Raw genomic sequence first — 72089 nt, 5'->3', positions numbered from 1 at the left:
GTTACTGGTTCTATGAAGTCCCTCCTTCCGAAACGCTCTGATTGGTCAAGCTGAGCCAGTCTTTTGTGATTGGTCTGCCGCCTAGAGTGTGTGTTGAGATGCCATTACCCTATTCGTCTTCCAGGGGGCGGGGTCAATGTAAACTTTGGGATTCATGATGTCACTAACCCAGGAAAACGTCTCGGTTACGTTTGTAACCTCGGTTCCCTGATGGAGGGAACGAGACGTTGTGTCGAACCGACAGATGGGGTTCGTCCTTGAGAACCAATCGCTTCCGACTTCTCTAGAAAAGGCCAATGAAAATTGGCGAATGAAATTTGCATGCCGGACTCCGCCCCCGGATATCCGGGTATAAAAGGGAGACGGCATGCCTCATTCATTCACCTTAGTTCTGAGGAGCCTGAGACCTCTCACGACTGCTGCAGTGGACAGCACGTGTTGTGGCAAGAGGACACAACGTCTCGTTCCCTCCATCAGGGAACCGAGGTTACAAACGTAACCGAGACGTTCCCTTTCTGTCGGTCTCTCAACGTTGTGTCGAACCGACAGATGGGGTTCCAATGGAAAATGCCATAACACGGTGCCCTGTCACAATCTCAACGAAGCGACGGTGACAGGCCTGGGCGTGTCAGCCGTGAACGCTACCGCGAAATTGTAACCTACCAGTGGGTAGGTAGGGGGTCCCAGAGCTTTCTTGAAAGATGGGAAGGCCCCTACCTTTGGCCTCACAGGCGGCGGCCTTGTTTCTCTAACAGTGAGAAGCCGCCCGGAACCGTAAGGCACTGGGTAAGCGCTACTTCCTCAAGTGGGGGATGCGCTACAGAGACCACTTCCTACCGCAGGGAGGAGAATAGTGGAGATACCAACATGGTCTCACCGATAGGGAAGAACTCATGGGAAGAAAGTGCGGACTGAAGGAGTTAACCGCGAGGTGGAGGTCCACCTAAGGAGGTCATGGGTTACCAAGGTGGGAAGCAGCATGAGGATACATCAGACGGAAGCGCCCTGCTGGGGGGTTGCAACGTCTGGTAGCACTAGGTCCGGTTAGAGCTATGTTGCGAATAACTCAGGTGATACCCGGCCTAAGGGGCAGGGCTGCTCTGCCCAGCCCGCCCACAGGAGGTGCTTACTAGTGATGGATGGAGTGCCTGTTCTTCACCCAGTGGGGGAAGAAGGGAGGCTAGTTAGTACGCTGACCCCCTTAGGAGAAAGGGGGGGGAAGGTACTGTCACAGGCGTACACCCTACCGGTCGCCGGTCTTGCCTGATGCCCGCAGGACTCGAGCTGACTGGTTTTACACGGAGGCTGTAGGACCTCGCGAAGGTGATGGGTGTAGCCCAACCCGCAGCTCTGCAATGTCTGCCAGAGAGGCGCCTCGAGCCAGTGCCCACGAGGAGGCTGTACTCCGTGTGGAGAGAGCTCTCACCCAGTGGGCGTAGGCGATCTTAGGACAGGTACGCCATCGACGACGCCCATGATCCAGTGTGTCAATCTCTGTTTGAGACAGCCCTCCCAGCTGATCTCCAAAACAGACAAAGAGCTGCTCAGAGCTACTGTGGCTCTGCGTGCGGTCCAAGCAGAGGCGCAATGCGCGTACTGGACACAACACGGATGAGGTTGGGTCTTCCTCCCCGGTGGGGAGCGCCTGTAAGTTCACCACCTGGTGTCTCGGGGGAGTGGTGGGAACTTTGGGCACGTAGCCGGGCCGGGGTCTCAGGATAGCGTGAGAATAACCGGGCCCGAGTTCTAGGCAATCTGTGGACACGGAGAATGCTTGTAGGTCCGCTACCCTCTTGAGCGTCCTCCCGAGAGCCGTCTTCATCGTGAAGTGAGAAAGAGCGGCATCTCCGAGGGGCTCCAGGACCGCATCAAGGTCGTAAGAGGGTACGGAGCGCGGGTGATGTCCTTCCCGCGCCCCTAGGAACCAAATGATCAGGTTGTGCTGTCCTAGAGACTACCAGCAACTGGGTCGTGATGAGCGGCAACAGCGGCTACATACACGTTCAGTGTGGAAGGGGAGAGATTATTCTCGAGTCTCTGGAAGGACCGCACCCACTTGATCAAGCAACTCCGCGGGTCTTCTCTTCGAGAAGAGCACCAGAATGAGAAGAGGCACCACTAGGCGAATCGTCACCTAGTGGCCAGGGCCCTAGCCTGAGTAGTGGTCTTAACCGCCGCAGGGGTTAGGCCACTCAGGATCTCCTCGTTCCGTCCAGGGGCCAGACATGGAGGTTCCAGAGGTCTAGCCCGTGATGCCATAACGTGCCCTTCCCCTGGGAAAGCAGGTCCTTCGTCAGGGGAATCGGCCAGGGGGGAGCTGTCGTCAAGAGCATTAGCTCCGAGAACCAAGTCCGGTTGGGCCAGTATGGCGCAACTAGTACACTTGATGCTCCTCTTCCCTGACCTTGCACAGGGTCTGTGCAGTGAGGCTCACTGGGGGAAGACGTACTTCCGCTTGTTCCACGGCCAGCTGTGCGCTAGAGCCTCCGTGCCGAGGCAGGGAGTACCTTAGCGGCAATGGGTGGTGTCCAGGGAGGCGAAGGGGTCTACCTGAGCCCGCCCTGACTGTCCCAAATGAGCTGGCTACGCGGGGGTGGAGTCGCCACTCTCCGCGAGGCGTAACTGACGAGAGAGCACATCGGCTGTCTGGTTCAGGTCACCTGGGATATGTGTGGCCCTGCGGACTCCACAGGAGGAGGCGTCGGGCGAGTCGTGTTAGCTGCCATAAGCGAACGCCACCCTGGCGGTTAAAAACGCTACGGCAGTTGTGCAGTCCGACCGGACCAGCACGTGCTCGTTCTGCACAAGAGGTTGTAACCCCTTCAGTGCGGGTAGCACATCCAACAACTCTAGGCAATTGAATGCCTGCGCAGGCGGGGGCCCGTCCATAGCCCTGACACTGCGTGCCCGTTGCACACGGCACCCCAACCCTGCAGGGAGGCGTCTGTCGACCCTGACGCGTCTCGCCTGCCCGAGAGGGACCCCCGTCCGTAAAAAAGGTCATTGAAGACCAAGGGGTTAGGGTGCGTCGGCAGAAAAGCGTAATCACCATCCGCCTGCTGCCGGTGTGCCACGCTCTCCAGGGAACTCGACTCTGTAGCCAGTGTTGGAGCGGTCTCATGTGCATCAACCTGAGGGGTATCACCACCGTCGAGGATGCCATGTACCCAGGAGCCTCCTCCCGCTGACTGCTTGAAATATTCCAGGCAGTTCAACACTGACTGAGCGCAGTCGCGCTGTAATGGAGACAGAGTTGAGTTCCATACCAAAAAAGAGTATGCTCTGCACAGAGGAGAGCTTGCTCCTTTTCGGTTGACCTGTGGTCCCAATCGATCTAGGTGCCGAAGCACTAGGTCCCTGTGTGTACATAACAGATCTCACGAGTGTGTCAAATGAGCCAGTCGTCGAGATAGTTTAGTACCCGCACACCTCTCTCCCTGAAGGGAGTGAGGGCGGCTTCCATGATCTTCGTGAAGACTTGTGGGGACAGGGACAGACCGAAGGGGAGGACTAATATGCCTGACCCTCGAAAGCGAACCGTAGGAACAGGCGATGACGAGGGAGAAGAGACATGAGAGTAAGCGTCCTTCAGGTCGATTGCCATGAATCCATCTTGACATCTGACAGATGCCAGGATGCGCTTCTGCGTAAGCATCCTGAACGGCAGCTTGAGTAGGTGCCTGTTCAGGGTACGCAGATCTAGCGACCCCCGCTCTTGGGGACGATGAGGTAGGGGCTGTAAAACCCGTTGAACATCTCGGCTAGAGGGACGAGCACGATCGCTTCCTCACCAGAGGGGTGGCAACCTCGGGCCGAAGCACGGGACATCCTTGCCTCTGCTGAGGTTAAGAGGATGCCCCGAAACTTGGGCGGGCGTCCGGGGAGTGGATCGCGTAGCCGAGACGGACCGTATTCCGTAGTCACCGTGACGGTTTGGGAAGCTCTTGACAGGCTCCTAGGGACTGACAGGGAGGCTAGGGGTATGTTCTGCTTCATCGACCTCCCGGGGGTGGTTCGATGGCTGGCAGTACGGATCCCTCGCCGTGGGGGGGGACCCCCGGGGAGGAGATCGGCTCTGCAGTTTTACCTGTCTGGCGAAGATGTAGCACAACGCACCATCGAATGAGAGTGCTTGGGCTGATGATTATCCTCGACATTGGGTCCCGCCGCAACGTCGAGTTGCCGAACACCGTCGTGCAGAGGGTGAGAGCGGCTGTGATAATACCCAGACGATATGCGGCACAAAGCACCGTCGAATGAGAGTGCTTAGGCTGCTGATTATCCTCGACATTGGGTCTTGCCGCAATGTCGAGTTGCCGAACACCGTCGTGTAGAGGGTGAGAGCGGCTGTGATAATACCCAGACGATATGTGGCACAAAGCACCGTCGATTGAGAGTGCTTAGGCTGCTGATTATCCTCGACATTGGGTCTCGCCGTGACGCAACGTCGAGTTGCCGAACACCGTCGTGTAGAGGGTGAGAGCGGCTGATATAAACGCCCAGAGAGGGAGAAAAACTTCAGAAAGGTATTCTCGAACTCCCTGGGGTCTTCCCATGAGGGCCGCATTGGCTTTCGCCGCGGCTGCTGATGGGGTGGTGGTCTCCTCTTCGATGTCTCGAAGAGGACCAGGGCTGCTGGGAAGCAGACGGTGCACGGGATCTCGGCGGCCAGAGGGCGGTCGAGTAGCGGCTGGGGAGGACATACGTGATATCCTCTATCTGCTCCCTAACTGTCGAACCCGACAGTATCACCAAACAGCCCCCCCTTGCGAGATGGGTGCATCGAGAAAGCGGACTTTCTCAGAGTTACTCACCTGTGCAAGGTTCAGCCAGAGGTGTCTCTCCTGGACCATAAGTGTGGACATCGCCCGACCCAGGGCCCGCGCCTCAGATGCTGAAAAGCCTACGTGCTTTGGACGGGAGTTTAGGTCGAGCCCCGGGGGACATCGACGTATCCTCTAGCTGCCCCACCATCGAGGGAAGAAAGGGTGATGGAACTAGTTGACGTGTAAGAGCCGAAGGGGGCGTTCCAGGTCGTACTAGGTTCCTCATGCACTTCCGGGGGAACACGGCACTGAGGGCGAGTGCGGCTTGGAGCCGCTCTCAAGCCCGAAGAACCATGTATCCAGCCGCGAGCGTTGGGAGAGGCAGTGCGGCGCACCGCAACCCAAAACCGGCGGCCCGGGAAAGCATGGCTGACATTTCGACATCCGCTTCTTCCTGATCTCGACCCCCCGAGGGAGGGAGCTTCAAGGAATCGTCGGAGTCTGATGCCAGTAAGTCACCCTCCGATGCTGCAACAGACACCTCATCATCACGTACCGTGTCCGATACGTAATTGAGGAATAAGACGGCAGACCGTCTTATGGGGAATGGACAGACGAGCAAAGCGAGGTGCGAACGGTCTCCGAGCCAGTGGCTGACGGATTAGCGCTCACAGTAATCCTCATATCACCCTCGCTGCTCGCCATAGCGGGCGGCAGGGCCGTAGTCCTGCCGTCACGGAACGGGAAGCAGACAAGGTGGTGGCTGAGTCCCGTGGGAACACAACCACCCGTGACGCAACGTCTGAATCGTCAGCCGCCCGCAGTGCGGGCAGGACGTATCCACAATATCTGCCCCAGCGTACTGGAAGCAGATATCGTGTCCGTCCCCCTCCTCGATGAGTGTGTTGCACCCAAGAGAACAGCGGGACATGCCACGCTGGAGAAATTTGTTCTTTTAGAGAAAAAACTCAGACACTTCTGGAACCGCCGAGACGCCCAGGGGAAGTCGCTGCAGGAAGGGACAGTCCGCTGCACCACATCGTAGAGCCGGCAGTCTTGTAGCGAAGTCTGTTGATCACGAGCGAAGGCTCCGAAGAACAAAAGGTGAATGAATGAGGCATGCCGTCTCCCTTTTATACCCGGATATCCGGGGGTGGAGTCCGGCATGCAAATTTCATTCGCCAATTTTCATTGGCCTTTTCTAGAGAAGTCGGAAGCGATTGGTTCTCAAGGACGAACCCCATCTGTTGGTTCGACACAACGTCGAGAGACCGACAGAAAGGGAAAGTTTGTTGTGGTCTGAGCCATTCATTATAGTCTTTAAAAAGTGATTTCTGTTAAAGAAAAAAATCTTCCTTTTCTGTGGACTTTGAGCGTTATGACTAGATGTTGTTTATGCTCAACCAGCTATACTACTCACTAACTAAATTTAAAGAAGTGAAATTGCATTAGACCTCCTCTTTAAAAAAATCTGGTTGCATTTCATTTTACTCATAAAATTAAGTTAAAATTTGTTATTGACAACATAACTTTTGACTAAAGCCAAATTGATTTTATGGCAGTTTTTAAATGTTCTTGTATATATTATTATATTTATTATATTTGTTATTATTATTTTTTGTATTTTTTTTAGTTATTACTACTCAATCAAAACAACCAAACTGCAGTTTGATTGATATTATTTGAAATGCACAATAAAAAAACATGACTTAGAAAACTGTTAAAAAATCTGTTTTTGCAAATTAACTCTTCCTTTCTAATTATCATTTCTGCATGTCTTACATTGGATTTACCATTTTATTTTGTTCGTTGCAGTATATTATGGGACTGACTTATGTGTCAAGTACTGTACAATACACAGTCAACACTGTCTTAAAATGTACTCCTCCCCATAAAACAAGCACACAGGTATAGGAGGTATATCATAGGAGGCAGCATATTTAAGTTGCCTACCATTTGCACCAGCCTTTGTCGACAGCACGCCAATGATTCTTTAAAATGCAGCCTACAAAACATAAGAGAGCTCCAAAGGTTTTGGAACAGAGCCCCAGTGTTGCTTTTAACCACCCTAGCCCACTAAGCCGTTGCATCAAACACGAGCCCCCAAACAATACCACAGGCTGTCATGCCAGCCGCAGGGGCTGGGAAAACACTGCGGGCGTGCACATCAAAGAGCCTGGCACATCGACAAGTCTAGCCTTGGCAATGCTGCTTAGTAGAGAACTGAACCAGCAGCTTTCCAGAAACATCAACATTTTTGTCAGTTATGAACATAGATGTATTATACCCAGATATAGTTACATATTCTCCCTTGTAATATCTTATTCACCTAATAACAGTGTAAGTTCGAAGAATCAAAACTCTTTGTGTAAATGAGCAGTTTTGTAGAAGCACACTGAAACAAGTTCAAGACAAGGAAGGAAGAGGACAGGGTCGGTTTGACTACTACTGGCTCTTTTTATTACAATACTTGCGTCACACACGACGTTGCGCCACTCACGCTCACAACAACAACAACAACAACAACAACAACAACAACTATGAACATACTCCACAGTCTTAGGTAAAGTTTCTTTCGGTTTCTCTCTCGAGGATTACAGTCTCTCAGGCAGCCAGTAGTAGTCCGGTCTCTCTCATCTGGCTCTGCTTCTCCGCAGGTTTATGCTCCCCAACGTCACTTACTGGAATGAGACACAGGTGTTTGTCATTTGCACTTGCCCCATTTACTCACCGCTCGTCTCCCAGCTCTCTCTCCTGCTGTAGACCTCGCTGAACCACGGCCCCCTTGCCACACACACATACATAAACTTTGCCGCACATCCCCTGCGACTGATGTACAGTAGAGTCGGAAGAAAACTTGCGGAGTGATGGGGGGGCCTCTAGAAAACAGAAAAAAGAGGATAACCTGCGATGCATGGTTTAAAAAAGAAAGACATTACGACGTAATGAAAAAGACAGTGCTCAAAAAATATACTTCTCTATGCTCTAAAAAGTCTACAGTTACATAACATGCAGATGTTAGGATTCATTAAAGCTGCAGAGCTAGAGGCAACCCATGCGTGCAGTAGGCAAGCATGCGTCACACCACAGTGCAGTCTAAAAAAAATGTACGTACCTTGTCAGGCACTGTAACCCAACAAAATGCCCCAGTTGCACTTAAACCCCATAATCCCAGAGAACACAATTCAAGAAGAGAAAATTTGCAGTAGCAAGACACTCTACTCTGACTAACAGTGTCCTCTGAGCATAACGTCTCAACAGTACAGATATAAAGATTTAAAGATCTGATTAAAGATAGCGTTTAAAGACACCAACCTTGTACAAATCTAGTGCACTGCTTGTTACAGTCTGGTACTTTTAATACAAGTTTATTTCCTTGTGGGCCGATAAAAATATGGACCTTGAGCTATGCATTATACCAAGAATGATATTTATAATGATAACTGTAACTACAAGGTTTAAAAATAAGAAATTAGAGCACTTTACCGATAATGCTGTTCAGTACGATGGTCAGCCTATGGCCAATAAAAATGTTATTAAAGTCCGATACTAGCAGACTGCAAAAGTAAACCTGCCTTCTACTAAACCCACAGTGGTGTAACCGAGTCAACAAGCCACCCACAAAAACTATAGGCCTACAGCACGTGTCTGAATCCCACTGTGGTTCACAGAGTACAGCAGTGTGAACACAATTTATCTGTAGCGTAATCAAATTAAAAAGCGGGAAGAGAATTGAAGCCATGTGTCTGTCAGACCTTTTTCATGTAGTAGGTGACAATGATGGTGCGTTTTGGTGAAACGGGTTAATTGAACTATAATTCACTGCCATGGCTTGGGATCAGCTGGGAGATTCAAGAGCAAAGAAAGAGAAAAGGGTATGTAGGTTAGTCGGGGGAATTGTTGAGGGTTAAGGCACATGATAAATGTGCAGTCTCAAGTTAATTCGCCAGCAAGGTGCGAGTAAAAGATTGGCTGACATGAATGTCTTTAGAACAGCCACGAGGCTGAACGGCTCCATACTGCACTTGAATTGTTGGTATGTCTTCAGTAGAGTGGTTGTAAGAGAGGCCTGACTCACTGATCTCATGTGTGATTCAAAGTTGAAAAGACAAAAGTTTGACAAAAACATTTTGAAACGACTATCATTACTATTCACCCAAATATAAGAATACATTGTTGATTCACCCTTATGTCATTCAAAACTTGTACAAGACTCCTCGTTCTGTGGAAGAAGATATTTTGAGAAATGTCTTGGTGGTTTTGTTAATACAATGATGGTCAATGGGAGGCAATGTTGTTTGGTTAACAACATTCTTCAAAATATCTTCTTATCTGCAGAAGAGAGAAAGTCAGACAGGTTTGGAATGACATAAGGGTGATTCAATGAAAAGAATTTTATTGAATTTTTTTGTCTAAACTGCCCCTTTAAATCTGCTGCATGACAATATACATGTAAAACAAAACAATGGAGATTACAACACGTTTCTCTCTCTCTCCTTCTTTTATGTTGAGTGTGCTTCTCTTCGCCGTGCGTATATTAAAAAAAAACATCTTATACTTTTATGATATTATAGTAATATTGTTTATTAGTACACTAAGTTAGCTTCCCATGCTAAAACCTCACAGTCACCTTACACACCAGTTACTTACTCCTGCATTGAGCTGCTGCCTTAAAAAATGTTTTAAGGTGAAAGGAGAGAATGAAGGTCATTAAATCTGCTTACAGTGTTAAAAAAACATTTGTAGCTACAGCACTGAAATAGCTAAATGAAAAACAGAATTACAAGAAAGAAGTCAATGACAACTATTCTACTGTTCAATGTTGTTAATCGACTTCCTCATTATTCATTGTTCTAGACTACAGTACCTAAGACATGGTTTTGACTTAGTTGTTGTCCAGAAATCATCACGTAACACTTCACTTTCTCTTGTCCAGAGTTATCAGTGTCACATCATTAGTCTCAATAGGGGAAGACATTACTGAAGCAATTAAAGAGCTAACACAATCTTGTGTTTAGGTCATGTTTGTAATTACAATATCTGTGGATGTACACAGCTGTTGAAGGTGATTCCAAAATTGCTGGCCACCTCAGCTGGGTATATAAGACTTAATGTTTTTCCGGCAAATGACGGTGACGAAACCTCCCATATTGAGGAGACGGTTTCCTATTGGAACAAAACGAAAAATGCCACATTCGTCACTGGAACTTACGACTTACGCCTGCGTCATTTGCTGGAAAAACAAGCCTCAGATTCACGTGCAGCCGAGGGATAACGGAAGCTAGACATTAATGTTAATAGCACTCTTCATATGGATATTTCTCCTAAACAAACGCATCGATTCACTTCAGAATGGCTTTGTTAAGACCACAGAGTCGTGTCGAGCAGTTATTTGATCAATGGATGCACTTTCTGGAGCTTCAAAAAATTGCCCCCCTTTCACTCCCATTCTACCACTTGGAAGAAAAATGATACGTGGTATTATAACTCCGACTGCATTATTCTTCAAGAAGAAAGTCATATTCAGTCAGGATACCTTGAGGGTGAGTAAAACATGGGGAAATTTTGTTTTGCCTCTGAAATATCCCTTTAAGCCTTTTTTTCTGACAGTGTTTTTCTATATCGTTCTGCTCGTCTGATCTAGATAATGCTTAGTAGACCTACAGTCATACTGTAACTTTAAGGATTGGGGTTGGGGTGTGTTTTGCTCAAAGTCTACGTGTTTTATGAGTGTTTCAGTGTATGTCCAAGTGTAATTTCAGACACCACCAGAGGCCATAACAGCAAGTTATATAGAGCCAATAGCTCCATATCTTTCATGTTGCTTTTATAAATTCCTCCGGGTATTAGATCTTCATACAAGCCTACTCCAATCGATAGCTTCCACTTAATTTTTCAAAAGTCCTCGGGCATCGTGACCGTGTCGGTCAACCAGCTGTAACACAGCCTCAAACTGCAAATCCCATAATCCAATGCTCTGCCACATGGCTTCTAATTGGAGCTGCTTCACAGATCTTCTAAAAGATCTACCAGCTCACAGTTCTACATTCCCGTGACATTCTAATCACCGTAACCTGAATATCCTTCTCAAAGTGAGAAATAGCCTTCTTCATCATCATCAGGGTGTACCGAGATTCTCGTCCTTGGAGAGAGACACAGTATTATGCTTAGATCCAAACCTGTTCACCTTCATATCTGCCACAGTTCCTCCTCTAGGCTATTCCGACACAGCCGGGAGAAAATTGAGCTGTAACTCATCCAAACATCAGCGCACGAGAGCAGGTTTGTCAAACCAGTTAGACTGATTGTGGAGTTTCTCGCCAAGATTGGGCTTGTGGGCTGGTTCACTTACTGTGAGTTTGGTCGCTTGACCTCTGCACAAGATATGTAATGAAACCGAGACCAAGGTAAAAGCACAATGAGGTGAGTGTGGGAACATAAAAGTGTCAGATTCATATGAAATCCATATTCATTTACTTTTCTGCATAATAGAAAATGTTATATCTACCTCAGTTTTCAGTTGTTATCAACTTGGTCTCACATGTTTCTCCTAAAATTGCTCAGGAGAAATGAATAAAAAAATTCTCATACATTTTAAATAGGCTATCTGGTATGATGATAAAGGTTAGAATGCCACACACCAATAAACTATCCGAACTTTCTGTGAAATAAATAAACAGAGAGAAAATTAAATATGTTTTAGATCTATATTAGCAATACACTACACTCCAAAACTGTTTGTGTTATGCAAATCACATCACAGAGTCATTCTGTGTTAAATAAATAAAAATGATAATATAAGGTTGAGCTAAAAGTAACACTAAATGTGTTGATTTATAACACATCTCTGTGTCTGGGTAGATTGTGTTGTTTTTCACCCAATTTTTATTTTTATTTTGTCATTTATAATTGATATCATAACATCATCACAACTGAAGCTGCATATGTTACCTTTTAGTGGTCTATAACAACAGAATGGAGACATAAAGAAAAAGGGCAAGAAGCTCACCACGGGGAAACAGAGCTTTAACCAAATCTCACAAGAGCACGTTATGAGAAGCAGGGGGCATCCACAATCAATTCCTCCTCACCCGCCGGCAAGCCGTTAAGATGACGTGTGGATTGGTCTAGCCGTGACTGCAGTCGCGGACTGCGAGAGGCCCAGAGGTACATTGTGTCATCCGTTTACGTGGCCTTGCGAACCATAACAGTCAAGTTCACATTTAAGAGCTCCCTAAATTAAGCAATTGTTCCTCTTAAGCTCTGTAGTCGCATGCAGCATGCATCAGGGTTTATGTACATTGCACATCCCCGAGGCCTCCTCCAGAGCGAGAAGATCGAGCCCATTTAGCCTAGCGAGGGATGCCAAAGTTCAAATGGAAAGTGGGGCTGCGAGCAGAAAGGCAGCCTCTGGAGAAATCAAATTTGCATGAACACCAAAGCTCTGCCACTTTGCGCGCCTGAGAACATAAAGCGCAAATGGTAGAGACCCGTCCTGATTTGTAGACATTGTATACAGGGTCATCTGCAAATCAATACCATCTTTTTCCATTAACATCCTAAACGTTCAGTCTCCCATCGCTTTTGGCTCATTACAAGCCGTTTGCTTGTCAGGGAAGCGGTGGTAGTCGTTATGGCCCTTGAGGTTGTGCGACTCAAAGCAACCATGCGAAGGACGTACGGCTTCTGCCTGTTTGTCAGTGTGTACAATTCAGGGAATACAAGACATCCTGTTACCTAATTAGCCGTATTGATTTACGTAGTCTCTCTCCAGTGAAAGTCTACATCTTTAAAACGCTCTTTGTCCTCACAAAAGGCTGACAAGGGAGAGAATTATAACTGCTTTTTCACCCCAGGCCTCTCAATGGTGATGGCAAATCATGACCCTTTTAGGGTTCGCCAGGCTCAACCACACATTCAAGGTCAAGTCTAATTCGATATGGAGATAATTTTAAATATTCATTGTTGACCCCAGGAGTTCTCCTCCGAGCTGCCACTCCCCGGAGACGATTGGTCCCTGTTAGTCTCGAGTGGGGTGAATGACATGCAATGCTGTTTAGCTTCGGGCGCGAATGAAAGAAAGCCATTGGGGTAGAAGTTTAATAATATGACGTGAAAGAGAACTCAAGATGGCTTAGAGGTGTGGATTCAAAGGAGCCCACCGAAGTGTTTAGTCCACGTAAAAGGATTTTATGGTGCGTTTCCATCCATGAGCAATTTGCATTTTAATTCAGGGTGGTTTCAATGCCAATTAAGATTTGGCCCTTGAGACCTTTTTCTTTTCTTTTATTGATGCATATAACAGCGTGCAGGAGTTTTTACAGTGCATTTAAGCACCTGGAATCACGTTTCAGCCTGGCTGTCCTTTAAGCAAGACATGTAGGCTTTATTGGAAAGTCGCGGGCAGCGAACATCTCTTTAAATGGCACTAAATGGCAATAAACCCCAGTAGAGCCTAACACAGTTTATACAATGGCATTCTTTTTTGACCTTTTTGGTGAGAAGTTTAAGTTACATAAGCATGCAATGTTATAGGAGAAGCTATTGCTGTATCAACAAAAGATGTATGTGTATTTACACAGTGACACTGTCACAGTCTTGGTCTGCTTAGTTTGGTTTTCTGTATTTCTGTTATGCCTGTGTTCCCTCATTAGTTTCCCTAGTACTTAATTAGTCCTTCACCTGGTTCTGTTTATCCTGATTATGTTCCCCCTGTGTATTTAAGCCCTGTGTCTTCCTCAGTTCATTGTCAAATCTTAAATGTAATGCCAAATGTTACGTTTCTTCATCTGTTTTACACAATCGCTACGAATTAAAGCCTGTGGATCTACTCTCATCTGCATTCCTTGGTAACGGTCCGTTACAGACACTGTATGTATTAATGCGTTATTAATTGATTTCGCAGTTGGTACAGCCAATGTAGTTGTATTTTGTAACCATAGCATATAATATAGACCCATTTTTATTTGTCTGTACTTGGCTTTCCTGTATTTACTGTACAGCTGCTTTGATACAATTCAATGTTGTGAGGAGCGCTACAGAAATCCATTTGAATTGAACTGAAATAAAGATATTTTGAAGAGTGTTGGTAACCAAACAACACTGGACCCCATTGACTTCTATTGTATGGACACAAAACCACTGAGACATTTCTTAAAAAATCTATTCTGTACCACACAAGAAAGGGTCATATATGGGTTTTGAATGACATGAGGGTGAATAAACGATGACAGATTTTTTTAGCGATGAACTATCACTTTAAGTGCGCATACCACAGTTACACTTTATTAGGATAGTCAACTTTAGACACATGTAGGCCCATATTATATAAATAACTAGATGCACGTAGATGCCTTGGAACGTAGTCATCTTGGAACGGTCCACTGATGTCTCTCACAGTTTGCTAGAAGTCCACAAGACTGCGCAGCCATGGCTGTGCATTGGCATTATGAATTGACATGTAGAGGCCATTTATACAACAACATTTTCAAATAAAAACAGAAATCTTTTCATGCATTTCTGCTGTTCGTTTACACGACAACAGTTTTTTGGTAGATGAAACTTAAACTTTTTAAAACAGATTTCAAAGTGCAAGTTTTTAAAAACAACACCATTGTGGTCCCCGTGTAAACTTTGAAAATTCAAAACTGTAAAAAAAGCTGACGTTTTACGATGCGTATTACGTGTTCAGTCTGTAGGCAAACAATAACGGCGGCATCCAAGACTGTGTGTTTGTGCTACGCAACTTATTAACATTTCTCCAGCACAAAGTAGACTTACTGCACCACTATGACCAGCGGAGACACATTATTAACATTCGCCAGACTTTAAACACACGTGTGCCAACAAAGGGTATTAAAAGGCACTTTTGGGGTAAACCGGGATATGCGTATGTGCACAGGCCCATAGTGTTTCTTTCCAAAGTGACATCACCATCCACTGGTCTGGAATGCATAATACAGCATTTTTACTGGCTTTCGTGGATGGGCGTAAATAATTTTGACAACGTTGTTGTGTGTAATGTATGTGAAATGTTTTGAAAAAAAAGCTAAACGTTTCTGTTTTTTACCCCCTCATTATCGTGTAAATGTACTGGTAGTTGTAAAGTTACTTATAGTCTGTAAAATAAAGTGTTCGCATATATTAAGTAGGCAGTCTACTAATACTGTATGACTGGGAGCTAACAAAAAGTTGCAAAGCTGCTAATGGTTAGCAAAATGTCTAAAGTGGGCTATGAAAAAATGTGTTATCCATACAGTACCCCTCAATGCCCAGTCTGATAAAGTAAAACAGTAAAAAAACATTGTCATATAATACATACAGGGGTGGTTTCCTGGATAGGAATTAGTCCTAGACTAAAATCAATGTAAGAGCTGTCCAAACTGAAAACAACTTACACTGGCATATCGTAAAATACATCAGTACCTTCGTGCTGTTTTAAAATGCACACAAGCAATGTTTTTGTTAAGGCATGTTTGTTAAAACTGCTTAAATTATCTAATTAAACTAAGGCCTAGTCCTGGCTTAAGCTAAACCCTGTCCGGGAAACCGCCCCACAGTGTCATAGAGTGTTACAACAGCCATGATGCTCTCAAATCATCTGGATATTCTTGTTTCTTGGATGTGACTTGTGGCTTACTGACTGATTCAGAGGTCACTGCTTTTCATTTTGGTGGTTTCATTGTCAGGACTCATTGTCATCAGGTTAGAAACAGGACCTAATGACTGTGGTTATGGGTTGATCTCGCCCCACATCTCTGTGTTGGCCTGCCATCTCTTTTCTCATCTGTAGTGTCTATATTCCAACAAGCAACAAGCCCTCCAACTCATACGACCACATTGGTCGTTTACAACGTTCTCATCTTCTCAGGGGACGTACTGAAATTCTCAGCTACAGTATGTTTCACTAAGTCTTACTAACTTCATCAGATGTTCACCCTGCAATTGTAGAAATTAAAACAAGAGTATTGATAAATCTCAGAGAATTTCTGACCTGAGGAGACAGATTTGAGATTAAGTTTTATTTCTCGTGAGAAATAATCGAGACACAGGAGACCTAGGCAAAAGTCTTCATTTACTGTTCTTTTGTTAAACAATAGCATTGCTCCCCATTGTCTTGAAGAAACAATTGAGACATTCTATGGAGATAATTGGAGATTTTATATCCTGTGGGGAGGCCTGTATGACCTCTGCAGTCAATTCAGCTCGGTTAGCCCTTCAAACATCTCAATCATTCTCTCAGATCGTTGTCATCTGATCTTTCACTTAAACTCTTTCTTTGTTCCATCTGTCTGTTAAACACGTCCTCATCCCAGCATTGCCAACTACATGCATGTTGGAAAGCGTATGCGAACATTTGACTATTTTTGTATGTGAGTAGCGGATGAGCGGAGGGATGATGCCATCTCTCAGGATCACTGTGCTGGTTCAGTGAGCACAGCCCTGACCCACATTCACCAGCATCACATTAACTCATCTCTTCTGTCCCTCACACAGACGTTGCGTAACGCTGGCTCTGCTCTACTCTCGAATGTTCCACTTTAGCTCAGTCTTCGAACAGCCAATGCATATTCAGCACGCTAGTGAGGACTGATCATTTGGCTAATAAGAATATCCAAGTGATTCAAGTCAAGTCAGGTGAGCTTTATTGTCATTTCACTACATGATGTTTTATTAACAAAGTTCGGAAGGAGTACGTGCAGATAACTAACCCGGCTGGCTTTCCATGACCAATCTCACAATCAGATAACTAACCCGGCTGGCTTCCAATAACCAATATCACCAATAATCTTTTAGCCCGGGAGAAAACCCCTACAAATAGACAAGACGCCTTACCCTCATTCTCTCTACATTTTCGCAGCAGCCCTCCTCCACCCCAACTCCTCACCATCAGCCTATTTTACCGCAGCATAACAGGTCCGGGCACACACCGGACCCTGGGCCGTCTCCCTGGGACAGCACGCCAAATACGCATAATATCCATCCCCCATCTGTAGTTATTATATGCGAGGTGAACTCGTGAAATGTGGGGACATACAGTGGAACGAAATGTCGTGTCTCACAGGACCACGGTGTAGCATAGAGACATATAACTGATATATATATATAATAAACTTACATATACTTTATTAATGTAAACAAACTTTTCATATACACTATACACATAATAAACATGCATAGTGCAGTGTTACAAAAGACTGCATATGCGCATACCTGTATACACCTTATGAATGTGCTGGTCTCTTTGTTTGTCATAGAAAAATATTATACAGTTATATCAAACTTAAAGAATCCACTATTACGCACATCATCATTACATATTGGTGTGTATTTTCCACTTTACCAGCTTTCCAAACCCTCACGAGACAAAAATATATGGAAATATACTGGACAATATAATGCAATATATTAAAATAACATTTCAATATATTGGAACCAAGTGCTTATGTTTTTCAATATATGAAAAGCAGCAATTCCTTATGTATTGCTCAGTGGATTGTGATATAATAACAATGTATTATTCTATATATTTTTAAATAAATGATTTAATATGTTGACAATTAATATATATGGGAAATATACAGTCCCCTGGCATCCATTGTTTGGATAAACAGATAATCCCGCCACACACTCACATCATTGAATGAGATAAAATGACAACTAATTAAAGTGTTTGCTTTGCTTTTCAGTGAAATAAGAACAAATGGTTTTCTTACAGTCAGCGCTACAAGCACGCTGTGTAAACAAAAGTGGACAAAAAGTGCCTTACGTAATGCTGCATCCTCTAGTGAACAAAACAACTTGAAATCTTACTCTCTAAACTAACATCATCTGTGAATGTACGGGTACACGCAAAGATTTGTTTAAACGGATCATTATTTTCTGCTAGGATTTCCTGTTTGTCTTGATGAATACAAATGAAAATGTTCAAATATTTAATTATCTTTACAGAACCTTCCATTGTGTTGCATTTTGCAAAGGGGAATAAAATGCATGAATTTATATAATAAACACTGCCCCTTAGTGGCCATCTTCATAAAAGCAGAAACATTCTCAGATTCTACTCTATTGTTCCTTCTGATGGTATTTTCACCATACGCAAGCTCTCATAAAATATTTATTAGTAATTTGAAGCTATACCATGTGATAACTGTTAACACTATTTGAAATATGTTCCACTAAAAATGCAGTTGGTTTCTGGTTGAACTCATGCAATTAAAATTAAAACTAGTGTCGTCATAATCATCTAACAACCCACTTAATAAAATTTCTTGTTCCATTCACCCATCGAGCCATGCCCTGCGTCAAATATAATGTAATGCCAAAAATTCATTTCGACCCAACCTAAGATCATTAAGGTTGCTTGATTAAGACTCGATTCTGTGGGAGCGCTCAATTTTACAGTCAGTGAACATGCAAATTTCCCCATGGCAAAGTGGTGTGAAACAGGTCTGCCCTGTTGGTGTGGTGCAACACACTCATCATAGGAAAACGACACCGAAAGAAAGAAACGGAGAAGGGGAGCGAGAGAGAGATGCACACAGAGACAAAGAGGGAGAGAGAGAAAATGGGATTCTAATGAGTCAGCCATCCAGAACCACCACTGATGCCCCGGGGATGAGCTAGGGCATACACTCGACCGATGCTGTTTATTCTTTCATTTCCACAGGTTAATAGCTGTTTCCTTTATAAAACCTTAATTTCAATCTCATAAGGTGATTTAATGGGGCATTTATGAGTCTGACTGACACATGCAAAGGCATTCTGAATGTAAATGTAATTTTAGCATACTGACACAGCTCGAAAGGTGTCTTAAAGACTGGTCTGCTGAGATTGAGTTTGCATCAATTTAGCACGATGTGGAGACATTTCACCTTCTTACATACTGATTAAAGTGATAGTTTGGTCATCATTTACTCACCCTCTTGTCATTTCAAACATGTCTGACTTTCTTTCTTCTGCAAAACACAAACGAAGATATTTTGAAGAACCGAACAACAGCGGTACCCATTAAAGGGACTGTTCACCCAAAAATGAAAATTCTGTCATCATTTACTCACCCTCTTGTCATTTCGAAACTGTATGACTTTCTTTCTTGTGCAGAACACAAAAGAAGATATTTTGAAGAATGTTGATAACCGAACAGCGGTTAAACCCATTGACTTCTATTGTATGGACACAAAACCAATGCAAGTGAATGGCTGCCATCGCTGTTCGGTCAATAACATTTTTCATAATATCTTCTTTTGTGTTCTGCGGAAGAAAGAAAGCCATACAGTGTGAGCAAATGATGACCGAATTTTCATTGAACTATCACTGTAAGTTCTATTGTATGAATACAAAACCAATGCAAGTCAATTCTGCCGTTGTTTAGCTACCAACATTCTTCAAAATATCTTCTTTTGTCATAGTCATACAGGTTTGAAATGACAAGAGGGTGAGTAAATGATGATGACAGAATTTTCATTTTTGGGTGAACTGTCTCCTTAAGCATAAAGGCTTCCCTTATTTTTTAGTTATTATATTTCTCACGATTAAACAGTTTAAAACTGTTGACTTAGTAGCAACTTGGAGGCTCAAAAGTTTGAGTTCTCTTTAAGAATTTTTTGATATTTGATATGGACCAATGTCCCCATACGCAGTACCGGGGTGAAAGGTGGGAATGATGCGAGGGGCCACAACAATTCAAAAAGTATTGATGTAAAAGGGCCCAAAGCAATATACAATCATAAACCCAGAATTCCAAGCTACAGCCCAGCCTGTGAAAATAAAGAAATCTAAAATCCTCTACAATATGCGGATCAGCAAACAGCATGTCGAGTATGACAGCTTTTCTCATTAGTTCTGACCCGAGCAGGGAAGGTCTGTTGACATCAGACTAAAAATCTCAGAATTGTTTACCATCTCTCATTAAAAATGGCAGTTCCAGTTCTGAATGAGTAATTACTCGCCACTGTTCTCATCTCTGGACTATTGCTCCCGGCTTCCTGGAATTCTGTCACACAGCATGTCCTCAGACCTCCGATGCATTACTTTGCACGTCTACGTGTGACACGCACCAACAATAAACCATTTGTCTTCATAGCACAATGTGTGTTGCGGTTGCTCTTGAAAGCACGCCCTGTCTTCGTCTGGCAGCACTCGTTCCAGGAAGACACATGGCGCGAGAAGCGCTGAGTCAGCGAACAGGCCTGACAGAAACATGGTGCTCTCTCTCATCCAAAAAAGCGTCCCTTGAGACCTCGAGTGGCTAGACAACAAACACAAAAACAACAACGTGAAGCGGGACACTCAACTCTCACGGGCCGTGGTGGAGTCAGGAGATAATGAAGCTGTTGAGAGATAAAGAGAGTGAAGTAGACAGAGAGAAACCGGGAAGGGGGGTAGAAGAGCAAGCAATCATTACCAAAACGAGTGACAGTGGAAAAACGACATAGGATGGGGAGGCTTCACGTGGAACGGAGCCCGACTGCCCCCTCAAAGTCAACCCCTCAGGTGCGTGACGCGAGAGAAATGAGCTGGCGAAACGGCGGCTCGCGACAGCGTCCCGTCGACTCCGCTGCCGGCATATTTTGCCTTGACGAGTTTCATTTATTAAGTGGAGGGTTTTCGTATGCGCCGCGGTGCCTGGTAGTCACCTTTCGAGCATCCCAATTAACTCCTCTCTAATTGATGTTGGACGTATTAAAGTTAATGAAGCAGAGGTCCATCTGTTGCGTGGGGAAGCGGAGACTGTGTTGTCATTGATGGGGCAAGCGTGCGCACAATGCAGAAAGGACAGCGTTTTTGCGGAACGGAGCACGAGAAGACAAAGAGCTGTTTGGCAAGCGGGATCCATAACATCGCTCCACGATGATCCTTCAGTTCGCCTCTCGTGCATTTTTACGAGTTTCATATATCAGCTATATGAGTCTATATAAGGGATATATGACACGATGAATGATTCACAGGCTCTGAACTGCTCAGTATGTCTAATAAATAATAAATCTACATTTTACTGATATACACACTCCGGTCCGTTCTTAATTAAATTTTAATCAAAGTGACGGTCGCATAGTGGTGGAGATGGCATTGTGGATTGTTTAAATCCCTCTCTCTCATTCGCTATGCTCTCTCTGTCCACACTTTCACCTCATTTCTTTGTTGTGGTTGCATCCCCCGTGGCTTATCAGACAAAAATATTTCAGACCACCGAAAGTCTCATGGTTTATTTGTCTTTGTGTGTGCAGGGGTTGTAGTCGCAGGCATATAAATGTATGCGCTAATGCCAGATAGGGGGGGGTTGGAATAGAAAGAGGGAGGAGCAGAGTTAATAGATACTGAGGAATACTGTATATGTGTGAGGGATGGAGAGAAAGCAATAGAGCAATGCGAGCTGTATATTTACCAGATTGAACCCATGTGTGAGGGGAGCGGTTTGTGTGTGAACGTGCCGTCGGTAGGAAGATCCATATATAAAATCTATGCATTTAAAACACAACATTGCCATTTTTCTTATTCAGTCTTTGTCATTAATAATTTGGGGCCTAATGACTCAATACAAAAATACATGTAAAAGGTCACCGAAACAGTAAAATTCTGTCATCATTTACTCACCTTTAAGTTGTACCAAACCTATGAATTTCTTTATTCAGTTGAACACAAAAGAAGATACTTTAAAGAATGTGGAGCTAGCAAAACACTTTACAATCATCCCAAGCATTAACCTTTATCAGGCTACATCATGACATCACTTAATGTCTTGAGAAGACACTTCTAATACATGCATGAAAAGGGTATGAATGGGAAAAAAATGCTTTAAAGGGTAAGAACACAAAGAAGGGGGCGCAGAGTGAGAAATGACTGGCCAGCATCCGTTGCGTGGCTGGCATATTTAACCTGCCCATCTGCATGAAATACGGCCTGGCGGACGTGGCTCCGCTTCAGTGCTCCCGAGCCCGTACTTAACATTTCCGCAGGTGAAAGGGGAGGCGTCGTTAAAGGGAGCCACACTCCGGGGATGCTCATCTCCAGTTCCCCCCGAAGCCATTTATTGCATGAGAGCTTCCATATCGCGATCAATCCTCTAGAAAGAAACGAGTCACACAGCTGGGCTTTTTTTCAAATACGCAATTTTTCTCTAAGAAAAAGTTGAAGGGACTTTGGGGATGTTTTTGGACTTGAGCTGCATGTGGTAATATTCTGTTTTTCTAATACAAGAATCTAATACAGTATATGAATTACACTTTGGCCCTTCACATTGTTCAAAACCCAAATTTGAGTAACACAAATGGACATTTAAAAAAATTCAAGCAGCACAAACAAGATTAGTTCTTAGAAACCATAGCTGATACGCTTAATAATTAGAGCAAAAAAAGCACCATCAACGTCCATTTGGTCTGCTGAAGTACAGAGACTTACTACTGTCAATGCATCCACAACATGCTGCTGTGTGCATGTAAGGAATGCTGCTGCACATATAGCATATATGAATAACCCCCGTATAGCGTACATGATCACCTTGTAGCAGATCTATACAGGTGGAGCTGGGGAAGGAGGAGGGTTTCTGTAGCGTGATGTACTGCTACAACAATCACTAGCCACGATTTAAAAGTTGAGCAGCAAGCTCATTGGCTGCTGATACAGAAGGAACCAATCAGCTGCGCCGTGTGGTAAAGTTTTTATGTCAGATTGGGTTAGAGTCTAACCGTTAGACTATAGGACTGCGCCATCTAGAGTTTCATGCCAGAACGTTCTCTGTCGTTTATATTTTATTTAATTTATGGTAATATTTTATTGTATAATAGTTTATTAGGTAAACAATTTGTTGAATTTTATTGTATATTCATTTTATTATATAAGCAATTTGTTAATGGGTGGTGTAACTTTGTCGCATTTCAGTTTAGCCAAGTAACGGTTCTTCTACTGGTAACTGTAACGCTGCTGCAGGCGGATGAAAGAGGCCACAAAAGTACTGAAGGTGAAAGTGATTTCTTTATTTAAATCGGTGACTCAAACAACAGGCTAACATCCACGGGAAACAGGTATTCAGAAACAGGTCAACATCCACTTACAACAATCCATCAAACAATACGATACGTTACTTTAATACCAGACAAAGAACAACAGCAGGGTGAGAATTTATATTGAGTCCGGATAAAGAGCGTCAGGTGTGAGAGTCAATGATGAGGGATTGTAGGAAAAGAATGTCCTGGGGCAAAAACGGGGAAAAACATAGTAAGGGACCGACGGAGTGTTACAGTAACCCAATACTGGTTAGACATCCTTTTAACTTGCTAGGTAATGTACTTTACTTATTATTTATTTAGCTTGTTATCAGAAATAATCTGCAGGGACTCTATTCTGTACTTCTGTACCGGAAGTTAAGTTCGAGCCACAAAAGTATGCATGCGCAGTAACGTTTGTTTATGTTGTTGCTTTGAAATTGTCTATACTAAGCAAACAATTCCCCTTTTGTGTACTAAATTCCTTTTGATATTCTGTAGTTCAACTAGTTCAACATGGTGCTAACGTAAGTTAGTAAGAAACTAACATAGTATAACTTGAATGTACTAAGCGCATTAACCGAACAGCAGTACCCATTCACTTCTGTTGTACGGACACAAAAGCAATGCAAAAAATATCTTCTTTTGTGTTCTGCAAAAGAAAGAAAGTCATACAGGTTTAAAATGACAACGGGGTGAGTAAATGTTGACCGAATTTTCATTTTTGGGTGAACTGTCTCTTTAAATATCAATTATCACTGTCGGACTGAAAACTTGAACCTCCAAAATTGGCACTTTACAGAAAATGAAAGGAAAACACTGCAGGTCGACATGCTCCTTTAAATACTTTTTATTGGTTACATACAGTATTTGCCAAACCAAAAGACATGAAAGGTGACCAATAGTAATGAATTACGAAAAAATAAAAATTGAGCAAAAAAAGATCCGAGGTTTCAGTCTGACAGTGACAAAATACAGCCTAATAAATGTATATACACCACAACAAGGCATGAGGGTGTAAACTACATTCTCAGTGTGTGTAAATACACAGTTATTCTGTGCAATAAAAGCCACATAGTCTCAAAACACAATGTACAGAACAAAGGAATAATATTGCAGAGTGATTCCTTTCTCTTTCCACAAGCTGTGTTAGGCACTCCTCCTTGGTCTGATTTATAGGTCTATTCTCCTATGGCATGACGGACCAGCTTGAATTAATATGCATTTGCTTATGGCGTCCTGTGATAAATGAATTCTAGGGGAGACAATAGAGGTCACAGGGGAGTCTCTGTGTTAAGGCACAGTCACTGCAGCCTCCGCTTGCAGCTCTGCACGTTTTGTGATCCCTCACCGTGATGATTAGGGAAGTGTCACACAGGGACTTACAGCCTGTGTTTACAATGTGATTATACTGACTGCTGTCGCGGTCGTCTCTCGTGTGGGGCTAATAAAGAAAGGAATGTCTGATGTGTCTTTTTTCCCATGCACGATTTTAAGATATTAGTTTTGTCCAGATGTTGAACTTGTACAAATACTTTTTTTTGTTAATGAAATAATAAATCAGATTTTTCTCACAATCTTAGTTTTTCTAATTAAATAAAATAGTGCTGAGATTCTTCCTTTGAGCCATTATGGCGGTGCTCTCCTGTCATGTTCTTGTTAGAGCAAAGCTGCTTGTTTAGCAGGTTTGCAGGCAATTTCATTGGCCAGCCCGTGACAAGGGTCCGGTCCTGGGAGGGGAATCTTAAAGACGGCATGCCCCCCTGGATGGTCATAGAAAGCAGAACCCAACCATGCATCACCTGAGTTCCTGTACTAAAGGGGCAGATAATACTTAATCTAGCCAACCTCATTACAGCTGGCATGTTTTACCAGCTCCGCCAATACAGCTGAATCTCATATCGCTTGAAAAGTGTCCACCTAATATTTTTCCTTTTAGGCCAAATACAGGAGAACGTGTGGAGATTAAGTGCTTCTTTTTCCTAATGATGCCTGACAGGTGCACTTCTGGTGAGATTAAGGACCGGCTGTGTTAATGATGGGATTGGCGAGATTGTCATAACTCACAAAAGGACCATTAAAGTAATATTACGAAGGGCTGGTGCTGATATGTGTTTAACTCTGGCAAGGTGGCACAAGGCAATCTATCAGTTTTGTTCTTTGTGTCATTTCTATACCTGCAGGGCCCCGAGTTTGAAAGAAAGAATAACTGGGGAGAATAAAACAGCATGCAATGCATAACACAATCTGAGTGAGAACTACTAAGGTATGTATAAAATATACCACCCTGGCCTGCACACTACAGGCAACCACTTCGCCCTCTAGAAAAGCATGCAGCGGCATACTGAATATATGTCCAACACAAAAGGTTGTACCTATATTCTGACCTACGAACGTTTCAGGACACAGCTTGATCTTCAGAACCATTTGCTGAGGTGATTTCATTAGCTCTTTGTTTTGTTTCGTATGTTGGAAACTGGACAAAGAAAGAGATTTTCCTCCACTAAGGGACCATCAATCATCTCCAGGTATCTAAGATACTAGTGAAGCCTTGAGAACCAAGAGCCTTGGTACTGCAATACTGCCCTCTATTGGCAAAAACAGGCACTTGAGGACGAAAGAACAAAGGAAAACAACAGAGAAAAACACACAAAGGAAAGTAAGGGGTCTGTACATAAACACCTGATAGGTAGTGAATCTAAACCTGCCATCCATTAAAGCTATCTTATGTTCTCCTTGCGCTTTTGTCTGAGGAGACTATATGACCTTGGAATGTTAGAGGATGTCATTTTTCATAATTAAACCATAAAAGTCCTATAAAAAATCCTATACGATGATGCAGTTAACGTATGGATTGCTGAATCAAATCATTAATAATCATTATCGGGCAGATACAGTTCCGTTTTTTGTAATACTGTATATGTGTGGAAGACATTTGACTGTATTCATGTTAAAGATTTAGTTCACCCAAAAATGAAAATTCTGTCATAAATGATTCGCTCTCTAGTTGTTCCAAACCTGTGTCAATTTATTTGTTTCGTTGAACACAGAGAAAGATATTTGGAAGAATGCTTGCAACCAAACAGTTCTTGGCCACCATTGACTACTATAGTAGGAAAAATTACAATGGTAGTCAAAAGTGCCCCAGAACTGTTTGCTTTCCTACATTCTTCAAAATATCTTCTTTCATGTTCAACAGAACAAAGACATTTAGAATTGTTCTACTATGGTAGTCAATGGAGGCCAAGAACTGTTTGGTTACAAGCATTCTTCCAAATATCTTTCTCTGTGTTCATCAGAACAAAGACATTTATACCGATTTGGAACAACTCGAGGGTAAGTAAATGATAACGGAATTTTTATTTTGGGTGAAATGTCCCTTTAAATAAGCTAGTATCATAAAAACGATAAGTTAAAACTGCTTTGACGGCAGAGCAATGCCAGTCGTGTGACACACGAGACACTTTAAGCACTCTTAACCAGCTATTTTATGTCCTAACCACACCCATCTCACCTGTGCACATCTTTACCTCTGTATTTCCCTCTCATTCTCTCTCTTTATACTTACAACCTCTCTCTCATATTCCTCTCCTCACTCACTACTATTACTCGCTTAACAACTCAATTCAACTCCATTACTTCTAATGCACTCCAGCCCGAAAACAGGTGGGTTTCTTTTAAACTAGAAAAAATTTAAATTAGACTTAAATGTATTTCAGTGAAAGCTTGTTTAACAAAATCATTACAAAACAAAAATTATAATTGGCTTTGTATTCTAACATTAGAAGTCTAATAACAAACCTCTGTGTGTATGTTTTAGATAATATCTATATGAAAATTGTATACTATTCACTAATTTATCTATCTATTTATCTTACAGTTTAAAATGGGCTGCTTCACATTTGCCAAATGTGTGATGGTTGTGGTCAGCCTGCTTATTTTTGTAAGTATGTTTTTTCCTTAATAAACGCATACATGGAGGGAGAGAATAATTGCATTTTTATTTATTGGCTTAGGGACTTTTATGTGAGGTGTAAAGAATGAACTAGATTTATCCTGTCTGCAAATGAGCAACAGATAATTTATTCTCTCCTCTTTACAAAGGAACACACACACCGTAAACACATAAATTGAACAAATGCAAGCTGATAGCGGAGGAATCCATTTGAAACTCTTTCACTGCATCACGGTAGCCTTGATAATAACACTAAGTGTGAATTTGACTAAGGCAATAACACTTGCTCATATGCAACAATTTTCATCTCATTATTGTTCACAGAATGTTGGGTTTACCACTTTGTTTGACAGCTGCTTGCAAGAGTTTAAATTGATGAGAACACATTCAGTCGCTTGAAGGTTTTTAATGCTGCAGATACTGGAACAAAGGGGAGAACGAGGAACATTAGAGAACTTTATTAATATGGTGTATGCTATATTTCAGTCAGTATGTTGTTAGGTTGAAAACGGATTTCTGTTATGGCTTTAATCATATTTTACTTGTTATAACACTGACTGCAAATTGGCATTATATACGTTGCTAGAATAAACAAGATTTCAAACCATTTCAACTACTAAATACTGACCAAGCGATGATGATAACATATCGCTCTGTTTCAAACAATGACATAAGATTAGGGCGGGACTATCTGTTTGGCAATAGGGTATGCACACGGGACGATGACGTACTTCCACTAAAATCGCTGCCAGCTAGGTCACTTCTGCTATCATAGCACTAATGGGATTTTTCACCAAGTGATAACGATGAGTTTAGTAAGAAAACGCCGGATGCAACAGAGCTGGGAGAGATTTTAGCGGAAGGACGTCATCGCTCTGTGTGCATATACCCCGTTGGAACTAAAACTAGATTGGACATTGGCCGCTGGATTGTACGCCAGTGGCGCCGCCATATTAGTCCTGGCAAAACTCCCCTATAAACACATACAAGTGAATAGAGGAGCTGGTTTTTTTCTGGATGAACATTTACATTTCTCAACCGATTTTAAGCTCAATCACTTTAATATATAAGGACAAATCAAAATAGTGGGTTTTTACTTTATTACTATACTTATACTCCTATTGTATTTCATAACACTTATATTGCAAGGGAGTACCCTATTATTTGTTTTACCATATCACGTATATCATAAATCACATAAATGTTTTCCCAGATCTTTAAAGGAATATATTTTCATCTCTGAAATCTATTTTAGAGTCTAGCTGTATGCTTTTAGCCATTTTTATTATAATAGTAAGCAAACTGACTGCAAAAGAGTTCAAGTTCTGCCATGGAGCACACGCTAAAATGCGCTAAACTAGTGCCATCTAGTGGCTGGATAGTTTACAGTTCCTTATGGCATTTTTGACACACTTCCTTAAGATTATTTTCCAAGCCTAACCATAGATATTTTAAATAAATAAAAACATGTTTGTACTCCACACAGATAAACGACTGAAATCTATTCAGAAATGTAAACCTTATTGGGCAGCAGCTTATCTAGATTCTTATGGTAAACTTGCCAGGACTAATATGGCGGTGTATCGCAGGAACCGTCTAAAGAGCTCAATGCGCCGTCTATGTATGTCTATAACAAAATACGAGGGACAAACTATTAATGATCAATACGTCCTTCACAGTCACCATAGTTTAGGCTACGTAACCTTGTTGCTGCTGATCTCCACACATATCTTTCTTATAACCGGGACGACGCTGGGAATGTCTGGCTCGCAGATTCTTAGTAAAATGGGACTGCATTTTACATGATCTACTGTTAAACGTTGTTGTTGTATAGTACAATATTTGCAATATACATCGGAGCATTCGTCTCCACGGATGAGCAGAGTTGTATGGTTGTATAGCTACACTTCGACGTTCACGCATTACAGCGACCTCTCGTGTACGTGTGTTTATTCGGCTAAAAAAGTACTCGCCCTCTTGCCATCCCATTTGTATAGGATGTCCTTACTTCAGCTAAAAACAAACGAAGATTTTTTTATAAAAACATCCAAAATTTTACTGTATTCCATGTGGTGTATTCCAATTTGTGTAAGCAAGTGGTGACGCAACTGTAAATTACTTTCATTGGTTATTTCATGTTTTAAGAAATAACATTTAAAAAGACATGTGAAAACTAATGAATGAGATTATAAATTACAGACTTTGACCACATTTTAATGTTGTGATGTTATGGATTTATTGGGGTTAAAATGTCGCAAAATATGCTATGAATATGAATTGTTTATGCAGCTGTCTTTTCACTTAAACTCTGAAGGCATTTTAACCCCTTGGATTCCTTAGGAATACTTTTACGATGGATGCGCACGTTTGTGACCCCAACTTAACTTCCGGTACACATTCACAAACAATAGAGTGCCTGTAGATTATTTCTGATAACAGTCAAAAGAAACTGAGAAGAACCGTTACTTGGCTAAGCTTGGATCTCCAATATTTTGACTTTAGTCAGCGTTACCAAGCTCAACCGCTAGAGATCAATGTACCATACGGTTTGTGTATATGCGTCAAAACTACAACAAATTGTGTATTTAATAAAATTAACATACAACAAAATTCAACAAATCGTTTATTTATTACAATTATTATACAGTAAAAAATACAACTTAACATTAACATAAACATAAATTAAATAAAATATAAAAAGTTATGTTATATTAGACACTAGCCAAACACAAACCGGAAGTTAACTGGGGGTCAGGCTCACAAGTGTCCGATGTAACGATCTATACATGGACATACCTGACACCTATTTTTATTTTTTAAAAACGATTTGCCTTTAGCTGAAGAAAGGATGTGACCGCGGAATAAACCAAATTAGTTTTTTACTCAGATTGCCTGCAACTGGTTTTGACCAGCCTGCAAGTCAAAGCCTCATTGTGATGACTAATTTTCCACTTCAATTGAGTGAGAAAGTTTATATTTAATTTTTTAAATAGGCCTCCAGCAAATTTTTTCTGTTTGAATAGGGTATTCAACTCAACACTTTCATTCAGCAGTCACATATATCCCCTTTTCTCTACCGCTCCTGCATCGTGGCCTCTGTGATGCCCCTATTTCTATTGTCATCGAATTCCTCCCCTTTTCCTCCCCCCGAGTCTAATACGTTTTTTCCACACCCATAGAGCATGCATTTCATTTCTTCAGTTTCCCCTTACGCATAACCCAATTTCCATGCAATCTCTTCAGGTGCATCTTTTTTTGACACCCAGTTCCCAACACATAGCATTTCATCAAAGGATTACTCATAAAAGATTCAACACCAATATTAATTATGGCAGGCAGGGAGAAATGTTTGGAGAGAACAAGTTGAAGGTAATATGCCTGTCACAAATTATTTCCTGAGAGGCGTATCCAGTACCAAAAGCAGAGAATTAGACCGCTAAAACATGTAGACAATTCCCAAAGCTCAATGAAAGCAAAAGACAAAATGAAAATAATTCTCTCCTGGACGTCATAAACGCTGAGGGAATGGATTATAGTGTGCTTTGCATTCAGCTGTCAGCCAACGGAGTTGGATGTGAGCAGCACTGACAGCCGTCATGTGTCTGACAGAATATATGGATTCAGATATGGTTATGGCATCAGCTGTGAATTATCATACTGACATTAGTCCACCCATTAACCTAAATCACCTTCAGATGGGAACATGTGCTTTAGAGCTTAGACCTTTTGATATCTGATTTGACGCATGTCATTCTTGGTAAGATCATGCTTGCTTTCAAAGCTCTTTGAAAGATCAGAAGACATGAGAATGGGATTTTGTGTTCGTCACCGTCTCTGGAGATCCCTAACTAAACTTGTCTGGGAAGAGTCTTGAAGGACATAAATGAACAGTCAAGCACACAATGATGCAGACTTGAGGCCAATAATGGTTTACTATTGAGCTATTGCTGAATGACCTATAGATAAACTTTATGGTTGAATATTGATAATAACTCAGGTATACATTCTGGCCATGATGGGAAATACATGCAGGGTTTCATATCAGACAACAAAATGCATTGAGAAGATCATAAAATAATGTAGTCAAGTAGGCTTCAAACAGAATACATTATAAAGCATATGCAGTATCATACTTTTTAACTTTTTATAATTAAGTACATAAAAAATCTAGGACTTTCTTTATAATCAAGTAAAATTTTTGAGTAAAAGTAATAAAGTACTTGATTTTTAATATTAAAGGTAAAACATTACATGTATATTTATTAAATGTGGAGTAAGTATATATGCTTCATAATGTAGGAAAGTTAATTTTTTTCAGGTTAAAACACACCGATAAAAAGTGCAGACTTGAAACTTGAGAGTAAAATTACTTCACTGCTGTCCACCTCTGTTTTTTATATCATGTAATAATGTTAGCGAAATATCTAAGTATTAAGACTTAACCATCATTTTGAAATGTAGTACTGAATTTGTTTAAGTAAAAAACTAAATGTTTTGGCAGGTGGCAGGTGCATCTATGGTTGCTATAGGGACATGGGTGCATATTGATGGAGGTTCCTTTATCAAAATTTTGGTACCGTTTATGACAAACTACATAAGGCATGCCAATGTTCCTGTCTTCTTCATCTGTTTGGGATCGGTTATGGTTCTGTTAGGTATACTGGGATGCTGTGGAGCTAAAAAAGAGAGCAAATTTCTTCTTATAATGGTAAAACTCATTCCTTTTATACTTCATTAATATCATATGCAATATGAACATTACATTTAGCTTGTGTGCTTAATTAAATATGTGCTTTTCCACTTTTCCTTTTTATAGCCATAGCATTTTCATTTGACCTCAAACATTCTGTCATAACCTAATTACACATTCATTCTCATTTTACCAAAATGCAATCTCTCTCTCTCTCTCTCTCTCTCTCCATCTATTTGTCTGTGTACAATCAGTTCTTTTCCATCATCATGATCATTTTCATTTCTGAGGTGGCAGCCGGGGTAATTATCCTGGTCTATTCCCGTGATGTAAGTCTTGCATCGATGACAAACCAAACTCTCTCTCTCTCTCTCTCTCTCTCTCTCTCTCTCTCTCTCTCTCTCTCTCTCTCTCTCTCTCTCTCTGCATGTAAATTCACATCATACTCTGACCATCATTAAATTAGGGGGGTTTGCAATGGCTCCAGCACATTTACCCACTTAATAACTCCCAGATTGCCTCAGGCGCTATGCCAGCACTCTTACTTTGAGCAATTTATCGCACTACAATATTGACGGTTAGGCATTTTATATGCTAAACAGGCTATTTACATATAGAGTTCCACCCATTTAGTGAAATGTATAATAATTACAACAACTATGAATGAGTTATGGAGGGCATGTTAGGCGAATAATACCATTTAATTAAAAAACACAAAGGCCTTTTAGGGCAAATTAAAAAATTGATTTCAGCAATCTCATTTAATACATATGAAAGCCCATACTGTATAAGAAGATATGATTGTATAAATTTTTACTCATTTCAGATATGCATTTAATGATACAATCAAAGTGTTCTAACTTTGGTTATACACATTAAAACAGTTAACTTTTCAGCATTATATTGTTTTACCCTTTGCCTGGGTTGGGATTTTTAGGAAAAACAATTTGATTGTATTATTATTTTAATTCTATAAACACAATATACACTCACCTAAAGGATTATTAGGAACACCTGTTCAATTTCTCATTAATGCAATTATCTAATCAACCAATCACATGGCAGTTGCTTCAATGCATTTAGGGGTGTGGTCCTGGTCAAGACAATCTCCTGAACTCCAAACTGAATGTCAGAATGGGAAAGAAAGGTGATTTAAGCAATTTTGAGCGTGGCATGGTTGTTGGTGCCAGACGGGCCGGTCTGAGTATTTCACAATCTGCTCAGTTACTGGGATTTTCACGCACAACCATTTCTAGGGTTTACAAAGAATGGTGTGAAAAGGGAAAAACATCCAGTATGCGGCAGTCCTGTGGGCGAAAATGCCTTGTTGATGCTAGAGGTCAGAGGAGAATGGGCCGACTGATTCAAGCTGATAGAAGAGCAACTTTGACTGAAATAACCACTCGTTACAACCGAGGTATGCAGCAAAGCATTTGTGAAGCCACAACACGCACAACCTTGAGGCAGATGGGCTACAACAGCAGAAGACCCCACCGGGTACCACTCATCTCCACTACAAATAGGAAAAAGAGGCTACAATTTGCACGAGCTCACCAAAATTGGACAGTTGAAGACTGGAAAAATGTTGCCTGGTCTGATGAGTCTCGATTTCTGTTGAGACATTCAAATGGTAGAGTCAGAATTTGGCGTAAACAGAATGAGAACATGGATCCATCATGCCTTGTTACCACTGTGCAGGCTGGTGGTGGTGGTGTAATGGTGTGGGGGATGTTTTCTTGGCACACTTTAGGCCCCTTAGTGCCAATTGGGCATCGTTTAAATGCCACGGCCTACCTGAGCATTGTTTCTGACCATGTCCATCCCTTTATGACCACCATGTACCCATCCTCTAATGGCTACTTCCAGCAGGATAATGCACCATGTCACAAAGCTCGAATCATTTCAAATTGGTTTCTTGAACATGACAATGAGTTCACTGTACTAGAATGGCCCCCACAGTCACCAGATCTCAACCCGATAGAACATCTTTGGGATGTGGTGGAACGGGAGCTTCGTGCCCTGGATGTGCATCCCACAAATCTCCATCAACTGCAAGATGCTATCCTATCAATATGGGCCAACATTTCTAAAGAATGCTTTCAGCACCTTGTTGAATCAATGCCACGTAGAATTAAGGCAGTTCTGAAGGCGAAAGGGGGTCAAACACCGTATTAGTATGGTGTTCCTAATAATCCTTTAGGTGAGTGTATAACAACATAATATTGTATAATATAAAAATTACATCACTTTTTACACAAATTCAAAATGTCTATCAATTTATGAGCTACAATTGAAATCTAATATGTTTTTTTTAAAGTTGTCTGTGATACATAAAAGTGTAGCTCTTAGAAAATAATTGTATTTCAGTAATTCAGTAATACAGAAATACAGTAATGTTTATTAAGTAATAAATACAGTTTCCACAAGTTCAGAATCAAAACTTAGGTGGAAACAGGGTTCGAATTGAGGGGGGGGCTCGAATTTAGGCTTTATTTTGCCCTTCCCGTTTTGATTGGTTTGTTGTAAGTTGGGCCTGCAGGGGAGGGCTAAAAATGCCTGGCTATTGGACAGTCAGTAGTCCTACCTCTTTTTTGTTGCTGACGTCATGTGGTGAAGAGTTGTTGTTTAGGGGGAGAGGAGCTTAACGTTTTTGATTAAAGATTACAAGTGCAAATTAATTAAAAAAAAATAATGGTGTGCACGGATAAATCATTTATAATAATCACTGCAACACTGTGTAAAACACTTCGAGTTTGATTGCATGGTGACTTTAAAGGGCCCCTCGCAAGGTCTAAAATATTGAACTTGAGGTCCCCTGGGTTTTCATTGAAACTAGACTACTAAAAATTTAATTATTTTTTGTAAAATTATCACACTAAAACAAAACACTATTGTCCGTTATTTGTCCAAATTTCATAAGACGCAAATTAAAATGACATTTTTATCTGGAAAATCCATGCATGTTCAAGCGCGCCACACGGTGTTCAATGAAGACATGTACAGAGATGTCGCACCGAGACACTGGCTGCGTGCGGATCCTCTTATATTGAAAGCGTTTATCTTTAATCTCAACAGTTACTATAATTTTAATATGCAAGTCTTTCTTTATGTACGATGTTATCTCACATTGTCAAAACAGATGCTACGCGTTACTAAATTGACTAAAGAGACATATCGGTGGTGGAAAAAATAGGAAAGGAAGCAAAAATATTTTGCTCTCCACAAAAACATTGCGTTCCTTTCAAAAACTTTTGCGTTTCCTCAATAATATTTTTTGTTCTCTCAGAAAACATTTGCATTCCCCAGAGATTATTTCGCACTGAATCCCGTTTAATGCGCTCATTCGCTTCTGCATACGGTGACTCGTTTGGCAGCACTGTACAGACAGTCACTGTCGACTTTGACACGTCCTCTCCCTCACTTGATGCTTGTTCTGGCAGCTCTGTCAATGCACTGTAAAAAAAACTTTAGAAATTACAGTATTACTGGCAGTAGTTTGCCAGTAATTTACTGTAGATTTACATTTGTGTCATTAACTGGCAAGAGTTTGTTCAAAGATAAATGAACATTAAACATTAACAAGTCTTTATCTTTACAGAAAAAACCCTATAAAATAACAGCCTCATGCAAAGCCTTCTGGGAACCAAAATTAGAAAAAAAAAGAAAAAGGTTGATGAGGATTTCTGGTTCCCAGAATGCTTTGTACGAGACCGTTATTTTACAGTTTTTTTCAGAAAAGATAAAGACTTGTTAATGTTTAATGTTCATTTATCTTTGAACAAACTGTTGCCAATAAATTAGATAAATATAAATCTACAGTAAGATGGCAACTAGCTGCATAACTACAGCATATTTTTTTACAGTGAATTTTAAGGGGCTGGTTAGGGGACCTCCAAGAGCTTTGACACAATTCGAACACTGGGTGGAAATAAAATGTGGAGGAAATTATTTGTATAATAATTAAAAACAAATATATTAATTGAAATTTGTGTTAAATTAAAAATGAAAAGTGACATACATTTTTAGAAGGGGTCATTTTCTAAGAGTCCACAGGGCCTAAAGCACCCATATATGAAACCACACAAACTGTATTTGAGATGTTTGGTAATTGTGGTTAAACTCTGCTGAAAATTAAAATGATCTTTTATGAATTTATGCAAGCAGAAAATCAGTTTGTTTATGAAGCGTCATATACAGCTATCTGCATGAAACACGGTACTTCATCACCAAGCTAGTGTGGTTAATGCTACTGGGGAACCTCTAGGAAGAAAGAGTGTAGGACATTCCTGAGAATTATAGATCGACTAAATCGTTCAGGGGAACATTAGGCATGCAAATTTATTATCATGACATGAAAAAATGGTGTTTCAATAATTCATGTACAAGTCTATGAGCAGCTGCCCCCATATTGATATGAAATAGGCTTTGTGAAGTCAAAACAATCACACAATATGAAATAGAACGGTATTACATGTGTACATTATTGCGTGAATTGTTACAAAATAAGACAAATCACCAATTATGGGTAACATTTTTAGTGTGCAATTGCACATAGATGTTTACTGCGCAACATAATATACAATCACTCTTGTTTTAATAAGATTTTGATTTAATTTTGGGATTATTTGGCAATAACATTGCCACTGTTTAAATGAAAAATGTTCTTATTAAAAAGAAAACACTAAATGTACTTTGTTTTAATTTATCTCTTTGGATATCACAAATTCAGTTCAGTTTAGAACATACTGTTCTCAGATCAGCAATTAGCCCTCTGTCTCTTGCCTTACAACGCTTTGTCCTGTCAAGATTGTGAGGGAATTGTTGCAGACATTGATGGATTAGCTGGCACGTAATAACTCTACTGATCTGTGTTCCTTCCCTTGCTCTGTAGGTGGGAGGGGGACACTTTAAATTGTGTTTTTGTCTGCACATATCCACAGACGTGCTGTGCTGAAGACCATTGCTGACCCCACGTTTCCCAACCCACACACATCAGACACATAGCAACAGAGTAATTGTGAGACTTAAACTAATTTGGGTTTTTAATCAAATTCCTACTAAGAGGAAGATTTAAAGCATACAACACAATGTACATTAGACTTTACAAAGCACGTGCACCATTAGTCCATTAGTTTATATACAATGTAGAAAAAAAAACAGAAAAAGAGAAATTTTCTGGGAGCTGAGAAGCCAGAAAAATACTGTATAATATTTTTTCACGTAAAATTACATCTTTTTCATGTTTTTCTTGTAAATTTGCAGTCTTTTTCTGTAATTTGATGATTTTTTTAACATATTTCACTCTAAAAATATTGTAAAAACTGAAATTTTCTGTCAGCTGGGCCGCCAGTACAATACCGTAAAATAACTTTTTTCACGTAACATTACATGTTTTGAATGTTTTTCTTGAAAATTTGCATCTTTTTTTAAAATTTGACATTTGTTCCTGTATTTCAAATATCTGTTAAAAAACAGATTACAGGATTAAATTACAGGATTTTTTACAGTGTACAGTATAAAAATAGAGTTTATGGCTAAACATTACGAATATATTAGAAAAAAATCCTTTCTAAATTCTTTTGTTTATCTGTTCTTCTGTCCTAATCTTTGTGATTTTCAAAAGGCTAAGGATTTTTTGAGTAGCTGGGCCTTACCTGGATTGATGACGTATGGGAAAGAAGAAGTGTTCACAGACTTGTGGAACTCAACCATGATATCAGTAAGCCATGGCTAACCCAATACACGCATGCTCATCTGCTTTACAGGAAAAACATCAGTGCATATCGATTGGGCCTTACTTTTCAGTATGTGGTCAAATAGCATTCATCCGTCATGTCAAATTTCCTGGCTAAAAGTAGCCTGATATCGGTAAAGTAAATGTGAAAATTAGCTTACTAAATAGACTAGTGGAAACTTGAAAGGATAATGAAAACCATTCAAAGGATCACAGATCAAAGCTTTACAGATCAAACGTATATGGGAGACCGGGAGCAATATCTTAAAACATGACTGTTTGACCCAACCTGACATTAATAAAAAATGTCCTTATAATGAGAACTTGTGTTCATTTATCATGAAAGCTATTATGAAATTATGATTTTGTTATTTTATTGTGGAGGATAAAATGACCAGGTTTTCAAATAGAAACTGGAAATGTTACCTTTTCCGTGTCTGCGATTTATTTGTTTTGTTTCATAATTGTTTTACTGTTTAAATCTAGCTGAAAGGCCTGTTTAATAGCAGATTTTATTGTGACAACATGCCCCGGTAGTACAAAAAGTCAACATATGTTCAATAAACTCCCTTTCTGGACAATTAAAGTAATAATAAATTAAGTAAGTAATAATTTTCATGTTTATGTAAAACCTTAAAGTATGTGCTTTAACAGAAATGGACTTTTGTGAAATGTTTTAGTATTTTATTGTGACAACTTTCCCCAATAGTACACAGTCAAAATGTTCAATAAACTCTCTTTTTTTTCTGGACAATCAAAGTAGTAGTTTTCACGTTTATGTAAAATTTTAAGGTATGTTCAACAGAAATTGACTTTCTGTAAAATGTTTTAGATCGTATATTATAAACCGTGATATATTAATTGTATCTAAATGGTACATTTAGCATCAGTGTCTCCCACATCACTGGAACATACCTATCTTATGTCTATATCTAAAGTTTAGAAAGCTGTTTGTGAATTGAATTACAATTGAAACTGACTGTTCTTGTCTTTCTGTTGTGTGTAACAGTTCAGATGCTGTGGCTTCAACAACTACACAGACTTTTCTGAATCTTACTTCTATGAGCAGAATGGTCTTCTTTACCCTCCAACCTGCTGCAGAACCCCTGCAGGCTATCCATGTGTTGAGGAAACCGCACTTTTCAGTCATGTCGTGGTGAGAAACTATGCAATGGTGAAAACGACCTGAAAATGTCAAATAATTCCAGGGCTAAAATTCCAGGAGCACTTTGGTCATGTTAATATGTGGTCATTGGATGCAATTTCCCCCACTTTTTTTCTGATATTGGTTTTGTTCCCAGGGATGTTATAAAAAAATAGTTAGTCTCGTCCAGAGGAACATCATCCTTGTTAGTGCCATAGCAATTGGAATCGCGGGCATTGAGGTAAAGACAACACATCCATCACATTGTTTTAATAACAAAAAAATTACATTTATTATTTTGGCATTTGAGATGCTTTCGAGTTTTATTAAACCTTTTAGGATATATAGAAGAATAAGTTACCGCTTTACATGTTTTGCACAAGCATCAATGAAGGGCATCATTATCTTTTATGTTCATAGTCTGATTTAAATGTTCCTATATGACTGTCATTCACATTGACAAATCATTTAACTACAAAGGATAATGTTTTTTTCTTTCCTAGATGGCAGCGATAGCTATGGCCATTTATCTCTACTGCTACTTGGATGATAAAGCCACCTGAAAATCTTCAGTCTATACCTGTGAGCAAATTTGGTTTCGGTCATAAATGGTGAAGCTTATTCATTTGACCACTCATTTTTGGTAGTTAATAGACTAGTTCACATTTTATTGTAAGACTGTTGTATTAAGTTTCAACCAGTGAAATGATATAATTAGAATATTTCAAAATCATCTCACAGATAATGTGATGTGATGACTTGTAAAATATATACTATTAACTATTTTCCTTCTTATGACTGTAAGTGAAATAAAAATGTTAATGAAATTATTGCATCAACAAACAACTTTTATCTATTAAAAGATTTTACATATGCTTGACTTTTGTGTGATGTGACTTGTGGTTCAATTCGGTTGTATAATATGTCTTTGTAACGAAAGATACAAGGAAATGTGATCTAGCTCGCAGTAGTTGTAAATACACAGTAAGCAAGCGTTACATTCACACTACACTTCAGTCAATAAAACAGCATGTAGTCAGTCCAGCTTGTGGTGTTCATCATTATGAAATCAACCTCACATGCATAAAACCTCAGCACACATTTAGACAGGAGATCAGCCCCACAGTAAATTTGCATTGATTTCAATAACCACACAATTTCCTTTGTGGCTGCTTCAAATTTCCACACGGTTTGCCTGGTGTGCTGTCTGGTTATCTAACACGACATTTAAAAAGCATAAAACAACATATGTTATTGTTTTGCTATGTATAACAAATTAAGCGACCATTCAAAATGTTCATTTCAAATCAGCATTTAGATGTATTGTGGCCATTTCAGTCCAGTGTCTGTTGAATTTCAACAAAATCAAACCACAGGAGTGACAAACTCGTCCAACAGCAATGTGAAAGACTGACAGCATGACATTATACGTACAAAGTGTGATAAGAATCGGTTATCACACATTTTTTTTTACTTTAATAAATGCTGAAAACCTATATTGCTCATTGTTAGTTAATGCATTTACTGATGTTAACAAGTGCAACCTTACTGTGAAGCGTTCCCCAAATTTTATACTATATAATATTGTCCACCCATTCGTCTGCTGAGGTTTGGATTGCAACAAATCACGTCTTTCAGCAAACTCATAAAATGGAGAAAGCATTTTTTTTAGAAAACAATTTTATTTTGAATCTGAAAACAAACCATTTTCAACTACTTAAGATACAAAACTAAAGCAAGAAGCCTTTTGAAATATTTGATAAACAGAACTTCTTCATCTTGACAGTAAAATGAGATATGACATTTAAAATCTGGTTTTGCACATGTTCCAGATACTATGAAAATACTTAGTGGTAAATACAATGTTTGCTGTACCAATATTCTGAAATCTCATCCATGAAATGGTATGACCATTATTGCATGAAATATCAATGTTTCACAATTCTCCTCAAATACAGTAGCTAGTCTTAACACAGGACACATCAATGAAGCAGCTGAGATTGCATCGATTGTGTCTCAAGATCTCCCTCCTTATTCTTAAGGCTATTTAGTGGTTGTGTGGACACATACATCTTCTCATTTAAGAGGAATACATCACCGCAAGTTCTCTGGCAATGAGGATTTGCTGGAGGGCATTCTTAGTCCATCAGTGCCACTTTAAAAAAATCTATTATTTTATTATGATGATGATCATTTTTATAGCTTTCTCAGTTCATTCCAACAGAGCTCATTTCTTGACTAAATACATCATCAAAGTCACTTAAAATAAAGTTTGTAGTTTTGGGAAACTGCTTGTACAGTATATGATCTCAGTCACCAAAAATAAAACCACAGCATCCCAATATTAATCCTTAAAAATACCACAACAATCATTTGCTTTAAAAATATGACTGTAGATTATTTTATATGTAAACAAATTCAAGCATTTGTAGCTTAACGTACAGTTCTTGCGTAAAAGTCATTTCATTAAAAAATTAAACCTGTTGATATTGACAAAATAAATAGACATAAGTTAAAACATGTGCAGGATAGCCCACAGCACATCAGTAGTGTTACTAAAAAGCCTCATGCCTGCCATAGCCTTAATCCCTTTCTATCTCCATTTGATGTATCTCCTGTCACGTTCAGTAACTCAAACCGTCAACTGGCCTTTACTCTGGTACCAGTAAGTCTTTTTAAAACATACAATTCTTTTCTAGTGGAAAAACCTCCCAGCATAAACACATATGAAATTTCATGACCTCATAAACACCTCCTGAAACATACATATACCAACCGAGGGAAGATTCCGTAACATGCCATTTCAGAAGATCTCACATCACTCTAGTTTAAAAGAGCCTGAAGGTCAGAAGATACCAGCAGCATAGGACAGTTCAGAGAGGTTCATCCCACAATTCACTCTCTTCTTCTTATGATGGCCTGAAGAGTAACATAGTATCGGCCTGATGCAGGCCTTGTCTGTCAGGGGTTTGAAAAGGCCCCCGGGTGGGATAAGGACAGTAGTATTTCTAAATCTGTTCCACAGGAGGTCCCTCCTCTTTAGGTGCTGGCTCCAAGTGAATGGGAGTGACATTATTGGGCTTCCTAACACTGGGGGGAAGATGCCAGTAAGTTCACATACTGTACAGATATTAAATGCACACAAAAATAAACAGCACCTTAGGTATAGGTATAATATGTGTGACATTTTTTAATAATACACATGCATTCAAATTAGAGATGCACATAAACTACGTTTCTCCAACGCTTCCGATTATTCAGTGTGATATCTGCCGATAAAGACTCTGAAGATTAAAAAATATTTCTTAACTTTCTGAATGTTATTAAAGGAATAGTTCACCCTAAAAATAAAAATCCAAACCTGTATACATTTCTTTGTTCTGTAAAACACAAAGAAATATATTTAGAAAAATGTTAGCAACTGACATTTCTGGGGCACCATTGACTACCGTAGTTGAAAATTTTAAATGGTAATCAATTAATTATAAATAATTAATTTTGTGTTCAACAGAACAAAAAGATATACAGTATTTTTCTACTATGGTAGTCAATGGTGCCTCAGAAATCTCAGTTGCTAGCATTCTTTCAAATATCTTTCTTTGTGTTCAACTAAACAAAGACATTTATATAGGTTTAGAACAACTTGAGGGTGAGTAAATGATGACAGAATTTTCTTTTGTGGGTGAACTATCCCTGTCAGATAGAGGAGATACAAACATGCACGGTATGTGGAAAATACAGCGTTTTTTACCCTTAAATCGTGTATACACATTGCATTACATCTAAAACAAACGATAATACTCGTTTTAGCCTCGTCATATGATCCCTTTATCGGCCGATAGTGTGAAAAATCACTTTTATCAACCGATACTGATTATTGGCGGATACATCAGTGCATCTCTAATTTAAATAAAACTTTTGATTAAAAAAAGATCTACGATTAAAATGAACAGAACTGTCTTAACACACCAAATGTAACAAAACGTTATGGGCTAATATCTTAATTCAAGTCAATGACCTTTTCATTGCCTTAAACATCTATTAAACTACATTTCATCTGATAGGAATTTATAAGAACTTTTGTAAATTTTATTGTATTAAACAGTATCACAGATGATTAATTTCATGGTCTTTAAAGTTAGATAGCCACTAGTTCCACAATGTAACTTGTTAATATATACTCACGAGTAGGGTGAGATTGGAACAGCCACTACTAAGACGTGGTTCTTTTTTCTGAAGAGCCTCCACAGCCCTTTGTGATAACCTCGTACATCCAGGTCCCACACATGCAGGCACTGTAAACAGTAAACAAGATAAAGCTTCTCCCAATACTACAGTTTTATTACCCCTGCCTACGTTTTATATGTTTCTTTCTTCATTCCTTCTCTGTGTGTTTACGACAAGTCATTGATATCCATACTCGCAGGCCCTCCAAAGAATAGCCGGCTATAAAATTTGCACCTCTAGCTTGATGTTGTTCAGGAAAATATATCACAGCTTCCCTAAGCTTCACTGAAACCAGGGACCTGATAAGTATAGGAATCATATCTTTTGGTCTTATCGACTCTATAATTCGTTTCATTTTTTAAACAGAACTACAAACACCTAAAAACGTCATTTTACACATTTAATCCAAACCTGCGTCTTACAGTATTGTGTGGTTTGGTGAACATTCAGTCCTATGTTTTCTCATAAGTTCAGCGTGAGAAAGTCACTTATGACTTACGGATGATGACATCATTCTTATTTCACTGCAGGTGATGAAAGGTGATCCATTGATTCAGTCAAGACTGTATTTAAACCCAAGTTAGAATTACCTTTGCCAGTTGAGTCCAGGTGTTTGTGTCTGTTTCCTCCTCCATTTTGATGAACATCAAAAAGGTTTTTCCCTCAGTATCTGGGATAAATGAGTCTTCACATGGGTTTTTACTGTGGTCCAGGACCTCAGCTTCACTGCAGACAGACAATGGATTATTTCACATGTTGTAATATTGAAGTATTAAAGTGGAACATTAGCATCTTCACAGAATATTTACCGTAGCAGGTTCTGGATTTCAATCTCATAAGCATCTTTCTTCAAGCTGTAAAAAAGAAAAAAAAAAAAAACTATTTAACTAATGTGAAGGATACAAATGAGATCAAAAGACAACACGGAAAGATATTTAAGCTGTTATCAGTGAAAGGAAAAAACGATCAATACCTGTCGATGTTTTTCATCTGTACATTAGGAATTGTGTTGAACTTGTGCTTTTTAAAGTAAACTTCCTGTTGAGAAATATGGGCAACAATTTGGTATAAGACATTGTTTCCATTTCTAATATTTCCAAATTGTATAATTTAAGGTAAAGTCACATTAATAGAATCCTAAATTCAGCTCCCAAAAAATATTATTAATATAAAATAAAAATACATTTTTTAAATAATGTAGGGTTTATAATAACGATTATAATAGTTTATAAAAAATAAATCGCCATTTCACTTACATGGAAGTAACCATTCATGTTCAGGCCAATGATACCAAAGTGATATGAGCGAGAGACATCAGGGATAATACACTCTCTCCCTTTCCTCTGTTCTGGCATCCGCATCCACATGTCCCAATCCCACAGCTGAAGGACAATAAAATAGATGGATGAAATGGGGAAAGTTAATAGAGACATGCTTAATAAATGTAGCTGATACTTATGTGAAATATTAAAAGTTTCAATAAAATGAGCAGAAGTGACAATTTTCTTATCCTAGTTTAATAATTTTGTATGCGTGTAACCTAAATACGTGGCAAATATAAATGAATACAGAAATTAGCTGCCTCACTTTCTCAGGAGTCGGCCATTTGGGTTCCAGTTCATCCTTGTAAATGCTTTTTTTAAGCACCCAGCCGAGGCCAGGCATACTTTCTACTCTGTAGAGCAAAGATGGATCCTCTGCTGCGTGTTCATAGCCCTGAAAAAACAACAGCACATCTGAGGAATCAAACACATTGTTTGGAAGTCTTTCAAAGACTTTCAGTAAATAATGCAGCATTCTTTCAGAATTGACCACTAAACATTATTATATTAGGACTTTGGCAAAGTAAAAAAAAGTATCAATGAACATATTTAGGGAGATTTCTTTTGCACTCACTTGGTCATTCCAGGCTGAGATACAGTACAGACTGTCATCTTCACTCAACAAATGGATGGTCTGGCTGAGAAAGCTGAAAAAAAAGACTGTTAGAGCTGTTAATACTCAAGCATCTCCAAAATTCTGTCATTTATTCACCCTCAAATTGTTTAAATTCTGTATTAATTTCTTTCTTAAGTGAAACACAAAAGAAGATATTTTGGCTCAGTTGTTTTGAGTTCATACAATAGAAGTCAATGATGTTACCAACATTCTTCAAAATATATTTTCTGTGTCCTGCAGAAGAAATAAAGTCGTACAGGTTTTGATGTGAGGGTGAGTAAACGATGAAACAATTTTCATTTTTGAAAAATGTATATTGTGGGAATTTGCTACCCTCTAGTGAACGTCTTGCAGTATTACAAGATACACATTAACAGCCATTATTCTATACCTGAAGAAATCTATTGAAATGTCCAGATCCTCCTCCAGCACAATGGCAAAATCTGCATCCTAAAAACAAAATGTTTCAAAACCTTTTAGGTATTCAAACGCTATTTTAGTACATAATTATTATATACTTTTATTTAAGCATAGAACTACATCTACACTCACTGGATGCAGATTGAAGGTTGCAGTCAAACTGGCTTTGTAGTGCTGTGCAAAAAAATAGACATTTCTGCTGTTACTGTTATGCATAACATCTTCTGACAGCAAACAGGATGAAAACAATCATTCATAAGAAGCCATTCTGTAACCATCAGTTTGTTATTAATCCTCTATACCAAAGAAATCACCTGTGATACTCTAGCATTCTTAATACTGATAGGCGTATGCTGAATTCCTTTGAGACCAAAAAGCTCCACCACATCCATAGGTTCCTAAACCACCAAAACAAATTTGTGAAAATGTAACCCCTCTTATACTACAGTATAACCACAAAAGATGTGGGCAAATATAAATACATTGAAGAAGAAAGTAAAAGTATGAAGAGATGTTACCTCATAATACCCATCGATAAAAACAGTGATCATCTGTGGATTGACACCATGGGAGGAGAGCAAAGAGCGCAACATTCTACAGAAACAAACATGACTTATGCTTTAGATATTCAACAGATGTTTTATTTACAAAATTCCAATTTTTCCAATAGAAAATAACAAAAACACAACGGTTGGCTAAAAAATATATACACATTAATATCCAAACTTGGCAAACTCAAATACTTAGTATAATAACACAATGTAACCATTTTTTTTTGCTTTAATTTGTACTGTTTCTTTATGAAGTTTAACATGCTGAACACGAAAATCACATTAATTTTTTTTAACATTGATGGTACTCACAAAAAAAACGAAAAATTATTTTATCACATTTATACATTTCGGTATTGTTACTCGTAAGCAGAAATCACAAGGTACTGGCATGCCACTGAGCTCAAAACAACAGTTTAACATAACAGTTACTAAAAATGAGTCGTCCAAAACTTTACAAGTGTACATTTGATCATTTTGGAAAATAATTTTTAAATATGTGAACATTTTTACAGTTTTTGTTCATTTGCAATGTACTGACATATCGTAATTAATGATATAAGCTCAAAACTTACTTGAGCTAAATATACACCAAAACATTGATGCTACATGAAAATAAATATTACCACATTAATTAGCACCACAGAATTGTACAAGAACTATAAAAAGGTTGGGCAAATCAAAAATTTGTTACACTGTGTAATGAAATAATTATTAAAGTTAGGGCTGAGTAAATCGATTTTAATCGATCTTCAGTTTAAAGAAACAATATCGATTTCGGAATTCCCCGAATCAATTCTTAATCGATTCTTAATGAATGTGCATCAGGGAATATTATCTGTATTTTGACTCTCATTTAGAGGATGGCGCCATTATTCAAGTTGAATTTTGAAATCCGTTAAGGGGTCATATGGCGCAAATATGTGTTTTTCTGTGTCTTTGGTGTGTTATAAGTTGCCCATGCATGTATTAGACACGTAAAATTGCAAAAATTAAAGTGTCGGAACAAAAGATGCATTCTATCTAAAAGCGAATGCTCACCCAGACCTGCCTGAAATGCCTCGTGTAACCACACCCCCACAAATCCACATCAGTTCGTGGTATGAGTTGACTAAGACCGGCCAAATGTATACGCAAGTAAGGTGGGCGTACCTGTCAGTACAATTGCTTTGGAACCCGATGTTCCAAATATGGTAAGAGGCGTTACATTTCCGTCACACGCTTGCAGTATTCGACCAATCACTACACACTGGTTAACTGGCCAATCACAGCACACCTCGCTTTTCAGAGCGATGAGCTTTGTAAAAAGTCCCCGTGTTTCAGAGAGGCGGGGCAAAGAGGAGATACAAACATGCACAGTATGTGGAAAATACAGCATCTTTGAACCTTAAATTGTGTATACACATTGCATTACATCTAAAACAAACGATAATATTCATTTTAGCCGTGTCATATGACCCCTTTAAACATGTTTCAAGTTGTTCACTCATTTCACTGCTTCACATTTACAATGTTTTTATTTTTTACAGTTATGTTTAGTTACTCAAAGTACAAAGTAAAAGTAAAAAGTAATACAAAACAATTGTGTGGGCTATACCAAAGATATTAATATTAACAAGATGTGCCACTGCCTTTACAATGAATGGCAAGGAATGCAACGCTCTATATGGCCGCTCTAGCTGAGGAAGTCCCGCCTTCCAGTAAAATGAGCCAATCGTCAATCAGTAAAGACTGACGATTCTCTGGGGTGGGGCTCTCGTGAGGGCGCTTGCCAGCCTGTGCGCAGTAGATGAGGTGACCTCGAAAAAGGCGATATTTAGCGCAGCAATTTTAGAAATATCGGCCTTCCCCCATTCAAGTAGATAGGACTGTGGACTTGCTATGACGTAAATAGCTGCCCAGACGCGTTGCAAACATGGCTGCCGAGTGGCATGACTTCCGTAAACGGATTTTGGCTATACTATTAACGTGAATGTGTATTCCATTAATTTAGCTGAGTAGGGAGGTTTCAGTTACCAGCCTATAAATTTAAATATGGATTCCATGTCTGCAAAACTAATATTTTAAATAAAATAATGATAACTAACTGATATCGAATCGAAATTGAATAGAATTGAAACCATATAAATAAGAATCGAATCGAATCTCCAAAATGGTTTCAAAACCATTTGAAGTCATTATACTGTACTAAACTGCACATGATTTGGTAGAACCCATAGAAATCAAAGTCTACTAACCTATAGAGATAGTTTGGTCTATTTCCAGCTATAACGGCAACTGGGATGTTGTAGACATTGTTTTTAGGCAGCTAGACAGGACATGGACATAAGTTTAGTCTTCTTATCATCAGGTATTAATAAAAAAAAACCTTTATACTGTTTATCTCTGAAACATCACAAAGATAAAGGATGTGGTCTTACTGGGTCTGGATTGAATTCTATAGGTGCCGGATCTTTGCAGCTACAAATACTCCCATATCCTTCCACTTTACTGCAGAAAAGTTTCCTCCGGCGGTTCAGTTCTGTATCGGCCCAATGACACTCTGCCTCTGAAATGATTGATTTAGGACATATTGTATAGAATTTTGATAAAAAGAAGGACCATGGAATAGGGAGGTTAGGAGAGTGTCAGAAGAATGACTCTGAAAAAGGCAGGAATACCTTCAGAAGCAGTTAGCTGAACCTCAGTTTTCAACAGCACAGGATCGCCCCACGTAGAAAGAGCTGGAGACTTAGAGTTCTTCTCCCCATACACTTGACCTGAACAAATATTAATGTGCATTACAGTGAACAGTGTGTATACATCTATACAGTTAGGTCCATAAAATGCTGGACAGAGGCACATTTTTTATTATTTTAGCTGTGTACCAAAATGTATATGTTGCAGTTACAGTATATAATGAATATTTGTTACACTTTGTTTAATCCATTTAACTACAGTACACACGGAGAACTGCGTTTCCCCACGGACCGTTATTACTAACGCACAGCCCACTAAACTCTATTCATGTTACAGGGCTCTCAAGTCTCCCGCATTCACCGTGAGACACACGCATTTTAGTCTGTTCACACGCTCGCACGTATGTCTCATGCTGATATATAAGTGATAGCTTATTGAAATGGTGAACTGCTATTTACTTAGTTCTATTTTGCGAGTGAAACTTGTTGTCCGGCTGCATTGAGTGCATAAAACTAGATGCGGACTAGTGGATGCCGAATCCTGTTATTTACACGTGCCATCTGGCTGTTCTGGATGTCTGAGTGAATGAACTGCACAGTTTAACGTGCTACGATCATGTCTGCGCGTTATGAGGACATGAACACATGAACTTCATCTCCAGAGTTGCTCAGAGTTTATTTCACGAACATTTTATGGTTTGAGTGAAGAAACAGACATACTAAAAAATAAGCGTCGTCAGACAACCTGCCAAAATAAAAGTCCGGTTAACTTGGTATTTTATGTGGACAAATATATTACTATTTGATAGAAAGAATAATTTCAAAGGTAAACAACTAACTTTGCATTTAGTTTATCTAAATCAGTTTTTTTTTACTATTTTTATTAATGTTTCTTATTTATACATTTGTATTATATTGCATTTTGAATGTAATATGGCAATGTAATGTATTAAATGGGTTAACTTTTCACAGATATTAATGTATGCAATTTCAGCAATAGCATTTTTATTTTTTCTAAAAAGGAAACAAGTTAGTTGTTCATTTTAAGAGACCTGTATTATTTTCTCTTGTGTATTTAGTATTTCTCTTTAATAAAGAAAAAATATTTATTATCCGAATACCTGATTAATCGATGGAAAATCAGTAGAATACTCGATTACTAAAATAACCGATAGCTGCAGCCCTAGAGTGTGTAACACACCAGTGTGTCGTTTTCTTCTCAGAATGTTCTAAATAGTTGATTTGGCCACTTTTACTGTTCCTGGGATCTTCCTGATGGATTTGTTGTGTATTTTTAATCTAACTATGGTCTGTATCACTTCAGATCTCCCTGAAACACCTGATGTGGGTTCACAGCAACAGCTTCTAAATGCAAACACCACATGTAGAATCAACTCCAGATCTGTAACATGTTAAATTTATGAAGAAATTATTTAAGGAAAAGCCCATACCTATCCATAAAACAGCTTTTGATTCAACTGTCCAATTACTTTTGGTCTCTTTAAAAAAGGGGGAGCTACATATTAAAGAGCTGAAATTCCTAAACCCTTCAGCTAATCTGGATGTGAATATACTTTTTTAAATAAAGCTCTTTAGGAGTGTGCACTTTAGGACAATATTCATTGTATAACTGTAACTTGAACACAGCTAAAATAACAAAAAATGTGCCTCCGTCCAAATATTTATGGACCTAACTGTATATAACAAACATATATCATGCAAATTGATGGTCTGTTTTTACACGTACAATTGAACGAGACAGATGATAAAAAAAAAAACATTGTCCCCACCTCCCTTCTTTACAACCAGAGTCCACATATCTCTCCAGCCTAAGGTGACAGCCACCGGACTTCCCAAACCTTTCAAAAGGTTCTTTGCAGCATCTTTTAGATGGAAAGTACCCTCGTCCTGAAGAGACCAAGACATGTACTTACAGGTGCTGGTCATATAATTAGAATATCATCAAAAAGTTGATTTATTTCACTAATTCCATTCAAAAAGTGAAACTTGTATATTATATTCATTCATTACACACAGACTGATATATTTCAAATGTTTATTTCTTTTAATTTGATGATTATAACTGACAACTAATGAAAATCCCAAATTCAGTATCTCAGAAAATTAGAATATTACTTAAGACCAATACAAAGAGAGGATTCTTAGAAATCTTGGCCAACTGAAAAGTATGAAGATGAAAAGTATGAGCATGTACAGCACTCAATACTTAGTTGGGGCTCCTTTTGCCTGAATTACTGCAGCAATGCGGCGTGGCATGGAGTCGATCAGTCTGTGGCACTGCTCAGGTGTTATGAGACGCCAGGTTGCTCTGATAGTGGCCTTCAGCTCTTCTGCATTGTTGGGTCTGGCATATCGCATCTTCCTCTTCACAATACCCCATAGATTTTCTATAAGCGTTAAGGTCAGGCGAGTTTGGTGGCCAATTAAGAACAGGGATACCATGGTCCTTAAACCAGGTACTGGTAGCTTTGGCACTGTGTGCAGGTGCCAAGTCCTGTTGGAAAATGAAATCTGCATCTCCATAAAGTTGGTCAGCAGCAGGAAGCATGAAGTGCTCTAAAACTTCCTGGTATACGGCTGCGTTGACCTTGGACCTCAGAAAACACAGTGGACCAACACCAGCAGATGACATGGCACCCCAAACCATCACTGACTGTGGAAACTTTACACTGGACCTCAAGCAACGTGGATTCTGTGCCTCTCCTCTCTTCCTCCAGACTCTGGGACCCTGATTTCCAAAGGAAATGCAAAATTTACTTTCATCAGAGAACATAACTTTGGACCACTCAGCAGCAGTCCAGTCCTTTTTGTCTTTAGCCCAGGCTAGACGCTTCTGATGCTTCCTGCTGCTGACCAACTTTATGGAGATGCAGATTTCATTTTCCAACAGGACTTGGCACCTGCACACAGTGCCAAAGCTACCATTACATGGTTTAAGCACCATGGTATCCCTGTTCTTAATTGGCCAGCAAACTGGCCTGACCTTAACGCTTATAGAAAATCTATGGGGTATTGTAAAGAGGAAGATGTGATATACCAGACCCAACAATGCAGAAGAGCTGAAGGCCACTATCAGAGCAACCTGGCCTCTCCCAGCGCAGTGCCACAGACTGATCGACTCCATGCCACGCCGCATTGCTGCAGTAATTCAGGCAAAAGGAGCCCCAACTAAGTATTGAGTGCTGTACATGTTCATACTTTTCAGTTGGCCAATATTTCTAAAAATCCTTTCTTTGTATTGGTCTTAAGTAATATTCTAATTTTCTGAGATACTGAATTTGGGATTTTCATTAGTTGTCATGTCAGTTATAATCATCAAATTAAAAGAAATAAACATTTGAAATATATCAGTCTGTGTGTAATGAATGAATATAATATACAAGTTTCACTTTTTGATGGAATTAGTGAAATAAATCAACTTTTTGATGATATTCTAATTATATGACCAGCACCTGTACATTAGTACTCAAAAACAATGTTTCTGAGTGTTCCTCAACTGGTAAAGCATGGGTTTACAAACCAAACCGTGGGTTTGATCCCATAATTGCTTTGAATTAAAGTGTCCACATAATATATATTACTATACATACATTACCTTAATAGTGAAGATGAGGATTCTTCCACGTGTGACCATATTTAGGAAGAGGATCATAGCTTCATCCTCATGAGGGGAATATGTGTCAAATACTCTTTTGGCCATCACATGCCCCTAAAAAAACATTGCAGCAGAGTGTAGTCATACAACCATAAACAGTCAATAAACAAAATAATGGTCAAGGCGATGGACAGCTAAAAACGATAATTATATTCCAAGACGTGAGCTTACAGTGGCCTGATTTAGAACTATAACGTGTATGCCTCTGCCTTGCTCCCTAATCTCATCTTCCAACACCTGCAAAAGAAATATGACCTATAGTACATAACACAGTTCAGTATGTCAAAGCCATTTATGAATGTTAATATTATTGTCTGGTAACTGTGTCATATCACACAAGGCACAAAATCACTTACAGTGGTGCCATCAACCGCCACATAGACCTTAGAGCGACTTGAGTACACTTCAATATCCAAAATCTTCCTCCCGTTGGCTGGTCTGCGTGGAGTCTCCATGTTGGGCAGTGCATCGTCTGAAAAAAGAACGAGAGCCAAGATATAGTATTACAAATCGCACAACTATAAAAAGATGAGCTTTTTTAAACCATGAATTTCTGTCTTTTCACAAAGTTGCTGAATAGAAAAAATATATACAGGATAGAAGTCTGATACAGGCTGCATGTTTTATTTAAGTGCATATAAATAAAATGATTTTCCCAAATGAATAGGATTCCAGGGCTGCAACTAACGATTATTTTGATAATTATTTTGATAATTTTCTCATAAAGTACGTTTCGCAAACATACGACTGTGCACAAATATTTCGAAAGTTTAAAATGGACACGTTATGTGAATGTGCAAATCGTCACTCACTTGTGAATCGCCTTGGATGTGTGTGTGTGTTTTTTGAGACTCTCCTGGCAACGCAACCCCTCCCACGTGGGTTGTCGTACTCTTTAGCCAATCAGATTCAACCTTACCATTCAACCAATCATAACTGCGGAGAGCACAGAAGTCAAGGAGCACTAGTGTTAGCACTAAAGGCTCGTTTGTACAGCTTCGCTAATCTACTCTCTGAGCTGTGATGCTGTATTAAAACATAATACAGCCACGCAATAAATCTGTTTTTATTAACTTATTTTGTAGGAAAAAAGTATGAAATAGTGAGTGAACATGACCACTTAAAAACTACACAACCAGCAGTCACTTCCACTGAACTGCTAAAATCCGTCTGGGTAACAAACTGTGATTGATAGATGAGATGTGTTCATGTTTGTATGTCCATACAATGTACAGTATGTTTTAAATGAACAAGGACAATAAATGACTAGTTCTTGGAAACATTGTTTTGTATGGGCGCATAGATTTGTAGCTAGCTGCCTAATAAAAATTTTCCTGCCTCGCTTAAGGGGGCTGAAAAATCACTAAATTGGCAACACTTTAAGTCAAACTGCACAAAAGGCGCGCAGAGCCGTTTTCCTTGAGTCCTGTGCTCTCCACGTTTATGATTGGTTGAATGGTAAGGTTAAATCTGATTGGCTAAAGAGTACGACAACCCACGTGGGAGGGGTTGCGCTGCCAGGAGAGTCTCAAAAAACACACACACACACACACACACATCCAAGGCGATTCACACGTGAGTGACGATTTGCACATTCACATAACACAATAAACGTGTCCATTTTAAACTTTCGAAATATTTGTGCACAGTCGTATGTTTGCGAAACGTACTTAATGAGAAAATAGTTTTGTTTTACGCACGTGAATTGCTTTTTGTAAACGTATATTTATACTTTGTGCACGTAAATTAGGTTTTATTCATGTGAAACTGTTTACGCATGTGTGTATCTTGTTTTACGTGTGAATATTTAATGAGACTAAAATCGCTCCATAGAACACGTCGGACTTCAAAACTGCGCACCTCGCGCTGCACGGAGAGACGCATGCACCGAGAGACACGTCTGACTTTAAAACTGCGCAACATGTGCCGCACGGAGAGACACGTCTGACTTTAAAACTGCGTACCTCGCGCTGCACGGAGAGACACGTGTGACTTTCAAACTGCGCACCTCGCGCTGCACGGAGAGACACATGTGACTTTCAAACTGCGCACCTCGCGCTGCACGGAGAGACGCATGCACTATGGCGTTATTATAATGACAAATGTCGCGAGCGCATTATTACAAGGCGAGAGCGCATTCTTGTCATACGAGCGCGCGAATCTCTCCGCTCGCACGCCGATTTCCTTTGCTCGTGCACAAAACTGGACGCGCGCTTTCAACTATACGCTAATCTCTTATAAATTTTCTCTCCTCTCGCTCAGTGAGCGTGTGCGCACTCAAAATGCGTTCCGTGCGTCCACGAATCCTTCGGTACTCTTGCTCTCGAGAGGTCCTCCTGTGTGTTCCAGGCATTATAGGCTGTCAAAAGTAGTCAACCAATCAGGGATAGGCTTCCACGGCGGGCCAATGAAAACGCGACCTTTTACATGGCATCTTATTGGTTGAAAGTGACTCGACGTTTTCAACGAAGCGAGATGGATCCACCACGTTCTCAGGTAACAATATTAATATATTTGATGCAACATTATTAGTCAAATGTGTATTAGAAATGAACGGGGCATTAGGATGCTTTGTAGGCTACATATAAACATCAGTTTAACTACCATGTTATTCAGACAAAACAGGCCAACACCCTCAAGTTCATGTGGTCCTCATGCATTCTACACTAAACATAATATTGTCAAAATAGTACTAAATTGATTACCGAACAATTTATATTGGTGTCTTAAGTTAGATTTATTCTAAAATAATATTTACTTCAAGTAACGGTACATATCAAAACAATAATAGCACTGGAGCATTTGGAAATATATATAATATTCTATACCTATTTGGTTATGCATTTAATGCGTTTGCAGACACACACTGTAAGTGTTCTGCATTCAGTGTTCCAGAAGTTCAGGGCACACAAACTGAACTCTATGCAAATTACCAAACGCTCCCTTACGTTCATTATCATAACTATACATTTGATGAATAATGTTGCATCAAATATATTAAATTGTTACCTGAGAACGTGTGGATCCAGAGGCGTATTAAGACCTTTGGTGCCACCCCACTCCACCCACCTACCCACAAGTTAATACACATTTGACTAATAATGTTGCATCAAATATATTAATATTGTTACCTGAGAACGTGGTGGATCCATCTCGCTTCGTTGAAAACGTCGAGTCACTTTCAACCAATAAGATGCCATGTAAAAGGTCGCATTTTCATTGGCCCGCCGTGGAAGCCTATCCCTGATTGGTTGACTACTTTTGACAGCCTATAATGCCTGGAACACACAGGAGGACCTCTCGAGAGCAAGAGTACCGAAGGATTCGTGGACGCACGGAACGCATTTTGAGTGCGCACACGCTCACTGAGCGAGAGGAGAGACAATTCATAAGAGAGCAGCGTATAGTTGAAAGCGCGCGTCCAGTTTTGTGCACGAGCAAAGGAAATCGGCGTGCGAGCGGAGAGATTCGCGCGCTCGTATGACAAGAATGCGCTCTCGCCTTGTAATAATGCGCTCGCGACATTTGTCATTATAATAACGCCATAATGCACCGACAGACATGTCTGACTTTAAAACTGCGCAACATGTGCCGCATGAAGAGACGCATCCACGGAGAGACACTCCTGACTTTAAAACTGCGCAACATGTGCCGCACGGAGAGACGCATCCACGGAGAGACACGTCTGACTTTAAAACTGCGCACCTCGTGCAGCACGGAGAGACAAGTGTGACTTTAAAACTGCGCATCTCGCGCTGCATGAAGAGACGCATCCACGGAGAACCACGTCTGCATTTAAAACTGCGCAGCTCATGCTGCACGGAGAGACACATCTAAAACGGTCATTTTAAAAGGGAAGAAGACCCGCTTGATTTATAACTGCGCAGCTCGCAAGTGACGTCACAGACCAACTAATCGATAATGAAATTCATTGACAACGAATTTCATTATCGATTATTATCGATTTTATCGATTAGTTGTTGCAGCCCTATAGGATTCTTTAATCTCGCTGACAGATTAATTGAGCAACAGGTGCATCAATATTACCATAATCTTGAGCCACATCATCCTCATTCGCAACTCTTCTGGTATCAAGAATGAGTTTGATATTCACAAAAACAGTGATCAGTAGAAAGAGAACAGCACTGGCCTGCAAATAAAGCCACAAAGAAACTTAGTTACAGTAAATTAAATGACAAAGCGTTCAAAGGTTTAAAGTCAAAATCTTATCTGGAATGTATGCTTAAATGTTTGATTGGATCCAAAAATAATTGTGTTGACAAACTAAAATTATATAAAAAAATATATATATGTTTGATATGCATGACTTGGATTGAATATTGAAGAAAAGCAGCTGGTGAGACCTCAGAACTGATGGTAACTACTTGAATGATCATACTTAATGAAGATGGTTCATAAAATGTTAAGAAAAGTACATTTTTACAAACTGTAGGTAAAGGATGCCTACTCGAGGATGCATTTTAAAATGATTTCTTGTTAGATTAGTTATATTTGTGTCGTTCCACAGTCTTGATGCGTTTACTATTACTCCAAAATGTGGGAAAATATGAATACAGGCAAGTGACTCGTACATTTTAAACTGTAACGTTAGTGTACGTCCAACTACAGTGGTGCATACTTGAATCTGTAAAACTCAACCTGTTTTTTAATAACACATTTTACAATACAGAGAAAAACACAACCCCCACTGTAAACGCACGTGACATGTGCTGACCTGGCAAATTCGTCGTACTGCTCTTTTGTTAGAAAGTCTGTATTTCCAGGTGAGGTAGAGGCTGCGCTGCTGGCGGGGGATGAAGGGTTTGGCTTTAGGGTTGGGTGTCCAGGTGTCCATACCTGCAGTCCTACCCAGTACCCACTACTCCAGAGCACAACACCTGCCTGCATCCGACAGCGCTTGCGATCAAATCTTCTTCATCTAAACAACAAAGTGAATCACGATTGTTGTAAGAAATGGGCATAATCAAGGCATACATCTTGGAATTGTAAAACGCGATGCAGGTGGAACAACTTTAATGCATCCTTAGCTACAAACACAATGCTAAACTGCACAATTCAGCAACAAATTTAAGCACGTGCATGCGCTAATGGCATGAGTATGTTATTAAATTATGACTCGTGCAGATATGCGTAGTATACGAGGTACAATAGTAGTGGTAACGTTATCTGAGAACTACAGTTGACTTGTTTCAAAGAGCTATTTTTATTGACACTGACATTTTTGTTGACTGTAACACGACACAAAATATAAACTGTTAGCTGTTTACCTCAGCAGAATGTCATGTGGCCATGGAAGTGACTCCAAGAAGCGTCAGAAAATATGACTAGTGTAACGTTAGTTAGTTCAGGTTTAGTACCGTTTGGCCATATGCGGGGAATGAGTGCCGTGAAGCCAGAGAGCAGGAAGATTAACGCTGTTCTACTTTTCAAAATAAAAGCTCCATACGACCGCAAACGAAGATTCTTCGAAAATTATATCAAACAAATACATAAATAATTAGAACAAACAAACAATAAATTAACTAATTAAAAATTATTATATCTACATTGTAGTCAAACCAGTGGTGGGAACCTAGTTGAGCACTAGCAATATTTTATTATTAGTAATAATAATTAAGGACCTTTTACTTTTTTTTACAGTTTTAAACCATAGATGCAGAAAACCCTTCTGCGTGGATAAAAAATGGAAATCATCTTCATTCTGAACCCCCCAAATTTCTTTCCCTGGACTCGGGCCCCAGAGGCCCCCAAATTCCATATCCCCTTAAGGCATGTTTGATTTACCAGTGATAAGTTGTCTTTCCTCTGCTGTTTGTTATTAGCAGTCGTGGAAAGTGACTAACAAAGAACAAACTCAAAACTACAGTAAAATACCACCAAAAGAACTGTAAATGGTCTGTAAATAATCTGATATAATTTGTTTGTATTGTATGCTATCAAACACCTACAAAACAAGCATTAACCATGCAGTCCCAATGAAGGGATATGCCAGAAGGGTTGCAGTAATATGAACTACAAGAGAGAGATACAAATTTACAAATGATTTTGGCATTTATATTGTTTCTTTCTTTTTGAACCATTTATATTATAATTTTAGTACAACAAATGATACTTTTCCCCTTGACTATACACAGTTCACAAGGTCAGACAGAATTTCAAACTGCATGTGAACGGATTTATCAGTTTATCTGAAGGAAGCGGAAAAGGAGGGGTAAATAAGTGGCTTTAAATGTTTTGTTGGATGTTGTCTCTCTTACTGTATATTAAGACTAGGCTACTGGATAATATGAAAGCCCTATTGGTTGCTGTTTGTTTAGGTGAGCTTTTAAGATGAAATAATTGGCATAGTTATTTATTCCACTGCATGTTGCAGATAGGCAGAACTAATTGAATTTATATGTTGTTGATTGTAACTGATCAAAAGTAAGTTCAAGTAAATGAGCGAGGGATGCAAGAGGTGTGTGTAACAGTCATGTAAATAGTTAGAAGATAATAAGATGAAAAGTGTGTGATTGTAATATTTTGTTATTGCATTATTTACATTTTCAGCGATGATCACACGTGGAGCCTCTGAAGGTAAGAATATTACATTTTATTTATATAGCGCTTTTCACAATGTGCATTGTTCCAAAGCCGCTTTACAGGAGAAAATAAGAAAAACACAAAAAGGTAAAGCACAGCACAGTGCATGGTGTTTATAGAACAAGCAAGATCATTCTAGTAAATAATATCTAATAAATGCAGTCTCCCGGTGGTTTATTTAGCATATTATGCATCAAGTGAATGCTTGGCTGAAAAGATGTGTCTTTAATCTAGATTTAAATTTGGAAAGTGTGTCTGACCCTCGAATAGTATCGGGAAGGTTATTCCAGAGTTTAGGTGCTACGTATGAGAAAGCTCTGCACCCTTTGGTGGATTTAGTTATTCTAGGTGTTATCAAAAGTCCGGAGTTTTGAGATCTTAGAAAGCGTGATGGGTTGTAGTGTGGTAGAAGCTCTATTATGTAGGTAGGGGCTAAAACGTTTAAAGGCTTTATAAGTAATTAAAAGAACTTTAAAGTCAATACGATACTTAATGGGTAACCAGTGAAGGGATGATAACATTGGGGTTATGTGATCGTATTTTCTGGACCTGCATTCTGAACTAACTGTAGTTTGTTTATTGATGATGCAGGGCAACCACTAAGTAGTGCATTACAGTAGTCAAGTCTTGAGGTCACAAATGCATGAATAAGCTTCTCTGCGTCAGCAAAACATAGAATATTTTGTAATTTGGCAACATTTCTAAGGTGGAAGGAGGCTGTTTTTGTGACATTTGAGATGTGATTTCCAAATGACAGGTTGCTGTCTAATATAACGCCGAGGTCTTTAACTGTATTTGTTGAAGCAAAAGTGCAGCCTTCAATTTGCAGGTTATAATCCAAAATATTCTACTTAAGTGTCTTTGTCCGATAAGTAATATTTCTGTTTCATTAGAATTTAAAAAAAGGAAATTACTAGTCATCCAATGCTTTATATCGTCGATGCACTCTGCCAATTTGGATAGCTGGAAGGAATCATCTGGTCTTGATGAGATATATAGCTGAGTATCATCAGCATAACAGTGGAAGCTAATTCCATGTTTTCTAATAATGTTACCAAGGGGCAGCATGTATATGGAGAATAGCAAGGGTCCTAAAACCGATCCCTGGGGTAATCCATAATTTACTTGCGTTAGATTTGATGTTTCCCCATTTAAATGGACAAATTGATATCTGTCTGATAAGTAAGATCTGAAACATTGTAGTGCCTGTCCCTGAATACCGGTATAATTGTGTAAGCGATCTAAAAGTATGTTATGGTCTACACAGTATCGAACGCAGCACTAAGGTCAAGCAGGACTAAGAGTGAGATGTTACCTTTATTTGATGGTCGTTTGTAATTTTAATGAGCGCGGTTTCAGTGCTATGATGCGGTCTAAAGCCTGATTGAAATTTTTTGTGTATGTCATTACTTTGTAAGAAAGAGCACAACTGAGTGGACACTACTTTTTCTAGTACTGTATATATACATACATACATACTACATACATATATATATATATATATATATATATATATATATATATACATACATACATACAGTACATACATATATATGCATATATATACATATACATATATATATATATATATTGCTGCATTTGGATCCAGCTCTCCGGCCACATTGTTACAGTCTCCAGGTTTAATCACAATCAGATTTTTTACTCTGACTTTTTTTTAACCTAAATTATTATTTTTGTTTTATTATTCGGGGGACAGATACGGTCTCTATGCATTTGGAAGCAGTAACATTTTTAACAGTTGAGTGGGATGAACACAGACTATGGTTAAAGTTTTGATTTACCGGTGGGAGACGTAGTCAAAGGGTGCGTAGCGTCTTTGAGATGTTGTCAGACAGAAGATCCGCTAAAACATCTAATTTTAGCATTTATATACTTTCATGCACTTGCCAAAGGCTTTCATCGGAAGTGGCAGTACAGTCAATGTATGTACAACTTACATTTTATCTGTATGTTCTCTGGAAATTAAATCGGTTTAGCTAAATAAACGTTCTCTTTAGTAGGCTAATAGAAGGGAACTCCAAACACATCAGCATTAAACTGATTCTAACACATTTACAGCAATACATTTTAATAATGTTAATAACTTTTTCTCCAAATGGCTCCATTTCTCATAATTCTATTAATGAGATTATTAAACCACAGCCATTTGTTGTTGTTATCTTCCTCCTCTCTCTCCAACCTCCTGTCCTCTCATTTAGATGGACCCCCTGCTTTTCTGGCGGTCTGGCCTGACAGAAGACGACACTTCAGGGGTGAAGAGTTCTCCCTTCACTGCTCAGTAAATGATGGGAATTCAACAGGCTGGATGTTGCGGAGGGTTCAGGGAGGGGAAGTGAGATCTGGCTGTTTGCAGTTAAATGGCACAGAATCTACAGGCAGGCCTGAAGAATGTGGATTTACAGACATCGACAGTAAGAACAGCGGATTGTACTGGTGTGAGGGTCACGATGGAGACAAGAAAAGCAACTCTATTAACATCACTGTGAGCTGTAAGAACATCATTGTTAAAAAACACCATTGAAAAATCAATACATTTCTCATACAAATCCAGGGTGATGTGTTTCATTTCTCTGTCTTCAGATGGTGAGGTGCGTCTCCTGAGCCCAGTTCTCCCAGTGATGAAAGGAGATTCAGTAACTCTGCAATGCAAAGTCAAATTGTATGAACTCAACCAGATTATATTCTACAAAAATGGTGTCCAAGTCCTGTCACTAAATGGCACTCGGATGACAATTGAGAATGTCAGCCAAGCAGATGAGGGCTTCTACAAGTGTGCTATCGCCAATTCAACTTTGGAGAGTCCAGAAAACTGGCTTTCAGTTAGAGGTGCAAGGTCTTAATAGTCACTGTGTGTATGTAATTTCATGTTTTAATGCTGTGATTTAGTACACTTGTCTTTGTAGAGAACTCAACAGCTGATTCAAATGCCGAAAGGCCATCTTCAGGTATAACTTGATAAAATACCTGTCATAAAGTACTATAAAACACCTGTGTCACAAACATATTTTTGTTGGTTATTTAGGATCCCTGGTGTGGTTGTCAGGGCTCTGTATAATCTTGGTTCTTCTGGTGGTTCTTCCTGTGCTCTGGCTGATGTTTCCAGGTCTTAGGTAGAGTTTAATTCATTCAGTTTCTCAAACTGTAAAGAATAAAAGGTATAGCAACTGGCAGTTCTTTAGGATATTCATGTTAAATAGATTTGTCAGTTTGTCACTGGGTTTTGCAAATATTATCTAACCAATACAACACAGTATTTAATTATTTAAAAAGTACAGTGTTTTTCCATTTTCCTAAGAAACAGCTAATTCCGAGGTTTCGGAAGGACATCAATGAGTTGTTGGTAAACTGTCCCTTTAATTGGTGTCTAATTGGTATTAAGATTCGAGTTTACAGCACTGCACGTTTATCAGTGTATGATATTCATTTCAGTACTTTTATATTACATTGCTTTCTATAAATTAAATAGCTGTTGTGTTTACTCATGATTTTCAGAGAGAAATTGCTCGCCGGTTTAAATGGGGCAGTTAGAAGAGAAAGGATCCAACAGGAAATGCCTAAAACCAAGCAGGACGTGACTGAAGTCCAGTGGGATCTTCCCTGGATGGAGATGGACAATCTGTTGGACAAGCAACAACATCCTGGCAGCTGAACATTCTTCTAAACATTTTTCAGATATGCATTCCTTCGTGTGTTTTTCAAGTTAGAAAATAGGCACTGTGGTCCATAAGTAATGGAAAATATGACATGTGAATAAGAGACATTGATATTTACTGTATGTATAAAATCACAATATTGGAAAATCAAAACAATGTGTTTCAGCAAGACCTTGTTTCATCCACCTAATCGATATCTACAGTAGCCTATTAGGTTACCGTCATTTACTGACGGTGACGTGAAAACTGCTCACCCCTGAAGAGTCATCTGCTGTTAGGCAGAGAAATGAGAGGACATAAGGTTGGGTGTGTGAGAGGTGGAAATGAATTATGATAAATACCTGTTCACGCTGAGAGAATCTCAAGAGTCCATTGGGAAACTATTCGAATGACAATGTATGCCAGATTAGGATTTGTGCATTCATACATGCTGCTTAAATTTGTTTATAGGCTACTTGATGCAGTCGCATGAGGGCGTGGGTGCAATCGTAATCATAAAATCCGAAAGTAAATGAGTTGCAGACGAGTGTAGCCGAATACGTTTTCTATACCAAAGCTGACAAGACAATCCAGGACTCATTAAATTAAGCAACAGTATTTCCTATAAAGGAATCTATGTAACATTTAAACACTCATTTATCTCAAATGTAAATTCATATAACAGTGTAAAGTTATATTTTAGTATTAAACATTTATTTCAATGTTCACTAATGTATTGCTTTAAGTTTAGTATTAATTTTAAATGTAGCCTTGGCTACATTAGATGATAGCATACATAAATTTATTATATAAGATTTAAAAGACATACAAACATATAACTTAGGGGCCAACCCACGAAGTGGCGTAGACACCTATTGCTTCCTATAGTGTCCTTATTATTCTGCTTCTTCTTCTTCTGCCATGGAAGTCTATGGCAGCCCATAGAACCGTACATGGGAAAGTTGTGAAATTTTGCTGTTACCATGGCAAATATGGAGTCTCTATCCCAAACTCTATAGCGCCACCAACAGTCCAAACGTCCACATACGTTTTTGCCTATAACTTTTGAACCGAACATCAAATATGACATTGTCATAAAATGCTGTATTTTTCAAATGCAATAACGTATCGTGACGTAACTTGGCTAAGTTCATCAAGGTCAAGTTCTGAGATGACTTGTAAAGTAATAGGCCAGCGTCCCCTCAAGAGATATAATGAAATGTCATGGTCCTGCATTCTTGGTTCTGTACTTCTAGTCATGTGGCAGGATCGGGACGGAGCCCTTAGGTTCTATGTGAGAAAGCCATGAGTTGTTTGTTTTGACAGCTCATGTGTTTTCTCGTGTCTTGTCATTGGCCCCGCCCCTCTCGTTTCATGTATTGCTTCCCTGCCGTGTCTAATGTTTCCCACCTGCCCTGTGTAATTATCCCTCGTTTGTCTCTCCTTTAAAATGCCCTGTTGTTTCATTGTCTTGTTGCTCGTGTATTACATATGGTGAGTTCTGTGTATGTGCTATGTACCTCGTCCAGTGTTCCTGTTCCCAGCCTTGCCCGTGTTCTGTGAGTTTTGTGTTCTACCCTGTCGTGTTGTGGTGTTAGACGTTTGGTCGTGTCCTTTAGTTTAGTTTTGCTGTTCTTGTTATCATTTTGCCCCCACGTGGGAAGTCTTTTGTTTTATATATATCTCTTAGTTTCGTTTTCCCCCATTGTGGGTTTCCCCCATTTTTGTTTCGTGTATTAATAAAGCCTTGTTGTGTTAACCCCTTCACTGCCTGCCTGCGCTTGGGTTCTCCCGCACCACCCCTCGTGACAAGGAAATTTATTAAAATTCTTATAACATATGAAGAAATCAACATAATGGTATTCGATTAACATTAGTATATTTGTTGGCTCAAGCCGAGTTGTTTGATATCAGAGTTGTCATATTGCACCATACTTCCTGTCCGCCATGTTGAATTATAAAGAAAACATACTTTTTTGAACTCCTCCTACAAAATTAGTCAGATTTGCACAAAATTTGGTATATAGCATCTGGAGACAGTCCTGACAAAAAGTTATTAAAAGATTTTTGATTGATCGAATAGTTCTTGTATACACCATCAACGAAATCTAAGGCGAGATCGCCAAAGGGTCTTGTGGCTGTATCTTCGCAATACTTTTGTTTATTGACACGAAACGCGGTATGCATCTTCACTGGCACATTTTGCATAAGCAATTTTCTTGTGTTCTAACTGCCTTTCCCTGTGTTTTTAAACTTGGTTTTCAAAATCTGATCATCTGACATGTCCAAAATATTTCCCTCTTGGCCGTGGTATGGCTTGACCCAATAATTACTGCTTGCAGCTATATTTCTACTTATGATGGGTATAGACCTGCGCAGGTTCTGATTAATTGGCGAGAACCTAGTCTGGTTAATAGTTAATGGTTAATAGTTAACCTACAGTATATCATGTGCCTAGTAGGCGTGTAGTAGCCTACTTCATGTGTTTTAACAACTGATGATGGTGTGTGGACGAGTACTAAAATGTTTATTAAAGGAAACCGTTACTTGTAATAATGTCTCAAGTTCACAGACATTCACATACAGTATTTCCTAGGACACCAGTAACATAATAGACAAAAGAACACTAGAGGGCAGCATGTTTTAGCATTGTCCTGCAAGACAAGCTTTCTATGGTATTTAAATGTCTATGGCCCATATTTCCTTTCCTTTTATTCTTTTCAGAGCTGGTGTTCATACATTGTCTATTATTCAGTATATATGTATATTATTATTATATATAGGGCGCCAAATGAAGTTTATTTAACTAAGTTCGGGAGGAACGTGATAATATAAGCAAACCAATCAGCGCGGAGCAGACGCTATATAAAGCCATCCCTCGCCTCTGTCCTGTGACAGTTTTTGCTGCCTTCCTTCTCCACCACATCGCCTCACTCTCTACTGGGTTCAGGCACTCTGGGTTCAGGTCAAAATTCCGAGCTTGGAGCCCTCCCATCGGACAGCATGCATAATATGCTTTATCTTATCTGATTACATGTTAATGTGAACTCGTAAATTGAATATAAAAAGATACAGTGGCAAAGTCCTTAGTGGGCATCAACATTTTATTCATGTAAAGTCCATACTCGATGTTTTTTTTCACAGTGGCATTTTGCAAACATGCATGATGTTCCTATCTGAGGTATATGTGTTCCCCTCTGTTCCCCTTTATAATTGCGAAGGAAGTGTGTGTGTGTTTTCCTTTCTCTCTCCCTCTCTTCCTCTCTGTATTGTGTTGTGTTTTTGCCAGCTGCTGGGTGACAGAAGATCAGCAGCAGGGGTCGGACCATGAAAGTGCCCTGTCTGGCTTCTCTTGCTAATGACTGGCAGTTTGAGAGGGGCACCTTGGAGACGTGGGTCGAAGGGCAAATTGTTCCCATGTTGACATTTTGTCTAAAAGAGTGTTTAAAAAATATTAAAACGTTAATAATGTCTCTCATAAATAAGGACAATACAAGAAAATTATTGTCAATTTACATCCTGATGAATAAGGACTAAAGGTGACCCCAAATGTTACACTTTTACCACATGAAATATGTGAATATTAATGTATTATATAACAAAATATCAAACCAAGTTGCACTCATTATAAAGAAAGGAAAGCACACTTTTCATACAAAACATTTCACACAAAGTTAGTTTTATCATTTTTTTTAGGTTTGATGCCTTAAAACAGATATATTGTTAAAAATAGTGTATATGACAAACTACTTATTACTGATAAATTAGTCTCTGTGCAAATTCTGTGCAAATCTATCAAAAATGACACTGACATCAACTGATTCATTGCGAAGTCATCAATAAAGTGTCTTAGAAAAGTTATCTTTAGTTCTTATAAAAAGTTGTAGTTTCATTCGTTTGCCATTTTGATATTTTGTTTCAATATGAATTAAATTTAGACATTTTAAAGTATGATTTGAGTTTCTAAAACTATCTACATTTTTTTTTTTGAGGACTGTACACTCTTAAAAATAAAGGTGATACCAGAGAAGAAACGTTTTTGTCTAAATGGTTCCATAAAGAACCTATAACATCGGAAGAACATTTCTGTTTCACAAAAGGTTCTTTGTGACAAAAAAGTTTCTTCAGATTATAAAAAAAATAAGAAAGACATACAGTACGGTGCGTTCCAAATGGGCTATATCGCCCTCCGAAATGCACTTCGGAGTGAAAACAATCATGGCCGGCGTATTGAAGGGTTGTTCCAAACCGAAGTGCTCATAACTGGCCACTTCAAAGGGCCCTTCGGAATGAAGGATTTCGAAGGGGACATCTGATGGACACTTCACTTCACCCATGTTTCTTTGCCCAGACTCTTTGCGTGGCGACGGCACCTCCTTATGGGCACGGGATGATGACGCAGAAGGGCACTTGAATATATCATGGTTCATAACCATATTTTTCTAGGATAAACTATAACCATGTTTTTCTAGGATAAACTGAGACTTAATAATACTTTGCACAATGAGTCTACTAGTATTACGTGTATAGACTCGTACAGAAATACACCAAAGCCCAGAGCACATCAACCGAAATAGTGAGTCACTTTCACATAATTTCTCCCATGGGGCACTTTGCAGTTTCTACATTTCAACCATGTTTCGTTTAGCAGTCTTGAGACCTGAGAGGATGTGTGTTTCATTACAGAAAGAGCTAAATATTTCATGTAATTAAAAATAAATGTAATGCTTAATTGAAAGTAAATCAACCTGCAAAGAGCAAAACACTGACAAATTGAAGTATACAAAAAGTAACCAAAGCAGTAAACTACTGTAGAAGAAGTATGTTGTATTTGAAGCTGTAAATATGATTGAATGAATGAATCCAATCTTTGATAAAAAATTATTCAGTAGAACGTGGTGCATTTCTCTTCTACTAGCCAGGCTAGAGTAAGATTTAAAAAAAGAGAAAGGCTATCAAAGGACACATACTATAGAAAAAATAGGACATATAGCTATGATAAGTGTTTCATTAGGAGCATTCAGTTCCCATTCATGACAGATGGGAATGGGTGGCGAGACCTGGCTGAGGTTGCCATGGTGATCATGCACTGAGCAAACGGTTGAATGAGAGTGAGGTATCTAAATGCATTTTTATGTCAGAACAGTATAGCCACTCTCATTCCATCATGCTTTGGACACCTCTCACCCAGCTCCATTTCAAACAGTGTCACCAACAGTGAACACTCTGTCATTCTCCAGAACCTTACATATGGCCTCCAAGCTGGAGATATACCCCTGTTATGAGCTATGCAAAACCCCAATCGTTGAATTGACTGGCTGTTTATCTCACACTAAAACATTCCATTATGAATTACTAAACCACCAACATTTTTTTATTATTTACGTGATTTACTGTAAGTTTAGGTTTACACAGGGCACCTACTCATTACATTGCGTTTACATGTGTTTATTAAATGGGATTTCACAAAACTCTCTTCCTTCTTATTCACTTTCTGCCTATTTCTGCCAATCCAGAGGAATCTTTCCGCATCTAATAATCTTCAGTGGAGATAATGTTCTGTGTATATGAGAGGACAGCATTTCCAATTTTACAGTACATGGCCAACAACATTAGAGTCATTTCAAGAGCATGAAGAAGCATAAGAAACAGAGCTGGAGAGAGAGATCCACAAATAGCATAATGGTGAAATATGTTTTGAATGAATGAGGCATTTATATACCGCTTTTCTGTGTATTGCTGTACACCCAAAGTGCTTTACAATCATATGAGGGGGGTCTCTCCTCAACCACCACCCACCTGGATGATGTGACGGCAGCCATAGTTCAACGGCACCAGTGCGCTCACCACACACCAGCTATAGGAGGAGAGAGAGATGGGGGGATTCCTAATAATCCAATAAGCCATATGAAGGAACAGCAATATGAATAAAATTCTCATTGTCAGAGAAAAGATGCCCATTCCTACAGTTACTGCACTGATCACATTCATTCCAAGAGAACCCATCGCCTGTTTGTTAAAAAGAAGAACACACACATGTATGTGGTGCAACTACAATATACTGTATCTTCACATCTACAACCTGCAAATGTAAGCCGAACATGTGGCAGGAAGTATATACTGTATTAATTGAAGGAGTTTATATAAATAATAGAACACGAGAGGTTAAAAATGCTGTATTACCAAACAGTGATTAAGTTTGTTCTCAGCAATGGTTAAGGAACCCGCTATAAACTGTGGAAGAACCAATGATAATGTATTATTTATAGTTTTATTTATATATATAATTGACTGTAAGTTTTGAAGGTTATAACAAAAACTGACTTACAATAACAGGTCCCCAGTACACAATCAAGGTCAGGTACGAGTAGGCCTATGTCCTAAATATATCCATATATATTTATACAGGATGCTTTCCACAGTGCTGAATGTCATTGGGGTTAGGTGTTAAATATGGGTTTGCCCACCTGAAGCAAACACTATTCAAATGCATTTATATATCGTACATACAGTGGTACTTAGTAAATACAAACCCAGGATACATTCCCAAAAGAACAGTTATTTGGTATAAATCCATATTGTGGATATTATATAATGTACGTAAAAGGATGGCCATCCCTGCAGTTACTGCGGTGTGTGAGGACTCTGTCCTTCCTGTCACAAGTTTTCTAGCTCCCTGGACAGAGTTGTGACAGTACCACGTCTTTCGGGTTTTGATGTGTTATGTGTGGAGACACGTGGCTTTTGTTGTCACTTTGCGCTGCGTGTCCTCCTGTCATGTCGCTCAGCCCAGCCCCGCCCTCCTGTCTCCCGTAATCATGCCCTTAGTGTTTAATCTCCATCACCTGCCCTTCACCTCCCTTTTGTAATTGTCCATGGTTAGTTGTTCCCTATTTAAATCCCTTTTGTTTCTCTGTTCCTTGTCGGGTTGTTGTCGTTAATTCATGTCGTTTAGTGTTTGTTGTATTGTTACCCTAATCTTAGCCTGGTTTCCACTTTCTTTGAAGAAGTGTACGGCTTTTGTTTGTTATCAATTCCTCAGTTTGTTCCACCTCGTGGGAAGTGTTTATTTTTGCTGAAGTCATTAGTATTTCCTGTTTTTTCCCCATCGTGGGTTTTGTTTTGTGTTTATAGTTAATAAAATATTTCTTGTTAACCCTTACCTGTCTGCGCACCCTTACCTGTCTGCGCCTGGGTTCTGTCATCCTGTTTCGTGACACGGTGATTACATTCATTCCAAGAGAACTCTTCACCTATTTTTAGCACATAATAAAACAAAGTTTAATAAACAAACGTGAATAATAATTAATGATCGTTTTTCGACTTAGTGATCGTTTTTCTATTCAGAAGAGCCATTAAACTTCACATTATTTGCATTTCTAGTTCATTCTTCATATCTGGCTACTCTTCAACAAAGGCTATATAATGGTGCGATCCATAGTTTTACATGGAAGACAACTGGAAACTCATAGACAACTTGTACAAAATCTGCAAACATTCATTAATAGTTAAGATTTCATGGTCATTTATATACATATATTCAAGTTAAAATGCTGTATTACCAAACAGGGATTGAGTTTGTTCTCAGCAGCAATGAATAAGGAACCAGCTATAATAAACTGAGGAACCAATGGCAACTTATTATTATTTTTGTTATTGTTTTATAATTATGTAATTTATATTACGTTTTATTAGGTTAAAGGCTAAAGTTACAAAAAACTTACAATGGGTTCCCAGCACACAATCCTGGTCAAGGCAACTGTCAAATTAGAATATGTACTTAATCTCATAAGAAGGCCTAGTATCAAAATCACATTACCAGTCACGGTCTGGACTGTCTGTGGGAAAATAAATATAAAATAATAAAGATACGCAGCTCATTTATTTGATAAAAATTGTAATTTAAAATTTTGTAAACTCTATTACCCCAAGTGCCTTCGGCTCTATTTTGAGAAAAATCTCCAAATGAGGAAAGAATTTAACTGCATTCATGTAACCATTTACAGTTTCTTCCGGCTCTTTGTTGTGGAACTTCTTGAGTAAGTGTTAAGCCATTCACATTAGCTGAAGTAGAAATAGGCATCCTTAAGAAAGTAGATCAGTTATAACTTTTAGTGAAAAATATTATGAAACAACTGAACAAAAAACAAAAATGTCCTGTCTGGTTAAAACAAACAAACAAAAAACTCAATGCTCTTTTGTGAAATTAAAAATCTTTTCAATTAAAAAAATATAACGAGGTTTAAAAGTACTGAAGCACAAATATCTGAATCAGCACACAATATATTGTCTTAAATTATCCTTAATCAGTCCATAATCTGTGACAAAACAAAATAAAATCTAAAGAACTGTATAGTGTTGTATTTCTTAAATTCCAAATAAACAGAACAAACAAACAAATATGACATTTTATCATAAAACATTTACCTGAAAAGAAATCCAGTCAACACTTGTTATGCTTCTGTAAGAAGGCTACTGCCACTACTCGAAGACTAAACCTTATAGAAGTTTCCTCTTAAATTTAAATACTTTAGCAATAAAATCTGCTAGGGTTTTTTCAGACCAATAATTAAAATATCATTCCTTGTGCACCAAAAATTAATTATTAGCTTTTAAACATGAAAGAGACAGAAACCATTTTCATTCTTTGTCAAGATCGTGAACAAAATATATCGTACTCATTAACTTGTACTGTGTTTTGTGCCAGGTTGTGTTTTAGCTTTAGCATATTTGATGTCAGTTTGCAAGTTAAATTACTTTAGACAGGTCTCCTTCATTCATTCATATACTGTTTTACAGAATATATGCCTTTATCACTGCATTTCATATAAAGTTCCACACTTCTACCGGTCGTTTTGCAAAAAGTGCATATAGTAAAAAGCATATGTTCTATTCGTTTGCAGCAACAATGCAACAACACAAGTAAAACTATTTCACAAAACCTTTAATGTACTTCACGTTGCATCATAAATTCAATATGAATATGTTTAATATGCTACTATCTCCTTAGTGTCTCTGTGACACAGGCACTTTCTTGTCACACATGACTTCTCACACATCTCATTGCTCTGTTGTCTCTGGAGACTTGATAAATGGACCTTTTTCAATCTCTAGTGTTGCTCAGAGCAACACATTGTTAATAGCAACACATTTCTGACGACAACAGCAACGTTTGTGACTATAAGAACAAGCAATGTCATTACATGTTGTATTTGTCTCATCAAGGCTGTTTGTCGCATACACACTCATCAGTTTCTCAATTAATGCATTGTTGGTCATTGGTTTTCAACGAAGAAGATATTACACTCACTGTCATCCACTCAGTTGGTACACGCTAAAAAATGCTGGGTTATTTCAACCCATTGTTGGGTCAAAAATGACATTTTTTTAAATTAAAAAATTAATTAAATTAAATTAAGTCATGTTTATAAACAGAGCTTTAAAAAAATATTTCATTTTGTAAGCAGCTTTTTTACAATAACATTATAAAAAAGGCTTCTATTAATCATTAACATGAGCAGTTCATTATTATCTTATAATAAGGAGCTATTACGATTAGTTCCATTAAAACAATTGCACTTTAATCTTTCTAAACGCTTCACACCATTACAGAGAACTCATTGTTGAAGTATTATAATCCTTACCCATTAAGTACTTTTTATAATTCAGGTGAATAAAAAACATTGTGTGAGTACCCAGTGTAAATTAGCCATAGTAGTCTATAGTATAAGGATAGCTGTCAAGGATTGGCAGAAGAACCCAAGCGCAGGCAGGCAGTGAAGGGGTTAACAGATATATTTATTATACAAAAACAGAACAAAAACACCCACAATGGGGGAAAACAGAACTAAGAAATATAAAACAAAAGACTTCCCACGGGGGGGCAAAATGAAAACAAGAACAATAAACTAAACTAAAGGACACGACCAAACGTCTTAAATAATACAAGGCACAAAACTCACAAACCACGAACAGGGCAAGGAACAGGAACACGGGTGAGAGCACGAACATGAACACGAACACAATGCAGTACAACGCAACGTAGACACAACGTAATACACGAGCACAAG

At 39.2% G+C, this 72089-nt stretch overlaps 3 protein-coding genes across 5 annotated transcripts; 2 read left to right on the top strand and 1 right to left on the bottom strand.

Annotated features, from left to right (window-relative positions):
• Positions 1–24942: 24942 nt before the first annotated feature.
• On the top strand, positions 24943–39095 carry LOC130557050 (tetraspanin-1). Of its 3 annotated transcripts, none has more exons than XM_057338471.1 (8): positions 24943–25016; positions 26631–26693; positions 31207–31413; positions 31650–31724; positions 37019–37114; positions 38139–38285; positions 38431–38514; positions 38777–39095. In XM_057338471.1, exons 2-8 carry the CDS (start codon positions 26637–26639, stop codon positions 38834–38836), a joined length of 726 nt encoding a protein of 241 aa, XP_057194454.1. In that variant the 5' UTR covers positions 24943–25016; positions 26631–26636; the 3' UTR covers positions 38837–39095. The 3 variants fall into 3 exon arrangements, with proteins under 3 accessions (XP_057194454.1, XP_057194453.1, XP_057194455.1); XM_057338470.1 differs by lacking the exon at positions 24943–25016 and adding an exon at positions 26309–26416; XM_057338472.1 differs by lacking the exons at positions 24943–25016; positions 31207–31413; positions 31650–31724 and adding an exon at positions 26309–26416.
• An 868-nt stretch (positions 39096–39963) lies between these two features.
• Positions 39964–57176, bottom strand: pomgnt1 (protein O-linked mannose N-acetylglucosaminyltransferase 1 (beta 1,2-)). The gene is made up of 22 exons (XM_057338749.1): positions 57052–57176; positions 56499–56702; positions 55811–55913; positions 52120–52235; positions 51935–52000; positions 51704–51817; positions 49878–49995; positions 48070–48168; positions 47830–47957; positions 47647–47717; positions 45377–45452; positions 45173–45256; positions 44991–45032; positions 44830–44888; positions 44397–44469; positions 44088–44216; positions 43757–43882; positions 43474–43538; positions 43310–43354; positions 43091–43226; positions 42459–42568; positions 39964–41363 (listed from the first exon to the last, which is right to left on the bottom strand). The coding sequence occupies exons 2-22, from the start codon at positions 56616–56618 to the stop codon at positions 41282–41284; spliced, it is 1962 nt and encodes a 653-aa protein (XP_057194732.1). The 5' UTR covers positions 56619–56702; positions 57052–57176; the 3' UTR covers positions 39964–41281.
• A 983-nt stretch (positions 57177–58159) lies between these two features.
• LOC130557049 (uncharacterized) lies at positions 58160–63783 on the top strand. Its single transcript, XM_057338469.1, has 7 exons — positions 58160–58241; positions 58334–58360; positions 60586–60876; positions 60968–61213; positions 61291–61332; positions 61410–61497; positions 61880–63783. The coding sequence occupies exons 2-7, from the start codon at positions 58336–58338 to the stop codon at positions 62034–62036; spliced, it is 849 nt and encodes a 282-aa protein (XP_057194452.1). The 5' UTR covers positions 58160–58241; positions 58334–58335; the 3' UTR covers positions 62037–63783.
• Positions 63784–72089: the final 8306 nt, after the last annotated feature.

This window comes from Triplophysa rosa, linkage group LG7 (assembly GCF_024868665.1).
Source record: "Triplophysa rosa linkage group LG7, Trosa_1v2, whole genome shotgun sequence".
NCBI lineage: Eukaryota > Metazoa > Chordata > Actinopteri > Cypriniformes > Nemacheilidae > Triplophysa > Triplophysa rosa.
Note: the sequence above shows the minus strand (reverse complement) of the source record. Positions and strands in the feature narration are given on the sequence as shown.

Bases quoted from the DNA above. Each gene is read 5' to 3' on its own strand.
- LOC130557050 (XM_057338471.1), top strand. From the start codon at position 26,637: ATGGGCTGCTTCACATTTGCCAAATGTGTGATGGTTGTGGTCAGCCTG. The intron at 31,725-37,018 runs GTAAGTCTTGCA...GATTTTCAAAAG, and splicing joins TCCTGGTCTATTCCCGTGAT to GCTAAGGATTTTTTGAGTAG. The intron at 37,115-38,138 runs GTAAGCCATGGC...TGTGTGTAACAG, and splicing joins GGAACTCAACCATGATATCA to TTCAGATGCTGTGGCTTCAA.
- pomgnt1 (XM_057338749.1), bottom strand. From the start codon at position 56,618: ATGGACACCTGGACACCCAACCCTAAAGCCAAACCCTTCATCCCCCGC. The intron at 44,889-44,990 runs GTGAGTGTAGAT...TTTTGTTTTTAG, and splicing joins CAACCTTCAATCTGCATCCA to GATGCAGATTTTGCCATTGT. The intron at 41,364-42,458 runs GTGAGTATATAT...TCTTCCCCCCAG, and splicing joins GTTCCAATCTCACCCTACTC to TGTTAGGAAGCCCAATAATG.
- LOC130557049 (XM_057338469.1), top strand. From the start codon at position 58,336: ATGATCACACGTGGAGCCTCTGAAG. The intron at 58,361-60,585 runs GTAAGAATATTA...CCTCTCATTTAG, and splicing joins CACACGTGGAGCCTCTGAAG to ATGGACCCCCTGCTTTTCTG. The intron at 61,498-61,879 runs GTAGAGTTTAAT...CATGATTTTCAG, and splicing joins CTGATGTTTCCAGGTCTTAG to AGAGAAATTGCTCGCCGGTT.